The 72089-nt window shown below is 40.5% G+C and overlaps 1 protein-coding gene across 1 annotated transcript; it reads right to left on the bottom strand.

Moving 5' to 3' along the window:
• Nucleotides 1-43081: 43081 nt before the first annotated feature.
• Nucleotides 43082-45682, bottom strand: LOC147637957 (bidirectional sugar transporter SWEET16-like). Its single transcript, XM_086798972.1, has 6 exons — nucleotides 45593-45682; nucleotides 44561-44597; nucleotides 44205-44415; nucleotides 43942-44100; nucleotides 43505-43624; nucleotides 43082-43382 (listed from the first exon to the last, which is right to left on the bottom strand). Exons 1-6 carry the CDS (start codon nucleotides 45624-45626, stop codon nucleotides 43116-43118), a joined length of 828 nt encoding a protein of 275 aa, XP_086655098.1. The 5' UTR covers nucleotides 45627-45682; the 3' UTR covers nucleotides 43082-43115.
• Between the last annotated feature and the right edge of the window lie 26407 nt (nucleotides 45683-72089).

Here is a 72089-nt window from a genome sequence, read left to right as displayed (position 1 = left end):
TATGTAAAGGCATTCCCTCTTGTTCACGGTCACCCATGGTACCAAATTAGGGTTTTTGGTACTACCAATGTCGAAATTAAATGATCAAGGGCTTGCCACGTTTGTCTCGATGAGAGGAACACTTCTATCACCCTGGATCACCACTTCGAACACCCCTATACCTCTCTGTTTTGACATTTAGCTGAGAGTCAACTATGAGGGGTTGACCATCCAAACGGTCTTGGAATTGGGAACTTGTTGGCTCATTGGGAAGCTCTTTAGTAGTGTTCTTAAGCTATGTAGACACCTTCAATTTAGTCCACTCCATTTTTTACTTAATTAGGGTTTTAAGCCTGACAAAATTGTCCACTTTGTACCCTGAGATGGTGTCCGAATCAACCACTTGATGGCTAGTTAGGACCACCTTAATACACCCTTTAAAGACTTCCAAAGACCCTTGAGAGATCTTGAGCGAGTTGGGACTGAATTGCACTTCTTTACCCACTGCAGAGTGCAAAAAAATCACAAAAATTTCACCATAGTTTTGGCCCAAATCTCAATCAAAATGCAAACACAATTGCCCAATATCCACTCATGATATAATGCCACAAATGATCATCATCAAAATCATATTCTTGCTCATGTAACCCTTATGCTTTGACCACTAGCAAATATCCATGGCATACCCAATTAAGTGATCAATGGCTTCCATAGCCTCGGCATGTTTGCAATATAGTTGATTGTCTGTCAAAGTAGAACTTTATGCTTGCTGATCTCCTCGCCAAGCCTTCCCACCCTTGTACCTAGTCCGATTCTAGGCACAAGTTGGGGCCAATTCTTCACATCCAAGTACCTAATCCCCCTCCTTTCCGTTTACCAAAAGCACTCATGAGTGACAAAGAGAGTTCATGCCATGCTCCCCCCGGGCCTCTCCTCCAATGCCTGAGGTACCCTCATAAACATACTGGACACTATGACATGAAGTGGGATACAAGTGAATGTGGATGTAGCTACAAAAGGATAAGATAGGAGTACTTACAATGTTTTTAGCATGACTCATGCTATTTCATTTTATCATTACAAAGAGCATCTACTGATGCTTTCCCCATTCATCCAAAGTATCTCCATCACAATCAATCACCACAAAAACAACATCCACATAGCATCCAAAATCATGTGATTCACAAGCACAATTCATTGATCTGCAGCATCACTTAAACCCCTTTGCCTTTACTCCATGACCCTCATCAATGCACCAATCAATCAATCATATGGCAAGTAGACTCCAATTGTTTCAATGAACACCAAAGGAGTGGTGTTTGCTTAATGCTTAAGCAAATCAAGGGCTCATATGATGCATCCAAAAATCCTTTCAATGGTATATGTAATGGCTATGCAAAAGCTTCAAAGCCTTATGAACATTCCCATTTATTGCAATTAGCATGCAATAGGAAAACTAATGGCATTCCAAACATGTAAAATGCAGACATATGCTTGTTTAGCAATGGTATTCACATATATAAAATGTATCCCTTACTCCATCGTTTCTGCTTGATGTTAAAGCCTCGATGCTTGATATGACTTGGGACCTTGAAGGCTTGAAGGAAATTATTGTAATCCTCTAATTTGTAGCTTCAATAACTCTTCACTTCACATCAGCTCCCCATGGCCATGCACAAAAAACGTGGAGAAGCATTTCTTGTGGCTATGTTGAAGCATTTCTTGCTTAAGCCAAGCTTAAGTAAGCTTTGCTTGCTCCATGGCTAGATTCTCACCAAAAACACTCTGAATAACTGGCTGTAGACATCGTAGAAACACGGCATTGACATCCACAAAAACGCGCTAAAAATTATATCTTCTTTGCCTCCTTATTGCCAAGGTTAATTCCAAACTTAAGGCGAAGCTTAAGGGCTCCACGATTGTAGAAAACAGTGCAAACAGTTGCATACACCCTTAAAATCATGCGCTAGAGGGCTGTGAGCTTCCATTGGAGAAATTCCCAAAAAAATGCCTAATCAAGATGTCATTTGAGAGATCAAGAATTGCTCATCCAAATCCCTAAGTTAATGCTGCTCATCAATGGCAAAAGGAAGAAGCCCTATTTTCTCTCAGAATCAAGCATGTGGAGAAAGAAGAAAATCATAAACATTTTTTATTAACAAAACTTACTCAAGATTAGCATAATGTTTCCCCAAATTTGGTCCCTTCTTTCAAATTTTGGAGCAACCGCTCAGAATTTGGTCCTCAGCCAAACCATGACCCCAAAATTCTACTCAATTCAAAAATCAAGAGAATTTCCATCATTCAACACCCCCCATGCCCCATTTCTTGATCAAGAAATCAATCAAAATCAAGAAAATTCCTAAGAAACTCCAACAAAATCATGAAAATGCAGAATTTTTTATTTTTTTTAGAAATCTTGGATCATGCAAGGCTCTGATACCACTGTAATGATGAGGAAAAGAAAGAGAGAAAGATTGCACTCATAATGGAGTACCACATGCACTCAAGAGGGAGTACCACATGCACTCAAGGAGTGCCACCATAGCCATAGAAGCATGAAGATCTAACAAGTATGATTTCATTGGTAAAAGTATGTAATTCCCCTGATTACAATATTCACTTATATACTTGCCCACCTTTCCACACTCATTAATGTTGGGTCTCCATACTTGCCCAGCCATATCTATGCCCATGGGCTCTCTTTGAGTCTAATTCGAAGCCCCCTTCATTACACGGAGAATGGCCCTAGGGCCAATATTCTATGGAAAAGTTTGATATATTTTGCATGTATATATAGAGAGAATGGCAAAAAGGCCATTTTACCATGCACAATGTGATTTGGGAGTACCCTAAGGGCCATTATTTCAAGAACACTACGCTTACAAGAAAGGCCCTAGAGGGCCATTCTTACATAGACAATCTTGATGTATTTTTCATTCATGTGTAGATATTGTCCCTAGGAAGTTATCACAAGGAAGTGGAGAATAGCCCTAAGACATCCTTGCAAGCTCAATGTGCTTTGGAATGGCCCTAAGTCCATTCCACCATGCATAATGTGATTTGATAATAGAATGGTACAAGGGCCATTTTAAAGCACATCATGGATGGTAGATTGACCTTAGGACCATTCTCTGAAGCACACCAAGGATGGTGTGCTTTAGAATGGCCATAGGGCCACGCTTTCAAGCACATTCTAATTACAAGAATGGCCCATTCTTCCATAGTCAATCTTGATGTATTTTGCATTCATGTGTAAAGATAATGGCCAAAAGGCCATTCTACCATGCATAATGTGATTTCTGAGAATGGCACTAGGTGTAAGATTCCTCCCCAGCCCTTAAGATGTCCAGTCTCTTCCCCTGTAATCAATCCCCTTTTCAAAATAATAAAAGATCTTGTTTCTACCTATTTTGGCCTAGAGAAAGAAAATATTATAGAGAGAGATAATTCAATTTTTAGATATCTTTGGATGGAAAAATATCCCTTCTTTTAAAATAAATTCCCCTGAAAGATAAGTATAATGTGCACAAAAGAACTTAGCCTAAGGGTCCAAATTTTTTAAAAATTTTGGATTAAGGTTCTTATGGACCAATAAGATTAATCCAAATTTAGGGAGGAGATAAATTGAAGAATAAAAGAAAACCCCCCCAAATATGAGTAAATGCTCACATAAGATGAAGAGTGGACTAAGGACCAAAGAAAACAATTTAAAAACTGAATTTTGATACCTCAGAGTGGGGATCTCCCCTCATGAAGTAGGCACCTTTTTCCTCATCATTACCCCAAATTTTAAACTAATAAAATGAGATATTTCATCTCTCCTCTCTCTTATTTCAAAACTAGATTAAAAAAGTAAGTTGAACCGACCCAAAAATGGTAAAAAATTGACCAAAAATTGACCAAACTGATCTGGAAAATTCTAGAATCAGTTTGCTTGGTTAGAGGCTCACTTTTTCCTATAAATAGAAGCCTCCCCCTTTGTAAAACCTTAATGGTGTTTATGCACTGTTACTCTACTTCTCGTGTCTTGAGCCATCTTCATTGAATTTCTTAATAATTCAATTATTTCTGGCCTAATCCTCTTCAAAGTGATTTGGTGGCCACTCTTGCTTCAAACAAGAGTAGAACCCTCAATCCCTCAAGCCAAAGGAGAGCTTACAAGCTTCATGTAAGCTAATTTTCTTACTTATTTACAAATTTTAAATCTATGATTTTCTTGATTTTTATGTTTTGCAGTTAATTGAATTAAATTCAAATGCTATGCCTTGATGAAAAGGCCACCCCCTTCTCTTCTTTACATTCCAGCCTTTCTTAATCCTAGAAAGATTAACTAAGGGAATAATTAAACTCTTCTTATAGTTTACTCTCTTGAATTTAGAAAATTGTGTAGATTAGATTTCTATAAATCTAATTTGGATTAATTTAAGTCAAATAAAGAATGATAAAAATGAGAATTGGTCAGCCATACAAGAAGGTTATGGCAAAATTTTCTAGAATTTTGTGGAAAAGAAAGTTTGTTTTTATGTTATTCCAAAAGAGTAATTCCCACCATTTTTGCATCCAAAAGAAATATTCTAATTTATTAAAATTGATTTTTATGCATAGAAAAATACATAAAGGATTTTTATTTAAAAGTGTTATTCCTCTTAAATTGATTTTATGCATAAATGGATGCATAAAAGGATTTTCTTTTATATAAAAGTGTTATTCCCATTGAAGTTGATTTTTATGCATAGATGCATAAAGAATTTTATATCAAAATTAGAATTCTCTTAAATTCTATGTTTAAACTCTATGAGTAATTGTTGATAAATGAATAATTAAATACTCTAAGAGAGAAGTTTCTATCATTTTATATTCACACGGTATGTAAAAAGAAAATTCAAGAAATCTATCGAGATTGAATTGTTAAGATAAATGATTAATTTATTCCTCATAGGAATTCATAGTAGCGAATTTAGAAATCAATTAAGTGTATATTGAAAGAAAGAAATTTGGTAAAATAGTAACTGAATTATCAAACCTTTTCGAGAAAGATAGTTCAGGAAAAATCTTTCGCCAGTGTCGAGGAAAGAAGGTGTGACGAGTTTAGAAAAGTACACTCAAAACTCCCTCCAAATCTGAAACTAAGTTTGAGACCCTTCGAATTGATCTCTGGATCAAGGTTATAGAATTTGAGGAATTCTGGTATGAAATTCAAAATTCCAATCAAGAAGCTTTGGGGATATTGATTCAAGAAATACTCATTGTATTTAAAAGAAAATCAAACTGAAAACTTGCATAGAAACCCTGTTTTCTTAAAGGACTGTCTTACGCTGCCAGAATGTTGGAGGGAGCATTTGGTATATATTTTTCTAAGGGAAGTTTGGTTGCAATAGCTGGCGGGGAGTGTTCAAAGGATGGCTCACACGGCAAAGCCTGTGGTTGAAAAATGGTGTGCTTCCGGTAGTACAATGGATGAGGGCCGACGAAGCGGTCCCTGATTGAAGTGCCAGGACACCTAAGGAGGCTCCTGGAGGGTTTTGACCAAGTAATGCATGGGCTCGTGGTGCCTAGGACACCCATGCGTATGTCGTGGTGGAGGAAGATATGTAGTATGATGGACGAAATGATTATTGTAATCTGTTTTACTGGATCTCGTTTTGCTGACGAGTGGGTCTACGGAGAGTCCAGATGATACTGCTTTTTGAGAAACAAGGGACTGGATGGAAATTTTGAGTTATGATATCTGTAACTAATAATTGTTTGTTAATGGATTATTTTATATGTTAAAGTTTTAAAGAGGAGTGTGTGTGTATCTGTATTCGAAAGCAAAAGTTAAGGAAAGCATTCAATTATGGGTGGGTGAGTAATTGTCTGGTTCTACCGATTCCAGTGGTTGGTGGGTTGTGGCTAACCCATGGGTAGGCTGGGATCAGTGGAGTTTTAATAATTAAATTGAAATAATAGGAATACGCTTAGAATTAGAGTAGTTAAATAAAACGCTGAAGAATTTCTCAAATGAGTAGATCAACAGCTGTGCTTCATTTCGGTTAGGAAAAAAGCGTTGATTTCCTCAGATGATTAGATCAACGGTTGTGCCTGATTTTGGTTAAGAAAAAGCATTGATTTCTTCAAATTAAGTCAGTGATAGTTTTCCTTCTATCTGGTTTAATCAGGTGAAGGATAGTTTTATCTCTTGAGCCCGTTAGTAAATTCGTTAAGGAAATCAAAAAGGTAGAATCGTCCCCATTTTTTGGGCAAGGAAAATTTTCTCAATTTTGGTTTTGGAATGACCACCAGATTACTCTCGTGTCTGGACATTTGAGGGCGAGGCCTCGAGTGGGAAACCCTGCCCTGTGCAAGAGGAAGCTACTTCCGTTTTGCGAGCAACTGGGAATGCAGTGCGCTCAGGGGGTAGAGGGGTCTCACAGCTGGTATCAGAGCACTGTTGTAAACTTATGAAGCAGCAGTAGAAATTGCCTAAAATTTTAAAGTAAATCTGGGAAATAATGTTTTCACTTGTTAAGATTATGTTTGAAATGAACTTCATAAATTTAAAACTCATAAATTGAACTGGATTTTTAGATGGATACCCCAAATCTCTCTACCATTCCTGGACTCTCCTAGAGTCAGGATATGATCGCCTTTGCCTTTGAAAATCTCATCAACTCCGCTACAACCCGAGTAAGCAGAGTGAGACTCGCTCGTCAATTTGAGGATCTATACTTTCCTGATCCAATAGAGCAACATGAGCATATGTGGTTCTCTGGAGGGCGAAGTATTCGCGTCAATACCAATCAACGATAGAGACTCAGGAAGAATATCTTTCTAGCCATGATCTTCATTGTTGAGATATCGAGCTCTAGTTAGGCGGTGGACACTGATGACCCGCCTGGGGGATAGGCCCCGCACTTACACCACTGGCATGGTTGGTGAGATCTTGGGTGATATGCGGCCAGTGGGATGACAGGCTGTGTGACAGCCACTCTAGAGACTGGCATAGTTATAGCGCCAGCTCATTTAGTCGGGTTCACACTATAGAGAACCCGTGTATGTATTTGGTTGAGTACCTTTCATATTGTGTGTACTCTTATTCTTGTATATGGTGTGTTGAGTGTTGAGTAGAGAAGAAGAAGATTTTCAGCCTCTCACCTTGTGTGTTCTCTATTAGGGTTTTGTGAGTGTGTGTGTGTGCTTGCAAGAGTTCAAGCTCTCTTCCCCCCTGCATCTTTTCATGGTATCAGAGCCTGGTTCGTGCTAAGGGCTGAGCTGCAAGCAAGAGAACCACAGGAAGCGGTACGAGGGTAAGAGCTTCAACTACTCTTCCCTATTGTGTTGGTGACTACACCCTTGTCGGGAGCTCTACTGGAGGCACCGGCAAACGATATCCGATTCAGGAGCTTTCTTCGCGGGAGTGAAGCTATAGGGCAACTATATAGTCCTACGGACTACAATTTCCAGGCCGAAAACGCGTTTCGGGCGCGTCTGGACCTCCGTTTTTCAGAAAGCAGGCGATTTCGAGCATTGCGGGTAAGTCATCGATTCTCTGCAGAACTCTGTTTTAAGAACTGCAGGAAGACAGATTGACTGTGCAGACACTGTGGGTGCTGCAAAGAGGTCTACAGTTGCCATTGGGTGTATGTATGCACACTGAAGTCACTGGTTGTGACATTTGAGAGTACTGCAGTACCGCTGTGCAGAAAATACTGCAGGTTGTGCAGAAAAAAACCAGAGTGCAGGTTCTGGTGAAATTGTGTGTTTGGCAAGATGTCTAATGATGGCATAACACAGATTGTGGCTGAGAAGCTGGATAAGAATAACTTCCATGCTTGGAGGTTCAGGTTGACAAATTTCCTGATGGGAAAAGGCTATTGGGACTACATAGAAGGTGAGCATGAAGAGGCACCGGAGATACCGGATATAAATCCGACTGCTGCAGATGTGAAAGAGTTTAAAGACTGGAACCAAGGAGCCAGGAAGGTTATGTATTGGCTTTCCATTAGTATACAGGACACCATGATTGGGCACATTCAGGATGCCAAGTCCCCCAAGGAGGCGTGGGACACCTTGGTAAAGCTTTATGAAACAAACACCAAGGCACGTAAGATACAGTTGAAGAATGAACTTCACACTATGGAGAAAAAGAGCATGTCTGTGAATGACTATGCGCTGAAGATAAAGGGTATTGTGGAATCCCTTGCATCTATTGGTGTGTCAGTAGATGATGATGACAAGGTGGAAGTCTGTCTACGTGGTCTCGGGCCACAATACAAGGCGTTCAAGACGTCTATTCAGACGCGGGAAAACATTCCCAACTTTACAGATTTGGTGTCTATGCTGATTATCGAAGAGAAGAACTTGGGTGAAGACCAACAGTCTTCACAAAGTAAAAACAGTTCAGAGCAACAGGCTTTCTACACGAGTTCAGGAAGAGGATGAGGTAGAGGAGGCCGTGGACGCGGTCAAGGAGGTGGCCGAACAGGTAATCAGAATTATGGCCAGCAGCAGCAGCAGCAGCAGCAGCAACAACAGTCCCAGAATCAACAACAACAACAACAACAACACGTAGGTGGAAGAGGCAGATTCAGAGGCAGGGGGAGTCAAAGAGGCCGTGGAAATTGGAAAAGGCAATATAATGATGCACGTGAATGCTATTATTGTGGTAAGCCTGGACATGTGCAGTCAGAATGTTATAAGAAGCAGGCTGACATGCAAAATGGGAAATTGCAGCAAAACAACTATGCATCCTCAAGCAGAAATAATGAGGATAATGAAAGATTGTTTGTTATGCAGCATGTCGTGAATGCCATGTCTGAAAATGTTGATGCAGCACAAAAGGATAATGTATGGTATGTGGATTCAGGCGCTTCGAACCACATGACGAGTCATGGGGAGTGGTTCAAGGAGATGAAAAACCCGGAAAGACCAGGTTTTGTGGAAACAGGGGATGACACTGCTCATCCAATTGCCCACGTTGGAGATGTGCCATTGTCTATGCAGGATGGCAAATTGAAGTACCTTGCAGATGTACTTCATGTACCGAACATAACAAAGAATCTGGTTTCAGTTGGCCAGATGATTGAGCAGGGTTTGCAGGTTCGGTTTAACCCTGATGGGTGTTATGTTGAAGATTTCAAAGACAAGTGCAGGTTGGTTGCAAAAGGCAACAGAGTGGGCAGAATGTTTACGTTGAATGTAGACATGCCTGAAATGAGTGCTGCGATGTTTGCAAATGGTTCAGGAGTTGTTGCAGACACAGACATATGGCATAAAAGAATTGGACATGTAAATGTGCAGAGATTGAAGTCTATGCAGACAAAAGGAATTGTGACAGGGCTGCCAAAATTTAAAGTGGAAGGTATGCAGAAAATATGTGAAGCATGCCAATTTGGGAAGCAAACAAAGCATGTGTTTCCACGTAACAGATATGTGAGCAGAAATGCACTAGATGTTGTGCATTCAGATGTATGGGGTCCTACGAAGACCGTATCTATGGGAGGCTGCAGGTACTATGTCACTTTTATTGATGACCACACAAGGAAAGTGTGGGTATATTTCATGAAGGAGAAGAGTGAGGTGTTCACTCACTTTCAGAATTTCAGAGTTTTGGTTGAAAAGCAAACAGGGAAATATGTAAAGTGCCTAAGGTCAGATGGAGGGGGAGAATACTTCTCCAATGAGTTCTCTGAATTTTTGAAGAAGAATGGTATTCGGAGACAATTCACATGCAGATATACTCCGCAGCAAAATGGAGTTGCTGAGCGGAAAAATAGGCACATTGCTGAGATTGCACGAGCATTGATGGAAGAGAAGAATATGCCGCATTGCTATTGGGCTGAGGCTGTTTCTACAGCAGTATACATCATGAACAGGACTCCAACTGCAGCCATACATGATGTAACTCCAGAGGAGAGGTTTACTGGTAGAAAACCAGATTTATCTCATCTGAAAGTCTTTGGATGCATTGCATATGTGCATGTGCCAGATGAGCTGAGAACTAAGCTGGATCCGAAAGCTGAAAAATGTGTGTTTATTGGATATTCCCTTGAGCAAAAGGGATACAGGTGTTATAACCCTGCTACACGTGAGTTGAGGGTAAGCAGGGATGTTGTATTTGATGAGATGAGTAGCTGGTATGCTGCTGAAAAAGAAGCTGTTGGGGCTGATTTGAGTGGAAGTGTGGTTACACAGAATGCAGGTCAGCAATCACAGTCTTTGAGTGGACCAGGAGAGTCCTCATCTAGTGGGTCTGTTGATAGACCATGGAGTGGCAGGCTGCGTCATAATACCAGTCCTGCAAATGTGATTACTACATCACGTAAAGGAAAAGAGAAAGTGGTTGAGCCCCTTGGTATGCCTGACATTTCTGCAGGGCATTCTCATGTTGATGGAGAGTCTAGTGGCTCAGATATGAGCCTTGATGAGGAGCTTGGGATCCCAGCTATGAGAACACCTGGTGTAAAGAAGGCTATGGAAGCCATGAATGAGAAGCTGCGAAGATCTGGGAGAGTGAGAAATCCTGTGCAGAGATTTACCTATGATGGTTATGTGGCACATCACTATGCATATATGGCAAAGGTTGTGCAGGTTGTTGAGCCCACATGCATTGATGAGGCTATTGGAAATGTGTGTTGGGAGAAAGCTATGGATGAGGAGATGGATGCACTATATGGAAATGAAACTTGGGATTTAGTGCAATTGCCAGAAGGCAAGAAAGCCATTGGATGCAAGTGGGTGTACAAAGTTAAACATAACAGTGATGGAAGCATAAACAGGTACAAGGCTAGATTGGTAGCCAAAGGATATGCGCAGACATATGGGATTGATTATGAGGAAACTTTCAGCCCAGTTGCCAAGATGGCAATGGTGAGAGTTGTGATAGCAGTGGCTGCATCAAAGAAATGGTCTTTACATCAGATGGATGTAAAGAATGCATTCTTGCATGGGGATTTGCAAGAAGAGGTGTATATGTTGCAGCCACCTGGTTATGAGGATGTGGGTCACCCCGAGCATGTTTGCAGGTTGAAGAAAGCCTTGTATGGCTTAAAGCAAGCACCAAGAGCATGGTCTGACAAGATTTCTGACTATCTTGTCACTATTGGCTTTCATGTAGCCAATGCAGATTTCTCATTGTATGTGAGACATGGTGATAGAGGGGTTGTGCTTGTTGTCATCTATGTAGATGACTTGATCATTACGGGGGACCATGATGCAGAGATCTTTGATGTAAAGATCTTGCTTAGACAGAAGTTTGAGATGAAGGATTTGGGGGAGCTCAGATATTTCTTGGGCATTGAGGTGATTAGGTCACCACATGGCATTGGATTACTGCAGAGACAGTATGGCTTGGACATGTTGTCCAAGTATGGTATGACAGGCTGTAAGCCTATTTCTGTGCCATTGGATCAAAATGGCAAGTTGAGTGCAGATTCAGGAGAGATCTTGGAGGATCCTACTATGTACAAGAGCATAGTAGGAAGTTTGATCTACATGACGATCACCAGACCAGATTTGAGCTATGCTGTTGGGTTGGTGAGTCAGTTTATGCAGGTTCCACGGAAACCGCATTTGGATGCTGTGAGACGCATACTGAGGTATGTGAAGTCTACTTTACATTGTGGACTATTCTATGAGACTGGGACAGAGATATGTGTACATGGGTACACAGATGCTGATTGGGCTGGTAGTATCTCAGACAGAAGATCTACCAGTGGATTCATGTTTTCTTTGGGGAGTGCTGCTGTGACTTGGAGCAGCAAGAAGCAGCCTACGGTTGCTCTATCGAGTACGGAGGCCGAGTACAGAGGAGCTTCTATGGCAGCATGTGAGGTAGCTTGGTTGAGAAAGCTACTTGCAGATTTGGGTCTATCAGTGGATAGACAAGTTGTCATTTTCTGTGACAACATTAGTAGTATACAGTTGGCCAGGAACCCAGTCTTTCATGCTCGTACGAAGCACATAGAGGTCCACTACCACTTCGTCAGAGAGAAGGTCTTGGCAGGAGACCTTGACCTTGCTTATGTCAGCACAGAGGATCAGGTAGCTGACATCTTCACCAAAGCATTGGGTACAGAGAAGCTCCGCAGATTCAGGGCTTCCCTTGGTGTACATGAGATGGAGTTGAGCTCGAGGGGGAGTGTTGAGATATCGAGCTCTAGTTAGGCGGTGGACACTGATGACCCGCCTGGGGGATAGGCCCCGCACTTACACCACTGGCATGGTTGGTGAGATCTTGGGTGATATGCGGCCAGTGGGATGACAGGCTGTGTGACAGCCACTCTAGAGACTGGCATAGTTATAGCGCCAGCTCATTTAGTCGGGTTCACACTATAGAGAACCCGTGTATGTATTTGGTTGAGTACCTTTCATATTGTGTGTACTCTTATTCTTGTATATGGTGTGTTGAGTGTTGAGTAGAGAAGAAGAAGATTTTCAGCCTCTCACCTTGTGTGTTCTCTATTAGGGTTTTGTGAGTGTGTGTGTGTGCTTGCAAGAGCTCAAGCTCTCTTCCCCCCTGCATCTTTTCATTCATAAGGCTAGGAGTTATTCATTATTATGAAAAACTCTATAGTCATTCACCCCAGAATTTTAAAAATTCTTACCGTATTTTTAGACTTCTTAGCCACTTTATTCCTAGGAGTAGAATTACAGCACCATTATTAGTGATGAATCGTGTATATCATAGCATGTCTCCATCGCAGTATCGCCTTTTTATGCATATGCGATTGAGGTGCTGACTTTTGGAGCCGAGACGCTCTTTGTATATTATATCAAAAACTTTTGGTAATAAATGATTTTTTGCAAAAGATTCCAAATTGTTATCAGAGTGAATCTTGTTTTCAAGAATTATGATGGAATATTTATTTGTTTAAGAAATAAATCTCAAAAACTAAATAGTGACAAAGTTAAGTTGACAAAAATATTATTTTGTTAGAATCATGAGGCGCGCGGCCCATGCTGGGCAGCCGGATCCTCTTATCGATGATGAAGAGTTAGATCCGGACGTTCATAAAGCCCTGCACCGATCCCAACCTGGTCCCTTCAAGGGTGAAGGGAAACAGCTAGGAGAAGTAGTGGAAAAATGGATCGAGGAAATGGAAGAGTCTTTTGATGTAACTGGCTATAACGAGAGGAGCAAGATGGCTCTCGCTAGATTGAAAATTGTGGAAACAGCCAGGGTCACATGGATGAACCATTGTGAGACAAATCGTCTCGACCAAAATACCCAGACTTGGTCAGATCTTAAAGCTTACCTCAGAAGAATTTTTGTCCTCCTCCGGGCTTCCTGGAAACCAAAATGAATGAGTTTTTGGAAGAACTGAAGTAGGATAGCCGGACGATTGAAGAATACCATCACGCATTTGCCCTTATCCTCAAATGTTCTCCACTTTTGGATGAAGAGCAGCTGATGGCCAAATTCATTCAAGGGATGAACGAGCCATTGGACACATTAGTGAAAAATGCCAAACTAGTCTCAATGGCAGAAGCTATCAGAATGGCAGAGGACTTTGCCAAAGCATTTGTTGTTAAGGTCCCGTGCCGAAGCCTGCACTCTCAAACTTTAAAAGGTTCCAAACCCCGGGAAGTGCTTTAAACTTTCCAACCTCAAAGAGGCAGCAAGGCCTTAATCAGAATCAAGATGCTCGAAGATTCAAAAGTGAAGGAAGACCCTTTCCTCAGAACACTTTCTAAAGGGAATCCTTGATGGTGGTGCTGGCGTGAGCGTTGTGACTAAAAACTGTTGGGAATCTATGGGAAGACCTCACCTCGAAGTCACAAACATAGTGGTTAAGATGGCAAACGGAACTATTGCTAAACCTATTGGAATGTTAAGGGACCTTAAGATCAAGGTTCTAGGGTACAAGGTAAGACATACCTTCATTGTAATGGATTTCTCCAAGCATCCTATGTCATATCAAATGATCTTAGGACGTCCTTTCATGAGGGAAGCACAAATGGTGCATGATTGGTCAAAAAACCATGCCTACCTACAATTCCAGGACTCTGTCATTCGAGTTGATCTTGAGAATGGTCGGGCACATCCTTTAGGAAGCAAGGTTATCATTGATAATCGATCGGATACCACTATTCACTCCGCCCCATTAAGGTTGCTATACATGCAAAAAGGAGACTGATGATGGGAAAGATTCTCCTTATATGGATGTCCTACCGGGTATGACTGACTCAGATAACGTGGATTGGGTACACCTAGCGGCAACCATAGACACATGGGGAAATAGAGGCACAAGTTGGGTAACACCTGAGGGGAAAGATATGCCACCGTTAGTGCCAATAAACATGATAGGTGTTATGCACTTGACTCCTGATGGTGGCAAGAAAGTGGCAAACTCAACTGACAGTAGTGAAGACTCTGACCAATGTAACTCTGAGTATGAATCTCAAGAACAAACTGACTCTGAGCCTGATGGGGGGGATGAATCAAACATTCACCCAAATGTGGAAGCAAGGTGCTCAAGGCCTAGGACAGTGACCTCCTACAGTTCATCCGAGAGTGAGGGGGACACAAGTGAAGATTGACCAAGTGAGTTCGAATCTGATAGAAACAAAATCAAAAACTTGGTAAGAAAACGAGACATAAGCGCCAACGCTATCGAGCTAATGTGCGAACCACAATAAACAAGGAGAGATCCACTGTGCAGAATGGCTTAGTTATGTAGGAGCTATTGACGCTCATCGAAAGTTAGCGGATAATTGGGGACAATACCTCCAAAGTGTCATGTGGTGTATTCCGCAACCTCATGACGTCGCCCAATTAGAGATCGAAGAGAAGCCGAAACTAAGTCGTACTGCAAGAAGGCGGTAAAACCAAGAGTTAGATCAGCAACAAAAGGAGGCGAAATTGAAAGAAAAAAGCCTGGCACAACAAGAACCAGTAGACTTATGCCCCGCACCCGAGCATTTCAAATCATTCACCACAGGGGAACGTAAAGTGGTGTACACAAAAGCCCAATGAACGCCTACCAATGGGAGTAGCGGTGTCTACGATGGCCCTGCGGCGGTAGTTAAGGAGATAGACTTAGCAGATTTGGGTGAGGAGTCTAAACCACTTTTTATTGCTCAAGACCTCACCCAGTCAGAGAAAGCTGCACTTAAGAAGCTTCTTAAAGAATTCAAGGACATATTTTCTTGGACATATCATGATATGAAGGGTGTTCCACCCTCGATGGTGCAACACACGATTTCAATGATTAGCACTGCTAAACTAGTCCAGCAACGTCCCTACCCAATGAATCCTAAGTACGCAAAGATTGTATAGGAGGAAAATGAAAAGCTTGTAAAATGTGGATTCATATACCTTATTGAGCACTCAAAATGGGTTTCTCTGATAGTCATCGTACCAAAGAAGAATGGGAAACTCAGAGTGTGGGTTGATCTCAAAAAGGTTAATGCAGCCACCAGAAGGGTTCATTACCCCTTGCCATATTCTGAACATGTGCTTGAAAGAGTGGCAGGCAAGGAGACATATAGCTTTTTAGATGGGTACTCCGGTTACAATCAGATCACAATTGCAGTCGAGGACATAGCATTTATCACGGAGTTTGGAGTGTTTGTCTTTCGCATCATGGCTTTTGGCTTGACCAATGCACCTGCAACATTCCAACGATTGATAAACACGGCCTTTAAGGAATATCTAAGGGACTTCTATGAAGCTTTCTTAGATGATCTTTGTGTTCATTCCTCTTGGGACGAGCACTTGTTGATGTGTTTACGAAAAATATTTGAAAGGTGTAGATTATATCGCATCTCATTGAATCCTTTCAAATGCCAATTCTAGGTTAAACACGGAGTTATCTTAGGGCATATAGTGTCCAAAAATGGGATTTCCATTGACGAGAGTAAAATCAAGGTCATTTTGGAATTACCCCCACCCACCAACTATAAGAGAGTCCAACGCTTTATGGGCCATGTTGGTTATTATCAAAGATTTATTCTATTCTTCGCCGAGATAGCTCGACCATTGTATAAGCTTCTCATCGAGTTTATTTGGACCGAAGAATGTGACCGTGCCTATGAGCTATTAAAGAAGGCCTTGGCGAGTGCTCCAATCTTGAGAATGCCTAACTGGGATTTACTCTTCCATGTGCATATTGATGCATCAAACTTTGCTATTGGGTGTGTGTTAACTCAACCCGGAGAACACAAATTAGACTACCCCATTAGCTTTGCCAGTCGCCAGTTGAACGATGCTGAGATGAACTACACCAGTACGGAGCGAGAAGGGTTGGCAATGATATATGCAGTAAGGAAATTTCGTTATTACCTCCTTGCCACCAAGTTTGTTTTCTATGTGGATCATCAAGCATTGTTGTATCTGGTAAACAAACCATGCTCCACAGGAAGAATCACACGATGACTATTGATTCTTCTTGAGTTTGATTTCACTGTTGTTGTGAGACCTGGCAAAAAACATGTTATGGCTGATCATTTGTCTCGAATATCTAATGGTGAGGCAGGCTACGGGAGTTGATGATGACTTACCTGACACCTCCCTGTTCATGGTGGAGACAATGCGTGAATGGAGTGAGAAGATTGTTAACTTTTTGGTTAATGGCTATCCACCCAAGGAGCTTCGTAAAGATCTAGCTCGAAAGTTGATCAAAGAATGCAAACCCTATCTGATAGCCGGGACTCTTTATAAAAGAGGAAAGGATGATGTTCTCAGGCATTGTGCCTGAGAGGATGAATATCTATATATTTTGCAAGAGGCACATATGGGCGTAGCCGGTGGTCACTTCTCAGGAGACTTAACTGTGCGAAAGATCTTACAATCAGGGTATTGGTGGCCCACTATGTTCCAAGATGCATCACTTTTTGTAAAGGGTTGCGATGAATGCCAACGATACAAGAAACCCCAACGGAAAGATCAGATGCCCCTACATCCGATCTAAGTAAACCAACCATTTGAAAAGTGGGGTTTAGACTTTGTAGGTCCAATTAGCCCAGCGGCCCGAAACACACAATCTCGCTATATTATTGTGGCCACGGACTATATGACCAAATGGGCTGAAGCGAAGGCGACACGTAAGGCAGATGCAAGGACAACAGCCAAGTTCCTCTTTGAAAATATAATCACACGCTTTGGTTGTCCTTTTGAAGTTGTGAGCGACAATGGTACGCATTTTATAAATGAAGTGATTAAGGAGCTCACAACAAATTTCATGATATCTCATCATAAATCTACTCCTTACTATCCGCAAGCAAATGGCCAAGCCGAGAGTACCAACAAGACCTTAATCTCTGTTTTGACAAAGACAGTTGAAGCTCATCGCACGGATTGGGATCTAAAGCTTACAACAGCTTTATGGGCCTATCGTACTGCGTACAAAGTGGCTATTAATTGCACGCCGTTTAAAATGGTATATGGCCAAGAAGTGGTCATGCCGTGGAAATTTATCATTCCTAGTCTTCGTGTTGCTACTCAAGAGGGTTGGGATGGTAATCCCTTAATAGAGCGTCTATATATCCTGGAGCGGCTAAACGAAGAAAGACAATTGGCTGTGTACAATGCCCTTGTGGAGAAAGATAGAAGGAAAAAATGGTTTGATTGCCACCTGAAGGACAAGGACATCAAGGTTGGGATAAAGTCCTGATGTATGGAGTGTGTAACGAAAAGAAGAAGCTCAAATATGCTGGTAAGGGACCGTATAGAGAATGTGAAATTACCCTGCAAGGTACCATCCGAGTGGAGACTCTCGACGAAGTTGAAAACATTGGATTTCTTAATGGGAGTAAATTCAAAAGATACTATGACCCCCTGAGCCAAGAGGAGTTACATGCAATCCATCAAAAGAAGGCAGCTAAAGAACAAGCTGAGCTTAAGAAGATACAAGCGAGAGTTGAAGCCAAAGAACGTCAACAGCATGCTAGGCGCCAACAAGAGGCCAACTTGGGAATTACGCAAGCATTTTTTGAGGAGGCAGACGAGGATTCACTGGAATCTGACCCGCCTCTAAGATACCCAATTGAGTTACAGAGTCCTTACGGGGAGGTGCTGTATAATGCATTATTGAATACAGGAGCTCAACACAATTTGCTATCATATGGCATGTGGTGTCAGCTTGGAAAACCACCTTTATCTAAGAGTGCTATCCAAGTTAAAGGAATCAACAAGAAGAAAACCCCTGTCTCAAGAATTTTACACACTCCGGTTGCCTATAACAAGGGGACCGTAATTCAAAGCTTTTTGGTTATGCCTGTGGGTACCATGGAAGGGACTGTAAACTTAGGGCGCAAATGGATGATGGCCACCAAGTGCAATATCGATTGGGCAACCAGACGAGTCACAACGCAAGAACCAACACTAGGTCTGACTGCTCAAAATCCCGCACCTAAGTCATCCACTCAAATGCTAGATAATGAAAAATCACAAAGTCCAGAGGCAAAACCATCTTTGATTGTTTGCCACCCCTCTAACGCTTCAACGCCAAGAGTGGAAACATGCAGGGTGGTCTCTAAAGCTCCGCTTACTATGCCAAAGAGTACATACAAATGGGTCCCAAAAGCTTTGTTCACAGCTACTTCCCCTGCTCAATCTCGTTCAGACACAAAGCCTTGGAGGAAAGCAGCTACCCACTCGAAAAAGGGCAATGTAACATCACGATGGATCCCTAAAAAATTATTAGTATCCCAAGGGTATAACAAAGGGAATGGCCACATTTGGGTCCCTAAAAGCATGAACTGAATCCCTCTACATCACCTGTAAAAACTTGCAAACCAAATGTTGCCACCCCAACGACAATTCAAGATTGTGGTAAAGGAAAGGTAACAGAGTGCTCCGCACCACTTCTTCCAGAGCTAGTTTGGATTCCCAAACAATATCGATCAATACCACCTAGCTCAGGAAGGGGGGAGCCACATGAAGCTTCTAGCTCCTCATGCCAGGCACACGACGCTGATATAGAAGTTTCTACATGCTCTACACCTACTCTTGTCAACACCCAATAAAAGACCGATGAGTTTACGTCTCCCCTTGTAATAGTATCGTCGGAAACCATTTCCTTCATTCGTCAATGGGAGCGTACACTAACATCTCTGCAATTGGATGTGGCCACAAGGGTCATAAAAAGCTATCTGCCCCACATCACAACCTATGACCCGCTGGACAAATTGGTTCCAAGAGGCTGCAACATCAATGCAAAAAAAATGATCTACCCAAGGAAAGGGGGAGCATGTACTCACGCTTGACATTCTAATGCTTCCTCCCTAACCTTCTCCCCTGACCATGTAATTGCCAAATTCAAGGGGATGTATATATATAGCTTCATACATAAAAAAGAAAAGAAAAGAAAAACAAAAAATAGTAAAAAGAGCAAGAGCACAAAAAGAGGAGAAATATCCGTATACAATCAGGAACTAGATATCTGTGTTTGCAGATATGGCAGATGCATGATCATCATACACTTCATCCACTCCCACCTTTGGTGAGAGGTATCATCTGTACCTTTTTCAGATATTTCACATGTGCTATCCTGTAATTGAAACTGAATGGGATCATATAGATGTACTAGCCAGAGAGGAAAATGTTGAGGAATTAGAATGGCTAATTCGCCTATTGTGACCATGACTGACCCCTACTCCGTAGAGGACATATCCGTGATAGCCCAATGCTTTCCTTTTCCACAAGATGACTATCCTCGCATGGTTACATTCTTGATGAGTTTATGTGGATGGAAAAATGAAAAAGAAATATCTGACAATGATGAATGGATGGATGAAACTCATGGCACTACTGAGGTTGACTTTATTTTTTTGCATGATGCAGATAGAGGCTTAGCCTTAGGGCTAGAGCCAAGACTCTACAACATCCTCTTACCGTATCCTCAGTAGTAATGTGGTGACTGGTAGGTAGGTTAGTGTTTTCAAGTTTTTTCTAGTTTGGATTCCTTAAACGAGTCGTTAATTTTTCACACTGATGTGCCTCTCGAGGTATAGTGCTTTATTAGTTGGTTGTACAGGTGGAAAAGTTTGAGGTGGGTTCGCTTTCAAGTCCTGAGATAGCCGCAACGCTCATACATAAATATCTCATCAAATTGCAGGCATTTTTCTCATCGAATCAAGGAGATCTGCAAAATACAGGTGTAATTCTTCCATACCCACTCTCTTTCATTTTTACTGTTCAATTAATTGCATGAACTATAATGCATGACCACATGGAAATTGTCAATGTACTACTTAGTTTTTGAAGTTGCTTGACATGCTAGTGTAAATCATTAATGAGCTTAACTTTATTGGATATATTCCTAGACAGCATGACATCTTTAGTTAACCTTGGAATACGATTGTCTTAGGTCTAGGGTCAAACCATCTTAATGTTTGACACCTGGCCATGTGTGTGTTGACCTCTAGGACATAGCTTTTACCCCTTTGTCGAAAGGATGCAAGACAAATTATAGTTCAGGAGCGAAGATCAAAAGAAATATTTTTTTTAAAAAAAAAGCCTACAATAAATGGCAATACAAGTCTATGATGTGCTTTAATGTTGGCCTATCGCCTTATTGATACTTGGTAGGTGAGGAGTATTCTACTCTAAACCGATGCCTTGGTTGGTAGGGGGTAGCCTTGCCTAAGGTGAACTAATAGATTCCTGGATAATGCCTTGTGTTAAACATGGTACCAGGATCGATGTAAGTTTTACCTTAGGAAGGTCGCCATTGTGTGTAAAAATTGTCATGTGCATAAAAAAATAAAGGCAAAAGGCTCTTGTAACTCTGATGTTTCTTGTGTCCCTAGGCTTGCGGTATTAACTTGTTCTTAGAGTAGACACAGTGTGGTCATCTGTTTATTTATTAAGCTTGGTTATTTTCCTTGACTTAGGCTAATTATAAACCTTGATTAACCTTTGACACCTTGCTAACTCTTGATTTACTTTCAATAATTTTAAACTCCTATTAATTTGCTATACTAGCTCATTCATGTGACCCCTTAAACTAAGTCTCATAGCAACATCCATTGTGGTCTAACATGCTTGAATTTATACACTTTATATCTTTTGAATTCTAGCATACTTTCACTCTACTTCCCTGTTTTGTAGATGGTATACCACAACCCCCCTATCGAGCTTACCATACCATAGCTTCCGAGGACGGAATCTACATCAGGAAAGGGGGGCATGTTAACCTATGACGGACATTGAGACGTACTATGTTTTACGTCATTAATTTAAATATTCTGAGTCATGGGCCAGGCTTGTCTCGCCACCATATGTTAAGGATAAAGGGATTGGGTGATTGCGTCGATGAGAAGCGCACCTTGAATATCAGCAGGGTAAGGGTTAGGATCGGCCGGCCATGTATGGACGCCCATGTGTGAATGGCCAAGTCACCTATAAGAGTCAAATGTAACCCTAAAACTCTCATTCTCATGTGTTGAATACAAGAGTGCTCTTGCCTTATCTCCTTGGTTTCCTGCTCCTGCGTGTGTGAGAGAGCGAGAGAGCGATCGAGCACTGTGTAGCGGCACGGCAGCGGCGAGGTGGTTGAGCAGCGAGCATGGCGGCTCCTCCTTCACTGCCTGCTGCGACGCGGGAATCCTTCATGGCGACGGTTTGAGCGGTGAGTGACACACCTTTGCATTCTGTTTGAGCTTGCTTTCCTGGTTGTATGCTTGCAACCATTCGTGGCTCGCATACGGTGTTCGGCAAGTCCCCAGCTATGACTCGTGCGGCAAAAGCACACAGTGGTGTGAGTGTTCTGGTTGCCAATGATGCCATAGATACACCGATGAAGGAATGATTGGAAATAAGGATTCAACCGGAGATTTTGAGGATTATGATCAGTGACACTATGGTATGATTAAATGATTATTTTAAAGATAGCTAAATCTGTGAAAAAGGCAATTTCATATTGGGTGTGTAAGTGGTGTGACTGGCGTTAAATTTGCATGAATATCTGGCTAGGGCTCCTGGGAACTCTTTTCCCTTGTACCTGGGACAAAACCTAACCAAATTCCTAATTGGATCCCATCACTACAGTGGTTGGTGGGCGGTTGGCTATCCCATGGTACTGGATGGGGTTAGGCACTGGACTGATGGATCCTTAAAATAGGACTCAATTCTATTATAGTACGATAGATAAAGTAAATCTCGGATAGTAATTGTTCTATGGACAAAGAATCAACGGCTGTGCCTCTCTCGATGGGAAAAAAAGCGTTGGTTTCTATGATCCAAGTGCAGGTTTCCTCCTTGATCTGACCAAGTGACTCACAGGTTTGGTCGGATCAGTTTGGTAAGTAATGACCCTGACTACGTTAGAGTACAAATATCCTGGAGGAATCGCCCATGCTTTCTGGACAAGGGAAGTTTTTCCGGGTTCGGTTTTTGAAGAACTAAGGGATTAGTCTCCTGTCTGGATATCCGTGGGCAAGGCCTCGAGTGAAGGATCTTACCCCATGCAAGAAGTGCTACTTCCGCTGCTAGCACCCCCCGAATCCGTTGCATGAAGGGGGCAGAGATGTTTCAAATGATGCCATAGGTACGTCCGAGGAAAGAATGATTGGGATTGGACTTGGAACTAGAATACTGAGGATTATGTTGGAAATACTATGGTTTTATTGCAATGCTGTTTTGGAGATAGTTGAGTCTAGGAAAAGGCAATTTCATATTGGGTACGTAATTGGTGTGTTTATTTAAGTTTTGCATGAGAGCCGGCTAGGGGGCCTGGGAACTCTTTTCCTTGGTACCCGGGACAAACATAACCATATTTTTATAATTAATCCTATCAATTCAGTGGTTGGGCGGTTGGCTAACCCATGGGATTCGATGGGGTTAGGTTGGATCGATGGATTCCTCGAATAAAATTCAATTCTGTTCAAGTTATGATAGTTGAAGTAAGTCACAGGATAATCCATGTTCCATGGAAAAGAATCAACGGTTGTGCCTCTTTTGATAAGGAAAAAAGCGTTGGTCTCTATGAACCAAGTGCAAGTTCCTCCTTTGATTCGACCATGTGACCTGCGGGTTCGGTTGGAATACAAAGGATAGTTAAGGCTCTTGACTACGTTGAAGATTTTCCTGGAGGAATCTCCTATGCTTTCTAGGCAAGGGAAGTTTTTTCTAGGTTTGGTTTTTGAAGAACCGAGGGATTAGTCTCTTGTCGGGACATTCGTGGGCGAGGCCCCGAGTGGGAAGCTCTGCCGTCCTGCGCGTGAGGTTGATACTTCTGCTGCCAACACTCCAGAGTTCGATGTGTACAGAGGGAAGGGATCTCATAGCTAGTATCAGAGCAAATTGGTTGAAGTTGATAAGCCAAGAAGTAAGAAATGTCAAAAATTTATGTATTACCAAATGAAAGACTATAATTGAGTGTTGAAACTCGTTCAAATTGATATTCAGAATGGAAATTCATAATTGGGAATTGGGTTTTTAGATGGAAGTACCACAATTGTGTGGAATCCTCGACTGGCTCGAGCCCTATAGATATGATGGCATTTGCCACCGTGACTACCCGTATGTACCGTGGGTATACTGCAGCTCTTCACTAACAATATATACGAGTGAATCTTAGACCTTGAAGTTATGAGAAAAATACTATCCTAGATGATGATTTTTCGAATGCTGGTTGATATGATTTTAGAATTCTAGTTGAAAATTTGATGAATTGATTTGGATTTTAATGGTGATTTTTTGAATTTTGGTTGAAAGTAGATGAGTTGAATAAGTCATAATGATGATGAATGGAGAGAAATTTCAGTGACCATAGACGATCAAGACTTTTAGCAGATCACTTTGACATTAGTGGACTATGTGCTGACTGATTGTTCATAGCTTGACCTTTGGCCCAGTGGACCCGATTGTGGAACGATGAATCAAGAACCTGTACAATTAAAATTTATGTGGGGAATGTTCATATGTTAACTGGAGATTACTAGTCTGATGGACTATTATTGTGTTAAGGATATGAATGGACTATTTTTTAATAATGAGTTCTATATGTTTCTTCTTATAGAAGGGATATTAATCACAGGATTGCGTGAGGGTTGACCAAACTTTAAGGAACCCCAGAATCAGTTGGATCTAAAGTTTAACTCCTTTTGGATTTGAATTATAAATAAAGTGATCTTTTCACTTGAGTGTCTTGGTTAAGTTGGAAAAAGAGACTTAACAAAGAATTTTCATATTGATAGGATCATGGATCGAGGTTGCGTGGTAGAAATGTTAGCCCCCAACTCGATGAGGAAGAGCTCGACCCAGATGTTTACAAAGCTCTTCATAGATCTCAGCCTGGACCTCAAAGGTGAAGGGGAGCACTTGGGAGAAACAGTAGGGAAGTGGATCGAAGCTATGGAGGAGTACTTCGATGTCACTGGTTACAATAAAAAAAGTAAGCTGGCTCTTTCCAGGCTGAAGATCATAGAAACAGCCAAAGTAGCGTGGGGGAACCACTATGAGATAAACCGCTTAGATCGGAACACCCAGACATGGGATGATCTCAAAGCATACCTCAGAAAGAGATTATGCCCTCCAGGCTTCTTGGAGACAAAGATGAACGAGTTCCTAGAGCTAACCCACGGAAGTCGAGCTATGGAGGAATATCACCAGGCAATCGCTCTCCTCCTCAAATACTTGCTACCGCTGGATAAAGAACAGCTGATGGCCAGGTTCATTTGGGGAATGAACAAAACTTTGGATACCTTAGTAAAAAATGCTAAGCCAGTTTCTATGACTGAAGCAATGTGGATGGAAAAGGATTTCGCCAAGGCCTTTGTTGTCAAGGTTTCGCCGAAGCTAACACCATCATCTTTCAAAAGCTTCCTAACCCCAGAAAGTAACTCCCACATTCCGCCTCCTAAGAGACAACAAGGTGATAGTCAAACCTAGGATACGGGAAGTTATAGAATGGAAGGAAGGCCTTTTCCTCGGAACACAATACCCTGGAACTCAACTTCAGAAGTTCCACCCTTGAACAAAGGAGTTAAATGCTTTAACTGCCAAGGATATGGTCATTGTAGTATGGATTGCCCAACTCCTTTTGGATCAAAGTTTTTCGAACAAGGAATTCAAGGACCAAGATTTGAGATTCCAGCTCCTTCCTTCCAGAGTAATTAGGGTCCCTCCCGTCAAAATAAGGGAAACCCCAGAGGTAGACTCCCTAATAACCAACCCTCAGCTTTGATGCAAAGTAATGCAAGACCTCAATCTTAGAATTGGGGAAGTCAAGGAGAGAAGTTTCCAAACCAGCCATCTACTTCCAAGGCAGTAACGCTGGAAGTAATAGAAGAAGAAAGAGATGTAAGAGATTATCCTCCAATGCGAGATGAGGACATCTCATTTTTTTTAAGTGGGGTAGGATGTAAGACTCCTCCCTCTAGCTTTTGATATGTAAAGGTGTAAGAACCTCCCCTTCCGTCTCTGTAATCATCCCCTATTTCGGAATACAAGAAAACATTATTTTTTTTTGTTTTTGGCCTAGAGAGAGAAAATATTCTAGAGAGAGATAATACAATTTTGAGATATAAAGTTATCCCTTTTATTTAAGATGAATTCTCTTAAAATAGAAGTTTAAAAAAAGTTTTGTAATGTGCATTAGAAATTAATTGAATTGTGCACTGACACTTTAACCTAAGGGTCAACATTTTCAAAAAATTATGGATTAAGGTCCAAAGAGTGTTCTAAAGGGTCAATAGGGTTAATCCAAGTGTTGGAATTAGAAAAATTCAAGAATAAAAGAAAATCCCCCAAAAGGAGTAAATTCTCACATAAGATGAAGAGTTGACTAGTACATGTACTTAATAGTAAAAAAAAATCAGGATTTATTAGTAAAAATTTGGAATTTCGACACCTCAAGAGCTCATGAAGGAGGCTTCTAGAATCTGCATGGTTACTCTAACTTTTTAATCAAAAAAATGAGATATTTCATCTCTCCTCTCACCTCTTTTAAACTAGATCAGAAAAGTGGGCCAAACTAGTCCAAAACTTGTCCAAATTGGATCAAACTGAAGCTGGATGCCTCTAGATTCTGGTTGGACTTGGTTGGTGGCCTCCCTCACCTATAAATAGACCCCCAATCCTTTGTATTTTCATCTTAGAGTAATTCTGTGCTAGTGTAATTTTCAATTTAGTGTATTTCTTTTATCCCTCTTCATTGTCCCTCCATTATGAAGCTTTAGAGCTTCACTAAACCTCTTCATCTCTTGAAGATTACCCTTTTCCCTTGGTGGCCAAGCTTCTTCTTTGAGGGCTACACAATTCTAGCAAGGTAAAGAATCAAGAAAACAAAGGGTAAGCCTAAACAATAAAGTTTATGCTCTCTTTTTATTGTTAATCTTCTTCCCAACCTCCCTCATGCTTGGGAAGCATTTTATTTTATGGTTTTTATCTTAAAACCATTTTTTCTTGATTTATGATGAATTAATTTTTATGTTTAAGCTTAGGTTTATGCATAAACTAATCTTTATATTAAAAGTGAAATTTTAACCATTTTCAATTCATAGAAAATGCGGGGAAGTCATGTCAAAATTTTATTATTAGAAAATGAAGGTTTATGCATAATAAAATTTATTCTAAAAGTGTAATATTAAGCATTCTCATTTCATAGAAAATGCAGGGAAACTATGGAAAAAGTTTATCATTAGAGAATGAAGGTTTATTCATAAATTACTTTTTATGCTCAAAGTGGAATTTTAAGCATTCTCATTTCATAGAAAATAAGGAAAAGTTATGGTAAAATCTTTATCATTAGAAAATAAAATTTATACATAAATAATTTTTATATTAAAAGTAGAATTTTGAGTATTATCATTTCATAGAAAATGTGGGAAAGCTATGGAAAAATTTATATCATTAGAGAATGAATCTATGCATAATTAATTTTAAGCTAAACATGGAGTTTTGATCATTATTCATTTACCAAAAAAATAAAGAAGGTTATGCAAAAATTTTCTAGATTAATTCAATTTATGAGAATTATGGAAATGATTATGAATATAATTCATTTAGAAAAAAATAAATTAGTTTGGGTGCATAAATATTTTATGCTAAAAGAGGGATTTCCATGATATTTTATTTTAAGAAAATAGAGAAAAGAAGGTGAAAATATTCATAGGGGTGCATAGAGAAAACATAGATAAGTTTTAAATCAGAAAGAGGAATTATGGGTAGAATTGATTTTGTAGATCCCATGAGGTCGTATGCATAAATCTTTTATTCAAAAAGAAGAATATTGAGAATGTTTTATTTTGGAAAATTTGAGAAAAGAATGTGAAAATACTCATAGGAATGCATCAAGAAAGCACGGATAAACTTTTAATCAGAAAGAGGAATCACGAACATAATTAACTTTTGGAATACGTCTAGCTTCTTGAAAACTAGAATCTTAAGTACATTCGAGAAAAGGGATTTCCTAGAATAAGACTAGAAACACGCTTACTTGGATGAATGTAAATACTTGACTGACTTATTCGTAGATTCCTTGGGAAAGGAATCTAGAATTCTTGAATGGAGCGAGGATCCAAAAGGGAACGAAAAAATAGACTTAAGTGAATTGAGTCGAGAAAAATTTGCCTTTAATTGAGCCAAGTAATGGTTGGGAGGACTTAGAAAGTTTTAAAAAGTAGAGTAACTGTACTTTTTACCTGGTTGATTGTGGAACAAAGATTTTGATAACTAGATCAAGGAAAGTTGATAATCAAACCTGATTCGCTCAAAGCGAAAAGAGACCATCTTGTTTGTAGATATTGGATTGATGGGTTGATATGGATTAAGGTGTGAAATGATGTGGAATGTAAGAATTAATGTGAGTGATGTGTGAAATAATGTGGAGTGATGTGTGGAAGGATGTGGAATGTGTGAATTGATATGGAATGTCTGAATTAATATGAGTGATGTGTGAAATGATGTGGAGTGATGTGTGGAAGGATGTGGAATGTGTGAACTGATGTGGAATGTGTGGATTGATGTGGATTGATGTGTGGTATGATGTGAAGTGATATGGATTGATGGGGGAATGATGTGGAGTATGTGGAGTGATGTGGAAATGATGTGAATGAATGTGGAAATGATGTGGGATGATGTGAATCAATGTGGGAATGACGTGGGATGATGTGAATTAATGTTGAATGATGTGAAAGGATATGAATTGATGTGGAATGATTTGATGTGAATTGATGTAGAAGAATGTGGAATGATGAGAAATGACGTGGAATGATGTGAAATGATGAGCAATGATGTGAAAGGATGTGGAATGATGTGAAAAGATGGGAATTTTATTTGAAAACTGTATTTTGTATGTGAATCGTGTTTTTTAAAGATTGTTTTACATCAAGAATGCTGGGGAAGCATTTTGACTATCTTGTGGAATGAGGTCCTAGTGGGGACCTAAGTGAAAATGTTGTAAAACAGCTGATGGATGGATAGTCAAAGAAGGACATCTTGCGTGGCAAGATCGGTCGAGGTCTTGACCAGCCTAAAATGGTGAGCTTCCGGTATGCTGGATGAGGTACCAAGGAAGTGGCCTATGAGTGAAGCGCTAGGTCAACTACGAAGGAACCTAGAGGGTGCTGACCATATGGTGCTCGGGCTCTGGGTCACCCAGGATACCCACGCGTGCATCGAGGAAGAAAATGAGTTGGAGTTATTTTCTGAACATGGGCATGGATCTAGTTGATTGGCCTTGCTGGTCTTCAAACGGATGAGTTCATGGCTCTTTTCCATGGATCTTGTTGTTGGTTGATCTAGTTGATCTTCAAAACGAAGAGTCCATATGTATTTTATGTGATTATACTCCTAGGTACTATGGGCTAGGAACTATTGAAAAGGCCCCTGAGTGAGTAGGTGGTGAGCGCTTTGGTTGCCAATGATGTTATAGGTACCTTGAAGAAGGAATGAATGGAATATGGATTTTATGAAAAAATCTTGATTATATTCCTAGGAACTATAGGCTAGGAACTATTGAAAAGGCCCTTGAGTGAGCAGGTGGTGAGCGTTCTGGTTGATTGCCAATGATCCCATAGGTACCCCAAGGAAAGAATGATTAGAAATTGGACTTGGAACTGGAATACTGAGGATTATGTTGGAAACATTGTGGTTTTATTGCAATGCTATTTTGGAGATAGTTGAGCCTACGAAAAGGCAATTTCATATTGGGTGCATAAGTGGTGTGTCTATTTAAGTTTTGCATGAGAGCCGGCTAGGGGGCTTGGGAACACCTTTCCCTTGTTCTCGGAGACAAAACATAACCAATTTTTTTTAATGGATCCTATTAATACAGTGGTTGGGCGGTTGGCTAACCCAGGCTGGATCAATGGATTCCTATAATAAAATTCAATTCTATTCAAGTTACGATAGTTGAAGTAAGTGTTATATGCACATTATGTGTGCATATACTAGGAGGCTAACCCACATTAGGCTTGTGAGCATGGGAGCATGGGAACAAGCTCTAGTGGAGTATAGGTTAGGACTAACATAAGGGTTAAGGTTATGGTTAGGCATCCAAGGGTCACACATGGGAAATGGAGAGTCAAGAGTCACTTGAGGGCCCTCCTATATAATAGGGGCATGGGGCAAAATCAAGGGAGGCCAAGGCTATGTTATCTTGAGGCTTAGGCTATGGTCTTTTGATGTTATCTTGAGGCTAAGTTATGTTATGTTCTCATGTAGAGGATCATAACTACTCACCTACCATTTCGCACTATAGCTACATGCTATTGGATTGGAGTTATACCTCTTGATTGTATGGGACATCAAGGTAAAGGTATGGTGTACTTCATTATATTTCATGTGTGCATCCCTTGGGCTCAGAGGTAGTCAGGTGGATGAGTTTATGCCTGATTTGTGCATGTTTATGCATAACAATTATCTAAAGATATCTTAGGGTTTAAACAATGGTATCAGAGCAATCTCTAGTTAATTGTTGTTATTTTTTCTTTCATATTATAATTTTTGGCATTTTTTGAAGTAAATTTTAATATTTACTAAATAAAAAATATTATTTTGTTGATTTGTGTTGATGATTTGCATGTGGATCATCGATATGGCAGTTGGAACGCGTGTTACTACTATTTAATGGACAAATCAACATTGCGGGGGAATTTCATGAGTTTAATGCTATTTTTTTCTATTTTTTGTGGTTTTTTAAAATAAGCATTAATGGAATTTTTTACAAAAATACCACATATTTTACTGTGGATATTTTTGGTAGAATGGATTCCCTAAATTTCTAGAAATTTTGGGATTTTTTTCCTATTTTTTAAAATTTTTTTAGAGCATTTTTATTGTTAAAAATGTATTTTTTATGCATTTTTGCGGGTTTTCTGTGGATATTCTATCCATTTTCTGCCAATTTTCTATTGAAAATGCAATAGGGTGTTGATGCGTGGAATGCTCTCCCATGTGCGTGGGATTCTCTTCGCCTCTCAATTCTGAATTTTCCTTCTATTTTCCTCCCGCCCGTGTGAATACCTCTTATATGGCATAATTTGCTGAAAACTTTAATCATAATTAGTATTTGATTATGATTAATTTTTTTTAATTACATGCTAATCCACCTGTCTGTTAAGAGAGAAGGAGTGGGTGGAGAAAGAGAGATGGAATGGAGAAGTTGGAGAGGAGAGAGGGGAGAGGGGAGAGGAGAGAGTATTCTCCCTCTCTCTCAGTTCTGCACGCACGTCGGGTTATTCGCATATTATTAATACAATTGTACCTCGTATTAGTAGTTATTTTTGTTTGGATTAATTCTAAACGATGATTTCATATTTTTTTTCCATTGTTTAGCCATTCTTTTTGGACATGTTCCTTAATTTTTTCAATGATGATGACTATAATCTGTGTTCAAAGTGTGTCTCACCTTTGACACTTGTACATGATAATTTATTTTGCACTTGTTTAAGTGTGGTCTATGCTTAATTTCTTAAGCCTAAGACTAATTCGATCATGGGTTAGTTAATCTGTTTGTTTGGTGGATTTTATTGGATGTTTTCCAAGTTTTATATGGACTCATCAGGTTTTGCCTAGATCACTTGTGTGTCTAGGGGTTTTTTATTGAGTGTTACACACATGTGTTTCACTTGCTTACTTTGTTCATATACTCCGGATTGATGAGTTGGCCACCAATTTTAATGCTTCTTTTGGCATGATTAATGTCCATCAGATGGTATGCATTGATTTTTATGATCAACTATGGTTTTCATGGATTCAAGAAGCTTCTATGCTTTTATCCATGGTTTTATAAGGATCTTTTGATCTTTTGGATAATTTCATGTGCATTAGGAACTCAATGGAGTCTTTTTGGGCCCTTTAATTTGCCATGAGGTTATGGAAACGTTTAACTTTTTGACAAATAGGAGCCCACCATGTAAGCAAAAACCATGGGTGATTAAGAGAGGTGTAAGAGTGGTCAAAGGGTGCACTTTTTTTTCCAAAAAAGGGGGGCAATTTTACAATTTTCGAACCTCCATAACTTCTACATACAAGCTCTGATTTGAGCGAAGATTGCAGATCCGTGATCTACGCATCAAGAGCTTTCCATAGATATGCTACATGATATGGTTTTATCCGCTAGATTTTAAATTCCATCTTCCCCCCAAAATTCAAATTCGAATAAAGTAGCCGTTTTGAAGCTTCAAATTAGAAAACGTTTCTTCTTAAGAGAAAAGGTTTGACTCCCTTAAACTGCCAAATAAAAGAGCCCAAGAAGACTCCATTGAGGTCCTAATGCTTTGAAGGTAGCATTTGCCTTCGTTTTTTGCACATAATTTTGGACTATTATGTTCCTTGTACTTTTGTACATATTCCGACTTAGATACCTAGTTGCTTATGTATCTAGGTGAGTTATTTTTCTACCCTAACTTTATTGTGTTTATTGGGTAGTTATCATTAGAAAGGCGGCAATAATTCAATTTCTTTTCTAATGGGTGTAAAAACCTCCTCTTCTGATCTTATAATTATTCCCCTCTCTGAAATAAAAGAAAGATCTCGTTTTCCCTTGTTTTAGCCTTAGAGAGAGAAAATGTTGAGGGAGGTAAATCAAAATTGAGATATTTTTTGATATAAAAATCCTCCTAGTGTCTAAAATGGTTTCCCTTGAAACAGATATTCAAAAAGAAATTTCCAATGTGCAATTGGAATAAATTGAAATCAGGTAAAAAGGACCTTAGCCTAAGGGTCCAAATTTTTTGAAATTTTTGAATTAAGGTTCCTATGGACTAATTAGATTAATTCGAATGCAAGGAGGAGATAAGTTGAAGAATAAAATGAAATCTTTCCAAAAATGAGTAAATACTCACATAAGATGAAGAGTTGACTAAGGACAAGGTTATTAGTTAAAAAAGAAGAGATAGTTAGAAGAAATGATGCATTTTTGACACCTCAGTGTGGGGGAATTCCCCTCATGAAGGAGGCACCTATTTCACATGTGTGGTTGAGTTTTAAACTCACAAATAATGAGATATTTTCATCTCTCCCTTCTCCTGCTTCAACTAGATCCAAAAAGTAAGCTAAACTGACCTAAAAATGGTCAAAAATTACCCAAACTAATCTAGAAAATTTTAGAATCAATTTGCTTGGTTAGAGGCTCACTTTTCCTATAAATGAAGCCTCCCCCTTTTTAAATGGTTAATAGTGTTTTATGCATTGTTACTCTACTTCTCCCTAGAGCCAAAAACGGTGAATTTATTGATAATTCATTAGTTTTTGACCATTTCCTCTTCAAAAGAATTGGTGGCCACTCTTGTTTGTTGCAAACAAGAGTAACCATCAAGCCAAAGAAAAGATCACAAAAATTCATGTAAGCTAGAAATCATACTTTTTCTTTATTCCATTTAATGGTTTTCTAATTTCTGTTTTCTTTAAAATGAAAAATGGTGCTATGCCTTGTTGGAAAGGCTTTCTCCCTCTCTTCATTCTTGAATTCAACCTTTCTTTATCCTAGATGTGTAATCAAATTGTTAGAATTAAACTTTTCATATTGTTTCTCTTTAAAAAGTGAAATTTGATTAGTTTAGAATGCTTTAAACCATTTGGGAAGAATGCTTGGGAAGCATTTTGACCATCTTGTGAATGAGGTCGTGAGTGAAGACCTAGCTGATAAAGTTGGTTAATAACACAAAAAATCTTGTGATCACATGTTATATTCACAAAGCTTTCACAAGGGCCCCAAAAAATTATGTTTGTCGGGCATAAAAAATCTTCTTAGGTGGCCAGTGACCTGCTATTATGTGAAGATGGTAACATGAGAAAATGTGAATAGCTTATTCCCATGTGTAGCCAAGCTTTTAAGGGGTTCCCAAATGGCAAGTGACCTGTTATTTTGTGAACGGTAACATGAGAACATGTGAATAACTTGTTCACATGTGTTATTATCACCAAAAATTTTGTGATCACGTGAATATTAAATCCATGCATGGTGTGCTTGGTATAGCGGCCCTAGGGCCAACATCTACAATCCATGGTGTGCTTTAGAATGGCCCTAGGGACATTCTCTCAACTCATATTGTGCATGTTAGAATGGCCTTTTGGCCATTCTCTTTATGCATGCATGCAATATATATCAAGGTTATCCCAAGATTTAATTTTCAAATTGCTAAAACTTTGTTGATGTAGGCCAATAAAATGTGCCAAATAATGCACAATGTCCCTATGGTAATTTTTGTAATCACAATGTGCTTGCAAACAAGAATGGACTTAGGGCCATTCTAAAGCACACATGATCCATGGTATTCTTGAGAGAATGTTCCTAGGGCTAATCTACCATCCATGGTGTGCTTTAGAATGGCCTTAGGACCATTCTCTCAAAGTGGTAGAATGGCCTTTTGCCATTCTCCCTACACATGCATGCAAAATACATCAAGATTGTCCATGGAAGAATCTTGGGACATTCTTATAATCATAATGTGCTTGAAAGAATGGCCCTATGGCCATTCTATAGCACACCAAATTCATAGTATCTAGAAGCCAAAATCATATCATGAATAACTGCACTATTCTAATCAAATTGGACACACAAGTCATAGTATATGATTTTGGCTAAGACAAAAATAAGGTTTCTCTTCATATCTAGAAGCTAAAAATACATTTGAAAGACTTTTTGTACAACCTTCTTTAGAGATGATAGAAATAGCACCTGAATCCTTTATTGGGTACTTTGCACCATTGCCCGCCCACACCACCATGTCCCATAGGCTTTAGGAAGGAATATAAATCTTTGCGATTGGTCTTGTGCCTAGAAACCCAGTGTCGCACATGATGATCCAAGAGTCACGATGGGATGTTGTGTCCTCGGGGGGTGCATTACTTAGAAGCCCTATGTATCACATGCGTTCAAGGGGTATTTAAAAAACACCTTACCTATAAAATTTCCATGAATAAAATAACCCCTTATTCTTTATGGGCTTACGGTTTTTTTTTCCAAAATCGATTTAAAAAACCCGTTTTGTAAATGTATTTTTGTAAATTTACGTTAAAATTTTAAATTAAAATATCCCTTCATTTGAACTCACGTGGTATACTTACATATTTTTAGGTGAACCCCCCAAGTGTTGTGTCATTGTGCACTTCTTCAATGGTAACAAATGACTCTATTTATTCCTTGGTCTTCAGAGCGCCATTCTTGGCATCTTCTTGCTTTATCTTACATTCTTTGGCTATCTTTTATTTTTATGGTTACATGAAACAAATTTAACCTTTTTCTTCTTATTTGAAGAGTTAGAGTCTCTACCCTTCTTCTTTGTGTTAGCGGAGAAAGCTTGGATGCCACCATTACAACTCTGCATCCTTATCTTTTTATCATGAAGTAATCAGTTGAACTCCTCAAATGTGAGAGGAGGAGGCATGACACCAACATTCAAAGATGTAATAAAACTATGATACATAGGCTGCAATACCCTTAAACAATGGTGAGTGAGATCGGGGGCATAGCACACTCATGCTGATTGCGTTTGATACCATGTAAAAGGATATAATGTGAAGTGTATTTTAGAGAATGCTAATAAGAAGTAGAATATTTCATAGGAAAATTTTTAACAAGCTCAAATTACATAATAAAAGAGAGAGAAGAATATTGTATTATTGAAGTGATACAATAAATGGTAGATCTCCACACCTATGTACTCCTACGAACAGAGCTTCGATGGCTGATGTAGGACTGCTAAGATGGAGGCTGTATACTAGTAGAAGCCAGGGTGTAAACTCATAGTGATGAATTGTGTAGACATGGGTTGGCCATGTATCTTTATAGGCTTATATACACAGGGAAACCATGACATGGCCACATAGGTCTATGGTGATACTCGATGTCACTATTCATCATGTAGTATCGGCACATAAAGATGTACTATAAAGATTGCATAGGGTTTGACTGTTGTAGTCAGTGCCACCATTCACGTTGTAGACTTGACACATAAAGACGTACTAGAGATTACATAAAGTTTTCCCACCTCTCATAGCCATTCAGGCTCATCTTGGGCCCTGTTCGGGCCTATAATGTCAGAATATGGTGTCTAAGAGTAAAGTCTACCACCTACTCCACGTGTGGACCATTATGAGATAATGGTCTAGTGTAGCATGTAGCCTATTTCGCAGCGTGCCAAATCTAATTCAACCTCTCTCACTACTACATATTAGCCATATACCGGGGCTTGTACCGGCGCTATTTAACGGTGTCTAAAAAAGCCTCGTCATCGGTATAAGCGCCGGTATAAGCGCCGGAACCGTAGCGTCGGTATAAGTGTTGGGTGTTAATACCGGCGCATATAACGGCATCTATACCGACGCTCACCGGGGGTAATACCGACGCTTAAACCGGCATCTATACCGTTATTTATACCGACGGTTAAACCGGCATCTATACCGGAATGTATACCGAGGGGTAAACCGGGGTCTATACCAACGTATATACCGACTGTGGAACCGGGGCATATACCGACGCTGTAGCAGAAATTTTTTTTTGGGCAGAATAGTGCTGCCTGGCTGTTGCCTAGCTGCCTGCAATGAGCAGGATCAACAACACCAAACAGACAGCACTATTCTGTCTACAATAGAGCACAAAAACAACCGTGCTCGTTTGCATATTTTCCTGATCGACAAACAAGAAATTAAATTAAACATTAATACTCAAGAATGTTTTGATCATATTTCATTAGTTTGAAGGTCATTTTACATCATGGTAATGCCTCCCAATTAACGGTCTCTCCTTCTTCTTCAAGCATCTCAAACAAGGCCACAAGGCCATGTTTGTGAGCGTACTTCTCCTCTCGCCTACTTGGTGGGCGATTCATGGCCAACTCCTGCACACACGATTAACAATTATAACTTTTAGAAATCAACATTTAGCCCGCATACATACATTTAAATAAATAAAATTGCGACAAACACTTACGAATTCATGGCGCATGGTTTCGTAACCACCACTCCCGAGATGAGAAGCCCCTACTGTTTGGAGTCTTGCCCTTGCCGCCTCTCTTTGTTGTTGAAACCTGTCTGGTGTCTCGGTGAGCTCCTGAGCAATGGCTGCCCACTCCCTGTCATCTAGCCAAACAGGTTTCTCCTTCCCCTCTCGGAATGCGTCCCTCGCCTCTGACCTACGATGCCCCATCAAAATGCGAGCTGTATACTGTATCCACTTATTAGAGACGACATTCATAGGGTCCCTGCTCCAGAACCCCAATAACTCTGAGCCATGGCTCTCTGCTCTGGAGTCATGGACGAAAGAAAACCATATAACTGCTGGGGACTCATGCCCTGCGGTGTAGGATTAAATGAAAAATCTGGACTGTAGTCGTAGGGCGGTGAGTCACCCATGGCCTGTTGGACAAAAAACCATATGACAAACTTGTACGGAATGAAAATTACACGGTAAACAATGAATGAAAGAACCATAAGATAAACATTAACAATGATAAACAACATTGGTAAAACTATATCAACTTGCTTCTACAATAGTGATTATGATGGTAAACATTAACAATGGTAAACAATGAATGGACCTTCAATGTCATAAAACCATTACAAATATGTCATAACTATTTGCATAATCATTAAGATACATCATTTTAAAAATCATTATCTATTCTATCATCCTCATTAAGATCAGTAGCCCCAAAGAGATCTATGTCTATGTACATTTCAGCATCCTCATCATTAAAAGTCCCTTGATGAAGGATGTCTTCATCATCTATGTCTTCTTCCTCAACTTGTTTTTCAGCTTCCTTGGTTTGCACCTCTTCATCTGGATCTTGCTCTAGTTGCTCCTCTTCATTTGCTTGCTCCTCTTCATTGTTGATATTGGCTTGCTCTTGCTGCTCTCCATTACCCTGTGCATCCACATCACCTTGTTGTAGCTCAAATTCTTCAAAAATTTGCTTACTGCGGGGGGCGACTTGAACCACAAACAGCCAGCGTGGATCTTTTGGATCCTCTTTAAAGACAACCTGCTCACAATGCTCTGGGCGCACAAAAGTATCTTGCTGATCGGTCCATACCTTTGTGGAGTCCACTTGGATGAGGCCACTCTTGTCTCTACGTACAGTTGCATGTGGCCCATTCATGATTACCTTGAACCACTTCACATCAAAGATAAACAACTCAAAACTTTTGAAGCCAACCTTTAATATATCTTGAATGGTTCCAAAGTAATCAAGCATTCCAGTAATTGTGTTATCATCACTTGCACTTGCACGACTTTCTTGAACAAACTGTGCTGTGACACCACAATCAAAGGTTGCTCTTCTTTGGTCTATTCGTTCTACTCGAAAATTACGTCCATGTGACCAAAACGCCCCATATTTGTGATACTACAAATAGCACAAAAAGTTTGTTGATGGAGAATCAAACACAGAGACATGTAGAGAAAAAAATGAGAGACATGTAGAACTTAAACACTTACATGCCAATCGCATCCTTTTGTAAGCTCCTCCTCCTCCTCTGTTATAGGTAAACCAGCACGTTTGGCTTCTAAAATTGTAGCTTCTAGCCATCTACCTGTGGGAAAGTCCGGAAGAGCTTGCATACCTTCTGGATATGGGAGATTTCTTGTAGTGCGATTCCTTCTGAAACTTAAACGATCTTGTACTCGCTGTCGCTTGAGAGCTTCATATGTCTCAATCCACTTCTCCATTACATGAGAGTTCAAGATGCAAAATTTGTTGATTTTTTCTCTCAAAGTGTTATCCATCTTTCTCTTAATGCCTTGGCCTTGAGGTTCCTCACCAATGACTCGCCTGTTGGACTCTTGAGACCATAGTCGAGGTATCTCTGGATCTGAGGAACTTAAATATTCAGTGATGTAAACAAGGGACTCTTGTATCAGCCACCCTTCTGACATACTACCCTCTGGGCGAGCCATTTGGCGAACAAATCCCTTTAATGTCTTCATAAACCTCTCCAAAAAGAACATCCATCTTGAATGGACTGTTCCAGCAACTGCAACCTCATCTACAACATGAACTAGCAGATGCATCTGGATTGTTAATAAACTTGTAGGGAAAAACTTCTCTACCATGCATCTGGATTGTTCATGCTCCTCGAAGAGAGCTTCTTGTTGCTCGATGAAGGCATCCAACATTTCTTCCATTGGACCTTCTTCCATTTCCTGACCTTCTTCCATTCCCTCGGGTGCTGTTAATTGAGCTCCATCTGTCACTCCCTCCTGCGATATCCTCATCCTTTGTTGGGGACGAGAATTCACAGGCGCAATGTTATCAAGATGCGGCTGCACACTTGCTTGGTTGTACGATTGAAACCGTAAATTTTGCAAGCGCTCCATTGGAAATATGCCAGCGTCATGAACATGCTCGTTGCAAATCCTTCGTTTTCGAAAGATTTGGTACTTACATCGCATGCATGGACACGCTATTCTCTCTTCCAGATTGAGAGGCTCCATCTAGCAGGATAACATGTATATGCAGCTCATTAGACACAAATCAGCTTATCTCCTCTCCATACAAAATTAAATAGAATTTGAACAAGGATGGAGAGAGAAGCTATCTCTATTCATAAATAGCTGTTTATAAAGGCCTTATGCAATAATCTAAATGCATATTATAAGTATAAGCTTGCATAATAAGGCTGCAAGACTTATGCATAAGCTCTATGCATAAGCCTTATGCATAAGTCTTATGCATAAGCCTTATGCATAAGTCTTATGCATAAGCTCTATGCATAAGCCATATTCATACGTCTTATGCACACGCTCTATGCATAAGTCTTATGCATAAGCCATATGCACATGCTCTATGCACAAGTCTTATGCATAAGCCATAAGCTCGGACCTAATCTCAAAAACCCTAGGACTGAATTACGGTTTTGTAAATTCCGCCAGAGTCTCCTTTGTAATTGGAACCAAATCTCAATTGAGAATGCAACTTCTTAAAACTTGTACGCAATACTCTTTGTATCCCACAATGTCATGAAAGATCATATGCATTTGCAATATCCACACAATATGACGGAAAAGGGGCCCCATTGCCCAAATGCATCCACAAAGTCGATGGTGAGGATTGTTGAGGACGCGCGTTGAAGCTTGCCGATCTCCCGGCCAAGCTCTTCTCACCCCTTCACCGAGTTTTCCTCCAAGGTGAAGGTTGAGGCCATTTCTTCACACCGGTGTACCTAATCCCCCTTCGTACCGCTTTACCAAGCAATCACGGCACAAAGAGTTCAAGCCATTCTCCCCTTGGCCTCTCCAACCAATGCCAAGGTACCCTCACACATTGCTAGATTCTATAGAAACTTGAAGTGATTGCAATGGTGAGTGTAGGTACAAAATGATGTGGATAATATCAAATGATAGAACAAGTTTGTTGGCTTACAAGTATTGAGCATGACTCATGCCCTTTTACAATTTAGTAGAAGACAACTTAGCATGGACTCATGGCTCAATCCATCATCCAAAAGCTCCAACACAAACCAACAATTCACAATGCCCTCACCATGGCATTTGCATAAGCATTTGTTAACCACAATCAAGGCATTTGCAATTGCATTTCAACAATCCCTTTCACATAAGCCTTATGCACATGCTCTATGCAATTACGCTCTATGCAATTACGCTCTATGCAATTACGCTCTATGCACACACTCTATGCATAAGCCTTATGCATAAGCTCTATGCATAAGCCATATGCATAAGCCATACGCATAAGTCTTATGCGTACGCTCTATGCATAAGCCATATGCATAAGTCATACGCATAAGTCTTATGCGTACACTCTATGCATAAGTCTTATGCATACCCTCTATGCAAGACTTATGCATAAGCTCTATGCATAAGCTCTATGCTATATGCCTTATGCACTATGCTAACCCTTAATCCCTTTCACATAAGCCTTATGCACACGCTCTATGCAATTACACTCTATGTAATTACGCTCTATGCATAAGCCTTATGCACACGCTCTATGCATAAGCCTTATGCATAAGCTCTATGCATAAGCCATATGCATAAGTCTACCTGCATACGCTCTATGCATAAGCCATATGCATAAGTCATATGCATAAGTCTTATGCATACGCTCTATGCAAGACATATGCATAAGCTCTATGCTATATGCCTTATGCACTATTATGCTAACCCTTAATCCCTTTCACATAAGCCTTATGCACACGCTCTATGCAATTACGCTCTATGCAATTACGCTCTATGCATAAGCCTTATGCACACGCTCTATGCATAAGCCTTATGCATAAGCCTTATGCATAAGCTCTATGCATAAGCCATATGCATAAGTCTTATGCGTACGCTCTATGCATAAGCCATATGCATAAACTCTATGCATAAGTCATATGCATAAGTCTTATGCATACGCTCTATGCATAAGTCTCTTGCATACGCTCTATGCAAGACTTATGCATAAGCTCTATGCATAAGCTCTATGCTATATGCCTTATGCACTATGCTAACCCTTAATCCCATCACCCAATGGTGTAATAAACATGATCTTGTTTTACGTACATGGATAATAGAGATTGCAAGCTTATTATAGGTTTTATGCATAGATATTAAATTAATCCTATGTGTAAGCTTACAAGAACCCAAAACTAACCCTAAACCATAAAACAGGGATGCAAAAATTCATAGAAAATAGCATAAACAAGAAAAATCGAAAGAGGATCTACCTCTTTTTTGCAAAGCTGAAGGAGAGGATTGGTGAAAGATTGGTGAGGTAAAAGAGCTGCAAAACAAAATATTAAACAAACTAATTAGTAAATTAAACACAAGAAAAAGAACTAATACAAAACCCTAAAATCTCTATGCATGCATTAGGAGATCTATGCATACATAGAGAGCTCTCAACATGCATAGAGAGCCAAAAAAACACAAAACCCTAAACGTCCTAATTCTTAAATTAAAAACTAAAAGCAATTGCAATAACATGTTAGGAGAAGGAGAAGAGGAGAAAAGAAGAAAGAAGGAGAAAAGAGGAGAGAGGAAAAAAGAGGAGAGAGAGAGAAAGAGAAGAGGGAGAGAAAGCACCTTCTTCGTTTCACTTGCGCTTCTTCTTTTGCGAAAAAACCAGAAAATAGGCTCTCGGCTGTGAAAAACTTACGAGCGCCGGTATATGCTACGGAATATGCGTCGGTATATACGTCGGTATATTCTACGAAATATGCGTCGGTATAGGTGTCGGAATAAGCGACGGTATGGGCGTCAATATAGGCGTCGGGACATGAAAATTTAAAAAAACCCCGCCATGCTTGTCTCCTCCAACATGACGACGGACATACCGACGTTCGACATTTGCGTCGGTATTTTAGCGTCGGTATGTCCTCAAGCTCTTGTAGTGTCTCCACACCATCCGACCTCCTAAGCCACCTTCCCATGGAAAATATTGGAAGGTCGCAGCGTGCCAAATCTAACTCAACCTCTCTCCAAACCATCCGACCTCCTAAGCCACCTTCCCGTGGTGAATATTGGGAGGTCGCACTTGAGCTTCTTAATCATGGCTACTTCTCATAATGGGGGCCACTTAAGCACGTTAGCTTGCAAACACTCTAGGATGCAAGCTCTTAGGTTGACATTGGGCGTTGTTTATTGAATTTCATTGTTAGATGTTTCCTTAAACTTTTATGAGATATATGGTTAGTAGTGTTTTGTGAGCCCCCTTAACCATCTCCCAAAACTAAGATACAATGTTGTGGTTACTCATCTTATGGATGGTGAGGTGTAATTTGTGATTGGAGGATAGTCTTCTCATCACATGTTTTGGAGTCAAAACACTTTCACTCTAGGATGCAAGCTCTTAGGTTGACATTGGGCGTTGTTTATTGAATTTCATTGTTAGATGTTTCCTTAAACTTTTATGAGATATATGGTTAGTAGTGTTTTGTGAGCCCCCTTAACCATCTCCAAAAACTAAGATACAATGTTGTGGTTACTCATCTTATGGATGGTGAGGTGTAATTTGTGATTGGAGGATAGTCTTCTCATCACATGTTTTGGAGTCAAAACACTTTCACTCAAGGATAAGGCTTTTGTGACATGAGGATGCCCAAGGTGAAGTAATCCTTCCATGTGTGAGCGAGATGATTTTAAATCTCTTATTAGTTTCTTCATAGAGTTATTGATGGTTTGTAAGACAACATTGTTATAGGCATTAGATTTTGTAGTTCAGCTATTTAAGGATATGCAGTACCTATAGCACATGATGTTCAATCAAGTCTAGTTTATAAGAGGAAATTTTAATGAGGATAAGCTACCCACATTTGTATGAATCAATGCATAAACTAGAATAACCAAGGTTTGGGAAAAAATAAGTTCGGTTTAATCGAGAGCCAATTGAAACTTTTAAAAATCCTTCCAAAAGAGATGGGAGAAGGAAGATAACCTCTTGAAAATCTATGATTAGTTGAAAGTATGAAAAAATTGCTTGTTGAAAAGTACAATTTCCTCTTCAACCTTGGTGAAAAGGATTGAGGTAATGTTATGCAAAAGTCGTTTCCCAAATTTTAAGCACCAACACATATTTGCATGTCACAACTTCATAACTTCATTTAGCACGTGAATGTATGTGATTGACAAGTTTGACTAAGAAGCAACAAAAGCATGTAGGAGCCATGTAGATATAGGAACAAGGTCTTTGCTATGGAATCTTTCTTTGGCATTAAAGTAATCCAAGGAGGGGGGGAAATACAAACAGTAAGGTTAGTGACCCACCATGGTCATTGAATGATGGATCATTGATGTGGAGAGGGGCGTGGGGGTCAATTATTATATGGTTATGGTGATCTCTTCTGAGGGAAGTGCGGGTGCTGCGTACCGCGGGGCAACGGGCAACTTGCTGTTACGGATGTCGGTTTCAATGTCTTCGAGGAAATCGCATTGCTTTGCCTTGATGGCAAGCTGCCTAAGATCCACTATTGCAGACATCTCATCGGCCACAGCCAGGCGGGCCTTGCACTTTTCGCCGTAGATCCTATAGAAGCAGTAGAGCACGAGCTGGATTGCAGAGAGAGACACACCAATGGCGTTCGGTATCTGCACTCACTCATGCATATACAATGATATAGTTAATATAAGAAAATAAATATCACTAACCCACAGTTAATTAACGTTCGCACCATAATCTCAAACTGAACGTATGCTTTTGCATTAATTACCGTGATGAACATATCCTTGAGAGACAGCGCGTAGGCCAGCCAGCATGCTCCGTTGAGAAATAAGCCAAGTGACAAGGTAAAGGGCATGTACTGCACGCTGCCACTCGTCACCACCTTATGCTGTATTGAACAATGGCAGTAGTGTGAGCACGAGACCAGACTAAACAGTCTCCCGATGGTGGGCTTGAAATCCATGAAGTAGTTAGGGTTTTGAAAGTTAATGACAATTAGCCCTAGCTTAGCTACGGCATTGAGCGCAGCGTCGACACAAAGGATTAACCAGCTAATTATAATGGACGTTAAATGATCGCCATAGCCACTTCTATGTGAGACATTGCTACAAGAGCAGTACTACGTCCACTGCATTAAGCAGTAGTTAGTGCATTGACTGTGATTAATAAGTAAGCTTTCTAGCTGCAAATTAGTTGGAAGCTTACGATGATGGTTAAGGGAGCTGCAGTAGAGAAGACTGAGGTAACAGTGCAGAGGATGCCAACGGTAATGAGGGGCTTCTCTCCATGCTTTACCAGTGTGGTGAAGACGATCGTAGCGACGTAGGAGATCACGATGATGAGGAGAATACACGAGGTCTTCCTCTGGTCAAAGCAAAAGTCAAGAATATAAGATCAGTCACTAAGCCAGTTGGGTTGAGATTTAATGTAGGACTTAGTGGATAATTGATGATTATTTTAGAACGCACCCTCTGGGCGGTGGTGGCGAACCAGAGGTAGATGGAGAGGTAGCAAGCTTGGAAGGCGCAGCTGGTAGCGCTGATGGTGACCACGAATATTCCCCCACGCTTCAAGATGCCGTAGTAGGTCCAGAAGAGGGCCGAGAGCAGGCTGAAGAGGTAAGGCTGTGCCGAGAAGGAGCCCGTGCTGCCCTTCTTCATGATCACCCAGAAGGTCGGCCTAGTCGGCAAAAAGGCACACAGCGCACTTTCCAATATTAAATATTATTCCACAGCTTCTCTTTATATATATGTATCATACGTATATATTTATATTTATATTTATAACACAAAAAATCTCATAACCATTTATTTCAGACACTTACATAGGCGACACCAGCCCCAGCATCGCTGTGATATTTCCTGGTCACAAAACAAAAACATAATCAAGTTTTCCCACACAAAAACATAAGATATTATAAGGAGTAGCATTGCGGTGATATCAATGATGCATATTCCCTCAATTATTATATGATAAAGGGATAATCAAGAACATAATCAAGTTTTCCCACACCAAAGCATTAAGATATTAAAAGGAGTAGCATAAAACATATTAAGATATTATAAGGAGTAGCATTGCCATGATATCAATGATGCATATTAACACATAGTCTATACTACCATCATGCCAACGCTGTATAGCTTTCTTATTATATTAAAAAAAATGGAGAACTCATCACAAAATTGTGTGGGCATATCATATATTATATAAGAACGAACAACATACGCATTACAAAATTCACATATTATTAAAATCTTTTTGTTTTTTAATTGGCTAATTCTATCAATGTAAAAAAATGCTTAGTCATGAGTGACAAGATCTAGATTCTAGTGTTCACTTGAAAGTAAATTAATTATGTGAAGCTTCAAGTTCTTAGAAAACAGTAATCACAAAAGTACTTCTGTGTATGTTTATTTTTCACGCTGTGAATAGCTGATCGTATGAAAAAGCTCATGTCGAAGTTAGCTAGGACAAGAATAGTTGTATGGTAAAATCATTTCAAGAGATTCCTTCCCAAGAGTCACTTTGATATAATGTAGCCATTGGTCTCTTCTGGGAGTGTTCATGCCATTAAGACAAGAACACTCCCAAAAAAAGAAAGAAGCGTGTATGTGACTATATTCTCAGAAAAGATTGAGTGTGCCTACAGGACTCTCCTGCCATGACAAGAATATCTAGTATTTTGGTTTTTCTTCCCTCCAAAAAGGTTTAACAGCCAAGCCTCGAAGGGCACTTCGTATTCCAAATTCCACTCAAAAGGGAAAGAAAGCATAGCCATGGAAGGCCACGATTCACAAAGCATTGAAAAGAGGGCAAAAAGGAAGGGGGGGGGGAGGGGAGGGGTGTAAAGGCATACCTACGATACCCAAGATGAAACTAAGTTGGACCATGGTGGCTGCGTGCAAGTCGGTGACTTGGCTAATTAATATGGCGGGCTGTGATGCTTCTTTCGTTGGGAGTGATTTGTAAGAATGTGGGAGGAGCTGGTTTTATAGGCGAGAATTATTGTGTGCTGCGGCTGCGAAAACATTTGAATAATGAAAAAAGCAACTGAGCTCAACCCAAGTGCCAGCCAGGGAAGCATTTTCAAAAGAGTCCCCCACTCGCTCTGTACCTTGTTGAATCCTGCGTTGCAACTCATCGTGGACTAGCGCATTTTCTTTATATAAGTAAGCTTGACAAAACCTTAGCTCTATAAGCATAGGGTAAATGTGAGGTAAACCAGGTAAGCTTAGTCGTGATATTACAAGGCTGAAGCCGAATGAAAGTCCGCAAATATGTATATTACGCATGCATGACGCACTCCAAGTGGCTGGACTCTTCACCACAAGCAGCAGGTGTCCGGTGTATGTATGCTCTTGTGGTGGTGGTGGTGGTGGCTGAGAGCTCAGGAGTACACAAATCCAAACTTTGAGGACTGATGTCGAAAATAATATGAGGCAGCTACAGGGGGGCCACCACCTTGGACATATCCCATGGATTAGAAAAGCTCAACTTTGGGATCTTTTGGGATCTCGTCTGGCTTGCACAATTGCAAGTAGCTTGCCTCAAGTGCCAACTTGCCCCAGCGTGTGTACTCGCAACCATCCCCATGTACACATCCCCTATCATATCATCATCATATATTACATCATGACCTCTAAGGCCCAGTTGAACACCCTAGCTTCTTGGAACGGCGCTCTCCGCAGTCCCACCCATTCCATAACTCGTCCTTGGAAAGTTTCATCCACCAACCCAAAAACCCCAAGGTTCTATCGTGTCTCCGCTCCATATTATTTTCTCACGTGTTTATGGATCCAAAGGACCTCTGGGCAATGGACTTTGGTAGGCTATTTAATAGCCACGAGGAGAAGTATGGACCAACGATTCTAGTATGAACATTGAGAGAACCGTCTAACTTATAAATAAAGATTGTTTTCTTTATAGCACTTTCCCTAATGAAGACCTTGGCAATGCCTACGATACAAGTGTGCTGTTCATCCATGATGCGCTTCCTTATAAAGTAAGGGTGGTTCATGTCCAATGCATCGAGAGTTTTTCTTTGTAAAAGATGCCACACAGATTATTAGTTGACTCATGAAGCTAATTTTTTTAAAGGTTAATGAGATATCTATATATGTACAATGAGAAGACATGTGGACCTAAGACCATATTAGGAACTTTGGAAAAATCCCAATTTCCATTTTGCAAGATCAAAAACCCCCTCATGTGACATGTCGTTGGAAAGCTCTTATAGAGTAGATTCTGGATCCAAATTCTCCGACAACTTTCGAGTTGCTATACTCAAGATACACCAAAAAGTATATTGAAATGAAAATTCCCAAAGTAATAGGATTTTCCCAAACTCCCTAATATGGTCCTTGGTGATGATGTGGCGATGTGTTTCTATACCATTGTACATAGATATGATATCTCATTGTATAGATATCTCTATGTATACAATAAGAAGTGTGTGGCGATGTGTTTCTACTCTATTGTCTTATGGTGCCACATGTTGCCATATGGGTGGAGTGGATTGGGTAAGATGTGAGTGGCAAGAATATAACCTTAATGGAATTCCTCATTTTAGACTATGTAAGGTATGGTGTAGTACTACAACAAATAGGGGAGTTTGGCCATGCTCCTATCTGCATTGAAATCAAAGGATCAAGAGAGTGCAAAAATCATGCTTTCGCGGTTATAAAAATATGGTTAGTAACGCGACTATGGGTTTGTGGTTGGGTCATATTCTAACCATGTTTATAACCGTGAAACAAAAAAAAAAGGATACATCGAGAATCTCTCCCATTTTTCTCCTTTAAAAAAATAAATAAATTTAACTACACATAATTAAGAGCACATTAAGAAGCTAAAGATTTCATAACATTCAAAAGCATAGAGGCTAAAGATCTCATTTAAAAGCATAGAAAGACATTACCTTTGATATCCAAAGTACACTAAACCATATCTCCTCATGGAAATAAGTGTGAGTGTCCAACTTGACGAAATGGCTAGGGTTGGCCTTGATTGTGATTCATGGTTGGATGAGAAAACACATTTTAAAAACGTCGATAAAAGCCACATTTTTGTCCGCATAAAAATTACAGAATCTAAAGAGTAAAAAATTATGTTCACGATTATAAACGTGGTTGGTAACATGGCTATGGGTTTCAGATTCGGCTACATTCAAACCATGTTTACAACTGCAAAACAAACAAAAAACACCAAATTTTTTTGATTATATTTAACTACACATTATTTAGAGCGCATTAAGAAGAATCTAAAGATCTCATAGCATTTAAGAGTATAGAAGACATTACACTTAATATCCAAAGTACACTAAACCATATCTCTTCATGGAAATAAGTATGACTGTCCAACTTGAGAAACTTATTAGGTCTGCCAAACCAACCGGCCTCTAGAAAAACCAAAGGGCTCAGAGAGCTTCTGAATCCTCCACCCAGCCACGCCACTAGAAAAACCAAAGGGCTCAGAGAGCTTCTGAATCCTCCACCCAGCCACGCCACTACACGACCCCTCAAGCTGGCCATACTTTGACTATTGCCTCTTAATTGTGTGTGAACACTTCCCTAGTGCGCACCAGCACATGTCCTCTAGCTTGGCCATGTTGGCTCCCATTGACCCCCCCCCCCCCCCCCCCCCCCCCCGGTGCCTTGTCCGGATGGTTGAGTTCTCTAGGCTCCTAGAACTACAGTTGTCATGACATTAACCTTCTTCTAGTCTATCCTTTCACTTGACTAAACAATCCTGTCGTACATATTGTTGAGTCCTTTTCTCTTGGAAATCCAAGGCTTTTTTTGGTTGGTGTGGTAAGGATGGGGGTTCGATAAGTTCTACTAAGATCTCTTGACTGATGAGATTATCGTCATCTCCCAATTTCTTTTTCAGTCTACTGACGTGAAAAACTAGATAAACTTTAGATCTTTCTCGTCAAGCTAACTTATAAGCAACAATACTTACTTTTTTAAGTATTGTGAATGGACCACAATACCTTGGAGATAACTTCGGACTTCTCCTCGTTTTCAAAGATTCGCAATGTTCAAACCTTAAAAAACACTTTGTCACCTTCTTCAAAGATGATTTGTCTATGATCTTTGTCTGCATAATGTTTAGCACGATCATGTGCTCTCTTAACATTATCTTTTACGATTTTCATCATCTCCTAAAGATCTTAAAGAAAATCTTTAACTTTTTGTATATTTTCTTTCTCGAGTCCAACGGCCACTAGGGCTCATGGTTGAAAACCATAAATCAACATAAATGAGCTAAATCTCGTTGTTGAATATTGGGCATTATTATAAGTGAATTCCAGTATGGGTAAATATTCTTTCCAATTGGTTTTTTTTTTAAACATATGCTCGTAGCATGTCTTCTAGGACTTGGTTGACTCTCTCGGTTTCACCATCACTTTGTGAATGATCAGCCAGCAGGTAACCCATATAGTCGATAGATATTCTCCATGAGTAGTCGTGCTAACTCAGGCATAGTCATTGTTGTTTTGTTGGAATAAACCGACACACTTTTGTCAACCTATCCACCACGACTACCCAAACTGAATCGTGGTCTTTGTTCGTTTTAGGTAATCCAACTATAAAGTCCATTAAGATACTCTTCCACTTGCCATTTGGGATCTTTAGTGGACTTAATAAACCACCTACTTTTAGGCGTTCAACTTTATTGACCTGACACTTTTGGAATTTTAAGACATACTCTGCCTTTGTACAGTAAGTAACCATTATCAATGGAAAATTCTTCCAACGATTTCGTTCAACACTTGTAAGTGACATGTCTCCTTGAGACATCCCTCGAGACTTATCACTAGATAAAGTGTGTGTCTCATTAACGGGGCTATCTTTATTTATAGTCAAGGGATCCCTCTTCTCTATGACACTCTACACATGGGCATAATGTGGATCATCAATGCACTTCCCCTTGAGTGATTCCAAAAAATCTCTCTTAATTTGAGTAAAACTAAACTCATTAACCATGGGCATGTGACTCAGCAAATCAGCTACCACATTGTAACGTCCTTTTCTAAATCTAAGTTAAAAGTTGAACTCCTGGAGCAACTCTGTCCCATCGAGCTTTGCGTCCTTTCAACTCTCTTTGACTAGATAGTCATTTGATGCTCTCATGATCAAAGACTATCTCAAATCTAGCACCATATAAATAATGCCTCCACTTCTTTAAGGCATGAATTATAGCATATAACTCCCTTTTATAAGCTGAATAATTTTGTTGAGCCTTGTGTAACTTTTTACTTTCAAATGCAATAGGTTTCCCCCCTTGTAAGAGGACTGCACCTATTGCATCGTTACTTGCATTCGTTTGCACACCACAAAGGGTTGATTCAGATCAACCACTTTTAGAATGGGAGATGTAGCTATAGCTACCTTAAGTTTTTCAAAACATTTGTAGCATTATATGGTAGTGATGTGTGTGAACACACTTAGGACCGTCGGGGCATTTTTTCTCTCACTACGAGGTTTTTTCCCCCGTGCATATGTACACCCTCTTATCTACTCATTTTGGGGTGTGTACTTATCTTTTGTATCTCGCACAAATTTTTTCATTATATTCTAGTGAGTTTGTGTACTCTCAAGCTTCTCTATCTTGTGTGTGTGCATTATTGAAACCCTAACCCTAATTCCAACAATTGGTATCAGAGCTAGCTTCCTTGACACTTGATCTAGTAGTCTGTCTCCCTCCTCACTATCCTATTTTTTTGTCTCCGATTGAGATACCCTCTTAGAAGAAGAAGAAGGTGTATACTGTAGTGTGATGTATACAAAGTAAACAACATTTTCGAGGTCTGTGGCGCGTTTTGGGCACTGCAAGGTTTCTGCAGATGTTTTAGAGAGGCGTCATTTTGGATTGGGTCTGCTCGATTTTGGGTGTTTGGGCTGTGTATAGCGGCAAAGATTTGGTGTGCAGCAACATCCACAGTGTCTTCAACAACATCGACCATCATACTTTTTCCAGTAACACTCTATTCTGTACTCTGTGTTATTTTTCATACACTTTGTAGGTGATTCAGTCAGTTGGCAGCCATCCAGGGTTGCATCTAGTGAATACTGAGTACTTGTAGTGTGTTGAAAGATTTTGTACATTTGGTAGAAAGTCATGTTGGCAGTAGTGATGTATTCAACATATTGTCTGCTCTCAGAGGACAAACTTGATGGGACTAACTACCCATTGTGGTCCTATATGATGAGGCATGCTAAAGGCCTTTGGAATGTGGGGACAGTGGTAGTGAAACTCATCCTATTTCACAACTACCAGTGCAACCAGGTGTTGCAGGTACATCTGAAGTAGAATCTGATATAGATGTGGCTCCTCCACATGCACCACCAGTAGCTCCCACTACTGCTCAACCGAGATGGGATGGAAGAGATGCATAGGCACATGCATTGCTTGCACTTTCTGTGAAGTGAAGCATTATTCCTCATATTCGGTCATGTAAGACTTCAAAATAGGTATGGGATGCACTTGCTACATTATACCAGGTGTGCAATGAAGCACATGTTGCATATCTGCACAAATAGTTAGAGTTTGAGGACATGAATGAGGGAGACTCAATGGATAGCTTCTTGACCAAGATCAAAGATTTTAAGGAGCAGCTTGCTAGTGTGGATGAGATATATCCTCATAGTACATTGGTGCCCACAGTTCTCACTGCATTGCCGGATTCTTATCAAAGTTTTGCCTCTTCCCTTAGACTCATGAGATGAAGGGAAATCCAAATGCCCTTACACTTGATGAGCTGGTTTCAATACTCTTGCAAGAAGAGCAATCTAGGCAAAACAGATCTAATATGCGAGTTGGTGACCAAGATTTTGTTGCCAATTAGAAAGGCAAAGTTAAGGCTTCTTTGCATGGTGTCTATAAGCCAAAATCAAAATCCTCAAGTAAGGATGTAGAGAGAGAAGGTGCTAAGCCTAAAAAGAAGAGTAAGTGTCACTATTGCAGCACGAAACCAAGGCACTACATACAAGAGTACAGAGAAGGAGAAAAAGAAAGAATCGAGCATGGCTGTGGGACTGATGCATCTGCACAAGTGCAGAGAAGAAGGAATCTGCAAGTTTTGCTCAAGATGATTGGGAATGGACTATACATTGCAGTTATGACCCTTCTGTTCATGTATGCATGTTAGTGGTAGAATCGGATGCTTGGTACTTTAACACTGGTGCTAATAAGCACATTACTTCACAAAAAGGTATGTTCTCATCTCTGGAATCTGTCTTTCCAAGTGCAGAAACCATCACATGTGCAAATGATTCCTCATATCCTGTCAAAGGAGTTGGTAGAGTTGTGCTCTCACTGCTGCAAATGGGAGCGCATTTACTCTTTCTAAAGTTTTATATGTGCCAAGCATTAAGAAGAACCTACTGTCAGTTTCAGCCTTAGCCTTGTCAGGCTTGACAGTGAAATTTATGGATGACAGATGTACAGTTCAAGATAGAAATGATGGTTATTCTATCATTTCCTCCACGTACCTTGTTTCATGGCCTATATAAGATGGATGTATTTGAGAAGTTGTAGCATGATGCTTGCTCAGTCTCTACGACTAGTGCTATGAGTGATGCAAAATTATGGCATGCACGATTTGGCCATTTGAACTATGGCAGTTTGTTACGCCTTCAAAGGCATGATATGGTGTCTGAGTTGCCAACTCTTGAGACCCTTACTAGACATGTATGTGAGGGGTGTATTCTTGGTAAAATGCATCAGGCATCATTTCCAAAGGATGGATCTATGAGAGCTGTTAAGAAATTACAGCTTATACATAGTGATGTATGTGGTCCTATGAGGACACCATCTATTGGGGGATCTCTCTACTTCGTCACTTTTATCAAGGATTACTCGAGATATAGCTAGGTGTATCCATTTAAGTACAAGTTAGAGGTTTTTATGTGCTTTAAACACTTCATATCCATGGCTAAAAATGCATGTGAATGTAAAGTTGGCACCCTTTGTTCAGATCGAGGGGGGGAGTATATGTCCAAGGAATTTCATGCATATATAGCTGAAAAAGGTATAAGGCATCAATGTACAGTGCCATACACACCTCAGAAAAATGGTGTGGCTAAGAGGAAGAATAGGTCTCTCATGGAGATGCCACGATGTATGGTGAAAGCCCAAGATTTACCTCATGGTTTTGGTTAGAGGCAACTATGTGCACAAACTATGTGTTGAACAAATGCCCTACCAAGGCCTTGAAGTCTAAAACTCCTTATGAAGCTTGGCATGGCAGGAAGCCTTCTGTGACTCATTTGCATGTTTTGGTTGTCTTTCTTATGCTCTTGTGCCTGAGCAACAACACAGTAAGCTTGATGATAAGGCAGTTAAATGCATATTTGTGGGATATAGTTCAAAAAGCAAGGGGGATATAGACTCTACCATCCGGCCTCAAAGCGGATTTTAGTAAGTAGAGATGTTGTTTTTGTCGAAAACTGAGTTCAGCCCATGCTTTCATGCAAAAAATAGCAGAATGTATGCTCACAGGACATGTTTGATTTGCTCCTACCTTTATTTAATGGAGGACAGTCATATGTAGAGCAATTGAATGCTCAACCAAGTGCTGAAATTCAGCCTTCTTCAAGTGCAAAATCAGCCTGAAAATCAGCCTTTTGATGAGGCAATTATTGAGGGTGTAGTGGATGAGGAGAGAAGAGCCATAGAAGAATCTAGGCATATGCCAAAATGGCTTATGCAGACATTGAGGGATAGCAAGTTAGCAGCTCCTTTACCTAGCAGAAATCATGCAGGTTCTCATCATGAAGACTATTCTCATGTGGATCCAATGCTCGAGCCCTTGCTTTTCGCCGCTCAATGATCTCTTCTCCTTCAATTCTCCATGTAGACCTTTGCTTGCTCCTCATGAATAAGGTGGATCACGGGATCCCGTTGCCTATAACACCATATTGAGGAATATGGGAATTTCCCATAAGTTTGGGACACGTGGTCAAAACTTTGGATTTGCCATAACTTGAACACCATTACTCCAAATTGTGCGCTTTAAAGCTTAATAGATCCATCTTTTCAAGCGCTTTCCAATGATAGGTCACATGATAGGGTTTTGAGAAACTTATAGACATGTTAATCGGGCCCACCTTTTTAGTATTACAAAAATGGGACTTGGGAGATTCCCAAACTCACGAATATGGTGTTCTATATTACTTGTTCTAGTCCTACGACTTCATGAACCCTTACTAAGAGGTAGCAAAAAGAGATTAAGCTTGAATTTAAAGATAATTAAGATTAAAGTAATACTAGAACAAGATTAACATATGCTTGGAATGAAGCCAGCTCCAAAAATAGTGAAGCTTGAAGAATGGGGGTGACTCAAAACATTAGACTATATATACTAAGCCAGTAAGCATTTCATTAGTTAGAATTAGATTATGGATAAAATCTAGAGAGTGGAACTTCTAGCTACCACTATCAAAGCTTGGAGTCTACCAAAATACAAGCTTGGATTCCAAAACATCCCCCATGACAAGTTAAAGTAAGCATTGCCCATTGTAGTAGGAGAGGGACGGTGTAGCCAATAACACTTCATTACATATCAACACAGTACATGCTCAATGTACATTCGAGTGGGCAGTTATACATTGTCAATCAAGATCCCTTGTGGCATTGAGGTGGATCTCAATTGACTAAGTATCTCAATTGAGATATCCAAGTGGCAGTGACATGTTTTAGTAGTGACATGGACCTTGATTGATATATGTGAGCCCTTTCGAGGTTGTTGGCATGGTAGTGGTTGAGATCTTCATCGAGATATTAGGCTATTTTTTGTTTCGTAGTTACATATATGGTTAGAAAAAGAACCAATCATGAATCCATAGCTACATTACCAACTACATTTAAAACTGTGAACCGTGATTTCTTTCCCTCTCTATATCCTTTGATTTCTACGTGGATAGAAACACGCCTTATACCAACATTAAAACATTTTTTACAAGGTATTTCTCTTATCGAACCATCAATCACAATCAAGACCAACCCCAACTAGTTCTGTCATGACAACAGTAGTTATGGGAGCCTAGAGAGCTCAACTGTACAAACAAGGCATGGGCAGGGTTCAATGGGAGCCAGCATGGCCAAGCTAGAGGACACGTGGTGGTGTGCACTAGGGAAGTGTTGACATACAATTAAGGGGAAGTTGGCTAAGTGTGGCCAGGTAGCCTAGAATAGCAAAAAAAGGTGTCCAAGGATAACTTGAGGGGTCGTGTAGTCGCGTGGCTGGGTGGAGGATTTAGGAGCTCTCAGCCCTTTTGTTTTTCTAGAGGTTGGCTGGTTTGACATACCTAATAATGGTATCAGAGTGTATTAGATCCTTTGACAACGCTATGGGCCACACCATCAAATAACGCAAGGTGGTTGCCAACCACCAGTTAGAGACCGGTGGCTCAACAGAATCATGAAGGCGCCAACAACACGATAACGGCCGGCGTGAGGAGATCACTTTCTCTCCCACTCCCTCGATTTTTTCGTGTGGAGCGAATACAAGTCACCCCACAGTTTTCGGCCACTGTTTCTGTAGCACCCCATAGACGGAGCAGCCAGCATTGTTTTTACAACCCACACAAACCCGAGTCAGTCATTTCAAGTTGTAGACGTACAGAGTTCCCTTGTCGTTGTTTCGCTCAGTCATCGTCGACGAGTTGCAGAGTTCCCTTCTCCATGTTTTGCTCAGCCCGTCGGCGAGTTACAGAGTTTGGGTTCAGAATTTTTTTTAAGAAAAAAGAAATCAAAATTCTTTAAAAGCCTTTTAAAGATTAAAACCTGTGCAAATTAGTGGATGTTCCTGTGATGGAGTTTTCAAGTGGTGTTTTGGGGTTCTTCTTATGAAGATTTGAAGGTTCTTTTCAACATCGACTTTCAAATTCTAGCATCTCACCAACAAATTTACGTCGAGCTAATACATGCAACTTTTTTCCAAGAGCTTGGACTTGAGGTACCAACCGTTTGTTCAACACGGGAATGACAATGGGCAGTCATCATGTTTTTATAAAAGTGACAAGATTTGCATCGATTGCGTCAAACTCCAGAGGAGATACACACGCTTAAAGTAAGCTTAACTTTAGGTTGTATAGCATAAAAGTGGTGGATGAGCTTGAAGTGCAAAACTCGGCCTACTATGTGGGTTGAATTTGAAAGTGCATTCATAAAAAAATTTCTTCCTGAGAATGAGATGGATCGTAATTGGGAAGCGTGGCACAATTTTGAGATGAATAATCTCACGTTGACTCATAACATCTCCAATTATAGTTTCTTCCTGTGCAGCGAATACAAGTCACCCCACGGTTGCTGGCCACTGTTTCTGTAGCACCCAATAGACAGAGCAACCAGCATCATTTTTACAACCCACACAAACCCGGGTCAACCGTTTCAAGTTGTGGTGGACGAGTTGCAGAGTTCCCTTGTCGTTGTTTCGCTCAGTCATCTCGTCGACGAGTTGCAGAGCTCCCTTGTCACTATTTCGCTCAGCCCATTGACGAGTTACAGAGTTTGGGTTCAGAATTTTTTTTTTTTAAGAAATCAAATTTCTTTAAAATCCTTTCAAAGATAAAAACTTGTGCAAATTAGCAGGTGGTGGATCTTTCAATGGAGTTTTGGGGTTCTTCTTATGAAGATTTGAAGGTTCTTTTCAACATCAACTTTCAAATTCTAGCATCGCACCAACAAACTTACTTCGAGTTGTAGAGTTCCCTTGTCGTTGTTTCACTCAGTCGTCGGTTCTCGACGAGTTGCAGAGTTACCTTGTCACTGTTTTTCTCAGCCCATCGATGAGTTGCAGAGTTTGGGTTCATAATTTTATTTAAAAAAGAAATCAATTTTCATGAAAATCCTTTCAAAGATTAGAACTTGTACAAATTAGCGGATGTTCCTATGCTGGATCTTTCAAGTGGAGTTTTGGGATTCTTCTTATGAAGATTTGAAGGTTTTTTTCAACATCAACTTTCAAATTCTAGCATCGCACCAAAAACTTTACTTCAAGCTAATACATGCAATTTTTTTCCAAGAGCTTGGACTTGAGGCCCCAGTTGTTTGTTTGACATAGGAACGACAGTGGACAATCGTGATGTCACGATGATAGATGAGGACCTTCTTGATGATCATTTGGTCCCAATACTAAATGGTTTAAGGCTCTCGAGTCCCGTGATTAGGACATTGAGGCCAAGTATGATAAGATACTTCTCTATGCCCAGGAGTTAAAGAATAATATGCAAGCTTCTACCACCATAAGTGCTTCAGTAGGAGGGATGCTAGTAGCTCCCACCCAAGGTGGAAACATGAATGTCGGTACATCTCACCCTAGAAATGTGGTTGCTATTCTAAAAGACCTAAAACCTCTGACCTTTAGCGAGAAGGAGAAGGAACGCAATAAGGATGCGGCCAAAACTTTTTTACAAAAGTGGCAGGATTTGCATCGATTGCATGCCAAACTCCAGAGGAGATACACGTGCTTGAAGCGAGCTTAACTCTAGGTTGTAAAGTATACAAGTGGTGGATGAGCTTGGAGTCCAAAACTTGGCCTACTACATGGGCTGAATTTGAAAGTGCATTCATGAAAGAATTTCTTCCTGAGAATGAGATGGATCGTAATTGGGAAACATGGAACAATTGTAAGATGAGGAATCTCACGCGGTTGACTCAGAACATCTCCAATTATAGAGAAATCATTCTTAAGCTGAAAGGAATGGACGATTTTCAAAAGATTCGTAGATTTATTCATGGACTAGACTCAGACTATAAGAATCAAGTTTAGTACAATGATCTGAAAACTTTAGAAGAAGCAATTGAGTTTACCCAGATTTTACCGTTGGAAAGAAAAATGTGCACAGACTGCACAAAGGACACCTAATGTGTCCGAGGGTTGCAAGCATCAAGGTCAAAATCAGAGAAAGAGATTTTTTATCGAAGTCGATCATTTTGACACAGATGGTAGGTTATTGTGTAGAGGGGATTCTATGGAAGAGGCTTGTAACCTTTTCCGTTCAGCATCATAAAAATCCATTAAATTTGGATCCTCATCCTTGCAGTATGGTATTGTCAACTTTTTGTCGTTAACCACCATGATGACTTTATCGCTAGCAAAGCACAGTGGTGCTTGGGCAGTAATAGTCCATTTATGCCCCAAGATCAAATCTTCTTCCAATACATACTCAACCACAAAAAACTTGCAAGTAAGGGGGTTAGTTTCAATATACATTGTATGTTCAAAGTACCCCAAACATGGCATGTTCAAGTCTTGTGTAAAGGGAATTCTTTCAGGATGAGACATGAGTGTTGGTTGACCCAACAAATTCCATAACTTGAGGGTCATGAGATTGTGTTCTCGTGTTGGATAAAGCTATGCTTAAGCTGTGGTGATTTTATTTGAAATTTCCAATCCAACCAGAATCCTAGAGATCTTTTCAATTAGATATGTTCAAAGTTCTAGCTTCTCCAAGGTCTCTTCCTCCGGCAATTGTACATTGCCTTCAGGAGTGTTCAAGGTGACTGTTTGCATGGATTCATCTATCGATTACAACAAGTCACGTATCCAAGTCCCACCAAGCATGACATCATACTCAAGGGAATCTAGGGTAACATAGAATGTAAATTCCACATCTCCACCACCGATTGTTTGAGTAGCATAGCTAAAGTAACCTGAACTCCAATGCTTTGTTCATTGGCTCCTCTTGCAACACCATTGTCTATAGGGATAAGTTTACGTTATCCCAATGGCACCCAAGTGTCTATTGTCATGATGTTTTGACTAGAGTAAGTGCTAATCAACGCGCATTTGTGCTTAACATCATTGCTTGTAGGGAAATCTAACCATACCATGATAGAATCTTCTAGAGGAACTATGGATGTTTCAGTTTTTGTTTCAGCTTTAGATCCCATTTCAGTTTCATATTCCCATTCACTTTCATCCTCTTTTTGGCTGTCAACTTTTTTAAGAGTACGCAATGCATATACTGGCACACTTGGCCCTCTGACAATTCCAAATGAGGTTTGTTTGGAAATCTAACCATACCATGATAGAATCTTCTAGAGGAACTATGGATGTTTCAGTTTTTGTTTTAGTTTCATATCCCATTTCAGTTTCATATTCCCATTCACTTTCATCCTCTTTTTGGCTGTCAACTTTTTCAAGAGTACGCAATGCGTATACTGGCACACTTGGCCCTCTAACAATTCTAAATGAGGTTTTTCAAGAGTACACAATGCGTATACTGGCACACTTGGCCCTCTGACAATTCTAAATGAGGTTTGTTTGGAAACTTGCGAATCCTCACAATCTTCTTCTATGGAGTTCTTTATGTCTTGGTATAACTCATGTTGAGCCCTTAAGGGTGCAAGTGCTGATGTTATGCTAGCTTCACCACCATGAGAGAAGAGCATTCCTCCAAATGAGGTTTTGAGAGACTTCTTTAATTTGGTAAGGGAATTATCAAATTCCTCACATGCTTTCTGAATTTCATAATTCGTGCAATCTATCTCTAATGACTCTTCTATAGAGAGTATGTCTTCCTCTTGAAAGGGGAAGACATACACCTCTAGGTTTTGTATTTTGGTTGTTTTTTAAGGTTTGAAATTATTAGGCTCAATCACAACTGGTGATCCTGTAAGACACTCAACCAAGCTAAGCATGCTCTCCTGAGATTGCTTTTTGCATTCTGCATATGTCATGTGCCCATGATTATCAATTTGGGGTAGTTGGGTGGGTTTTAGTTTCTTGATTGGTTTATAAGGTGCACTGAGTGAAGAGTAGGAACTTGTTTCATCCTCACTTAGTGATGTACTAGAACTTATTTCATCTTCTGACTTTCTTTGGATCATCAGGTTTTCTTTATGTTTGCCCATGCGATGAGATTGAATTTTCTTTTGGGCTTTTGTATTCTATGTCGCACCTATGGGTTTTGTGGTTTGTGTGGTGGATGTTGAAGTGGATACTTCTACACCATGTGTAGCTTTTGGCTCTTTTGGGTTTATGTCCTCCCACAGACTCCTTTTCCCTATCCTTTAATTCAACCTTGGTTTCAATAGTTTGTTGTCTCTTGTTTTTCTTAGGTTTAGAAGGTTTTGTTTTCTCTTTTGGGTTTTGCTTTAAAACATGTTCTACCCATATTCAAGTATTGTCTTTTACATTCATTTTGACCATTTCTCGTGTCTTAGCTTGTAAGCATTTAAGCACATTCAAGGGTACCATTGACAATTACCCATTTTATACACTCAAGATATTAAGGGTTTTATTTTGTGAGACCAGTTGCATTGAAGCAACTCGTCTTGGGCAATCATGGAACATGTGATCAATGCCACATCGTTCACACATGGAGTGCAAAGTGTCAGTGACTATAGGCATGGAAGTATTCCAAATTGTGCAGTCTGCCACTTTGTGAGGTCCACGACAATAGAAACACTGAAGTGTTTGATTAACTACTTCCTAAGCAGTTTCTACCCTTTGGACTTTTTGTGTTTGGTGCACGAGAGATGGAGGTTTTGAGTCAATTGTTGATGAATTGGGACACTTTTTAGTATCATGATTAAAGAATTTACAATATATGCAGTACATAAAAATAAGTGCCTTGTATGCACAATGGGGATTGGTATGATCATAGTGATTGCACTTAACACAAGGCATTTTTTTGTTCACTTGTAGAGGCATTAAGGATGGCTGATTTTGAAAAGGATCTCAGCCTCTCTTAGAGATGTTGATTGAGAGCTTTTAAGCAAGGCTGCATAGGATTCGAGAAATGACAATTTCGAGGTCAATCTTTCTTTTGTCATTGCTTCACTTGGTTTAGATGAGGAACAACTTGTAGCATGATCATCTTCCAGCATGTTGTCATCTAAACGTATTGTTTCTTTACAACATTGATCGAATGTTTTTGGGTTAGATACAATGATCAAGTTACGTATGTTGTTTTTCTTTAAGTCCATCATATAATATCTCTTCAATTGAAAATCGTTTAATTTTTCCCATGAGTCACATCGTGAGTCTAAGAGTTTTATCCGAAGGATAAAATCTCTAATGGTTCATTTGGTTTACGCTCAATTGAATAGAGTTCTTTTTCTGCACTCCACCGATCACCTTGTCTTAAAAAATCATGGATAAAGGCTATTTTCATGGTTCTTAAGTTGGTCTTGATCACCGGCATCAATGTCATGAACCATCAACTAGCCTTGCCCCCTCTAAGCATTAGTTCAATGCATGTACCTTGGTGGGGCAGTTTGGATTTCCAAAGGCTTCACATCTCTGTTCAAACATTTGAATGAATTGAACAGGATATGTTGTTTCGTCGTATTTGTCCATAATTTTGAAAATTTGTATGGTCGTATGTTTTTATGAGTCACTGAGGGCGTAAGTGAGTGCTCTTTGGTAAGGACTCACTCAGTCCTTGGGCTACCCCCCTTCCTAGACTAGTCAGTATGTCCAAGCTGTGGGCATCCAGGAAAGGTTTGGTACCTATAGGATTTGTGGAGATGTTAGGTAAAGGACCAAAGCTCGGTGGGATTGAAGTGACATAGGGTATAAAACCCGATAACACGCTTGTTATAGGCATGGCCAATGGTATTGGGAGGTGCATTTGGGGCATAGATCTCAATGGCTCGAAGATGCCAGCCATTGGGTTCAGTCCTCGTGTGATCCCTAGCAATCCCTCTATCGTTGTTATATTGGATCGCCTATTTGCTCCTTAATGAGCAAGCACACGTTTTTTTTTTCTTTTTATATTTTCTCATAGCTCGTTACAGCCTCAAGAGGCCTGGCGTACTCTTCGTTGGGTCAAACAAGTGTCTGTTTGCCCTAACTACCTTAGGCGCTATACGCATGTAAATGACCTTGAGATATTTTTCCGAAAAAAGTGCATGCTAGTAACTTCCCAGATAGAAGAGGAGCTCCTAAAACCTATTTTCTGTCACTGTCTCAAGACGAAAAAAACTGAAAAAGTTTTTTCCTGTTTCGCCGCACATTTTTGAGGCTGTTCCAAAAGGAATTTTGAAAAACTCTGTATGAGAGAGTTGTAGTATTTTTGGAGTACTACAACTTTGTCTCCCTGAGTCGTTCATGATTTTGTCGTTTAGACTCTCAAGAAGTAGCCCGAGTATGGTTCGACATCATTCTCACGCTGTTTTCTACGTTTTTTCGTGCTTTGTGGGTTTTTTTTTGCCTTGATTTTTGGGTTGAATTTTGAGGCTGATGGTCGGAGGCCAAAACGATCGATTTTGACTTTGGATGGCCAAGACCAAAGTTGAAGAGCTCGATGTCAGCTTTTCGATGAGCCCTGAAGAGTCTTCATCGAATTCACGGTTTAGCCTCCAAACAGGGGTTTTTTATTCTTAATAGCGTGAGGTCTTAAGGCATGACCCTTAATCCGTGAAAGGCTTGGCCGTGAAACTCTTGGCCGTGAAAGGCTTGGCCATGAAAGGCTTGGCTGTGAAACACTTGGCCATGAAAGGCTTGCCCGTGAAACTCTTGGCCATGAAAGGCTTGGCCGTGAAACTCTTGGCCGTGAAAGACTTGGCTGTGAAACGCTTGGCCATGAAACGCTTGGCCGTGAAAGGCTTGGCTGTGAAATGCTTGGCTATGAGACTCTTGGCCTCGTGAAAGGCTTGGCCATGAAATGCTTGGCCGTAAAAGGCTTGTATCATGTTCTTTTTTTTCGAAAAGAAAAATTCGAAATTTTTTTTGGGAGTCGTGGGAAATATGAATTTCCTTATTTGGGGGAGGGGATATTTTTTTAATTTAAATTTAGGGAAATATTGGCATTTTTCCAAAAAGGTGAATGGGAATTAAAAAAGTCAACCTTTTTATGACACCCCTTGCACCCTTCATAAATGACTTCCAAAATGGACAATTTGACAACTCATGAGCATCTACTCATTGAATGCTCATTAGCCTTAATGAATTATGTAAAAATGTAATTAACAACTAATCAAGGATTAATTCTTTCACTAATTAAAGATTAATCCTTTCACTAATCTTTCCCTCTTTTACACTAATCAAGGCCTCTAATTAACCACTAATCCCTAGAGCAAGGGAATGCTAAGCTAGGTGCATTAACAAATGTGTAAATTAATCTAAAATAGGAGATTAATTAGACTCTTAATTTTGGTCTCTTCTTTTAAGGCAAAATTAAGCAAAGAGAGTCGAATTCCTCCAATTTGATGAAGAAATGGATGTAATTAGGTGTTTTGATGCAACTAGATGCTCTCAAAACACTCAAAAACACTAATCTCGACTACACATGATCAATTTAGACTCCAAAAAATACATTTTCTAAATTTTTGGTGAATTAATTACTCTTAATGGCAAAAACCAATCCATTAAGAGAAATTAGTTGAATTCAAGGATTTTTTTATAGTTTTGAGAATTGTTTTGAAAGATTAAGCTACTCCTAATGCTTATTAACACTCTAATACAAACGATTCAAATACAAAACACACAACTAAGCTAAAATTAATGATTTTAGTTCTATGTTTAACACTAAAGAGACCTAACATTCACTAAAAATTACATTGTTTGATGCAATGGATGAAAACTAAGCGAAATACAAACTATGTGCAAGCCCTAAGAACATAAAAAACCATAATAATAATAAATTAAGGAAAAAACATTCTTTACAAAAACAAAAAAGAAAGCTATTCTACACCAAATCACACACAAATCACCATCAAATCCACATCTTTTTCATGGGAAACCATTAATCAAGATAATGGGCAATGGGTAATACATATATTAGAGGAAAAAGCCAAGGGATGGCTCCCCGACAGTGGTGCCAAAAATGTTATGGTTCACTCTAACCCCCCTTGAAACACATCCAACAAGAGATTACCTGGTGAACCGCAACTGTCATGAGGATCTTTCCAATGGCCGAGCTCATAACTCTTGAGGTCTCCATGAATGGGTTAACAGCAGTTGTTGAGGCTACCCCCCACCATTCTTGATACTCGCACTACCTGATGGGGCAGATCATGCTTATTTGACAGATATTTTGACAGTGGATGATGTTTTTGTTGTCATTGTCGAGAGGAGGGCTTGCCAAGGAGGGTAATCAGGAGGTGAGACTACTACATTATACAATGCACTAGGCCCAAGTGCACCCTTGAGGGCAATGTGACTAATGATTATGGATTCTCATTTGATACGCATAACATGATAGTTTCAAGTCACTATTATGCGCATGGGTCAGATGCACAAAAGGGAAGCATCGAGTTTGTGACGTATGATTGGAGCAAGAAGGCAATTATATACTATCATCTAGTTCTTTCTGTGAAACTCATGCTTTTGCTAGTTACCAGCAAAAAGGGAGGACCCCCATGGTGGACCCTAGCCCAACTCGAGCATGTGAGTATCTTGGACACCCTTATAGCTAAAGAGACTCTGGATTGATATTGTACCCTTCTCCCTCTCTTTCATTGTATCTAGGGCCCCTTATTTTGTATCTTTCTCTTAGTTTATATCTTTTTCCCATATATATTATGAGTTTGCTTTTCATTTATCCCCATACATTTTATATCTTTCTCTTTTTAACGTAAGTAGGGTGAAACTTTGTGAGTGTGGGGAGAGCAACTTCATGGAACCACTCCCAAAGTTTTACCCCCATCGGATATGCTGAATGGGTGTGATGTTCTATCCAAACCTATTCTTTTTTACATAGGGGACCCCTTGGGTACTATGCAAAATAGAGCAAGTGGTGACAGCACACCGATGGGATTGAAACTTTGCGATTGGCAGAGGAGCAGCCCCATGCACACACTTGCAACATTTTACCCGGATGGGTGTGATTTCTTACCCAAACCCACTCTTTTTTGCAAAGGGGACTGGCCTTTAGGCACTACGTCAAAAAGAGTAGGTGGCAACACACCACCATAACACCCATCTGATGTCGGGGGTGAAACTTTGTGCGTGGAGGGAGAGTAGCCTATGTATCCACTTGCAAAGTTTCACCCCTATCAACAAATGTTGGATGGGTGTGATGTCCTATCGAAACCCTCTCGTTTTTACATAGGGGACCCCTTGGGGGGCATTATGCAAAGAAGAGCTGGTGGCAACACATCGTCACACCCATCTAGGGTCCAATGGGCATGAAATTTTACATGTGGGGAAGGAGGAGCTCCCTGGACCCGCTTGTAGAGTTTCATCCCCATCACAAACCAAGTGGGGAAGGAGGAGCTCCATGGACCCGCTTGTAGAGTTTCATCCCCCAAGTGGGTGTGATGCCCTTCCCAAGCTTACTCTTTTTTTCATAGGGGACCTCTTGGGCACTATGCCAAAAAGAGCAGGTGGCTATCGGCGGATGCCAAATGGGTGTGAAAGTGTGTGCTCACCCGCTCTTTTTTGCATAGTTCCCAAGCAAACCCTATGCAAAAAAGAACATGTTTGGGTAGGACATCACACCCATCCATTGTTTGCTTCGGGGATGAAACTTAGTGAGTGGGTGCATAGAGCTGCTCCCCCCCACTCGTCAAAGTTTCAACCCCATCGGATTCCGGATGGGCATGACGGTGTGTTTCCACCCACACTTTTTTGCATAGGGGACCCCTTCGGGATAATCTTCCCCTCCCTCACAAAGGTTCATCCCCATCAAACTTCGGATGTGTGTGACAGTGTGTATTCGTGCGCTCTTTTTTGCATAGTGCCCAAGGGGTCTCCTATGCAAAAGAGCATTTTTGGGTAGAACCTCACACCCATCTGACATCTACCAAGATGACTTTGAAACTTTGCGCGAGAGGAGCCCCATGTATCCATATGTAAATTTCCAGCCCCCATCAGATGTCGGATGTGTGTGATGTATTACCCACAATTGCTCTTTTTTGCATAGGGGACTCCTTGGGCACTATGTAGATAAGAGCGGGTGGCAACACACGGTCACGTCTATCCAATGTGTGTGATGGGGATGAAACTTTATTAGTGGGGGGAAAACACTCCATAGACCCACTTGCAAAATTTCACCCCCATCAGCAGATGCCCAATGGGTGTGATGTCCCACCCAAATCCATTCTTTTTTACAACACATCGTCACACCCATCTTGCATAGGGGACCCCTTGGGCACTATGCCAAAAAATGTTAGTGGACAACACACTGTCACACCCACCACCATCAAGCATCCGATGGGGGTGAAACTTTATGAGTGGAAGAGAGCAACCACATTGACCTACTTACGAAATCTCATCCCCATCGTATGCCAAATGGGTGTAATGTCCTACCCAAACCCACTCTTTTTTGCATAGGGGACCCCTTGGGCACTATGCAAAGAAGAGCGGATGGAAACACACCGTCGTGCCTATCTGGTGTGGGTGAAACTTTGTGATTAGGGGGGTTCCCCATGGAACCACTTACAACGCTTCACCCCATCAGATGCCAGGTGAGTGTGATGTCCTATTATCCAAGCTCTGCATAGAGGACCCCTTGGGCACTATGCTAAATAGAGCGAGTGGTGGTAACACACCATCACATACAATGGGCTAAAAAGTTTTGGGTGAGGAGAGAGTAGCCCCATGGACCTGATTACAAAGTTTCACCCTGATCAGATGCCTAATGGGTGTGTGGTAATAAGGGACCCATTGGACACTACAAAAAAGAGAATATTTGGGTACTAAGACATCACACCCATCTTTTTTGTAAAGAGGACCCCTTGGGCACTATGGCAAAAAGAGCGAGTGGGAGCACACCGTGACACCCATCGGGCATCCAATGGGGGTAAAACTTTGCAAGTCAGGGAAGAGAAGCCCATTAATGGACTTATGTTAAGATATCAAGCTCAACTAGTGCTACCGGCGGACATTGATGACCTGCCTGGGTGATAGCATCTACATCTACACCACTGGCATGGTTGGTGAGATTATGGGTGATATGCGGCCAATGGGATTGCAGGCTATGTGACAGCCATTTTGGATTACTAGAGACTGGCATAATTATAGCACCAGCTCATTTAGTCAGGTTCACATTATGGACTGACCCTTGTATGTTGTAGTAGTTGAGTACTAACCGATTAGTGTGCACTCTTATCTTAATGTTATGTTGGTGGAGTAGAAAAGAAGAAGATAGAATATAATTTAGCTATCCATCTCTCTCTTGTGTCTTGCTGTGTAGAAAAGAAGAAGATAGAAGATAATTCAGCTATCCATCTCTCTCTTGTGTGTGTGTGTTTGCTTGCTAGGGTTTGAAGCTCTCCCTCTCCCCCACATTCTCTTTATGGTATCAGAGCCTGGTTCGTGTGAGAGATAAGGAGGCAAGCAAGAGACAAGAAAAAGCAAGGAAGGAAGCGGTACTACACGGGTAAGAGCACCATCATCTCCCCTTCTTGGTTTAGGTACAACACCCCCTAAGTAGCTCTAGGAGCTACACATATCCGATTGAGGAGCTGTGTTCGTGGGAGCAGAGCTACAGGGTAGGTATACTATCTTATTGGACAAATTTATGTTTTGGGCACGTTACCAGCCCCATTTCGACACTGCAACATATTTTTAGGAGTTTTCTGGAAGTTCTAGTAGAGAACTGTTTCTGCTCGAAATCTGGTTATTGTAGTGCAGCACTGCATTTTGGAAGTGCAGACAGGGTTTGCACATGTATTGTTGATACTAGGTGTATAAACATGTACTCTGGTCACATTTGGTCACACACACGCTATGCTGAAGTACCAATGCTATAGTAGTTACAGGAGATACTGTTGTATTACAGGTTGCATACAGAAGTTGTCTGTTTGTAGGTTATTTGACTACTGCAGGAAAAGATGTGTGACGGAATTAATCAGATTGTTAGTGAGAAGCTGGATAAGAATAACTTCCATGCGTGGAAGTTCAGAATGACCAATTTCCTAATGGGTAAAAGATTTTGGGACTATGTAGAAAGAGACAATGAGGAGCCTCCAGAGTTATCTGAGGAGAATGCCACTGCTACAAATATAAAGGCATTCAAGGATTGGAATCAGGGTGCAAGAAAAATCATGTAACTGGATTTTAATTAGTGTCACAGACACTATGATAGGACACATACAGGATGCAAACACTCTAGCAGTTGCATGGCAGAATCTGGTTCAGATGTTCTAGACTAACACAAAGGCAAGGAAGTTGTAGTTAAAGCAATAGTTGCATACTGTGGAAAAGAAAAGCATGTCCATCAATGAATATGCCTTAAAGATCAAGGGCACTGTTGAATCCCTTGGGTCTATCAATGTATCAATGGAGGATGATGATTTGGTGAGTGTTTGTCTAAATGGGCTTGGAAAAGAGTACAAGCCATTCAAGACCTCCATTGCAGTTAGGGAGAATATTCCCAACTTTTGGGACATGATATCTATGCTGATCATAGAAGAAACGGCTTTAGGTGAGGATTATTCTTCACAAAGCAAAAACACATCGATATGTGGATGGTGACTCTAGTGGCTCTGAGTAAAGACTTGATGAGGAGCTTAGCATTGTGTCTGTGGTGGTTACTCCTGCTGTAAGGAGAATGAGGGCTGTTTTGAGGATACCTGGCAGAGTGATCCAGGTGTACGTAGGTATACAAGGTTTAGATACCATGTTGACAGGTTAAGATATGATGGATATACAACTCATCATTATCCATAATGGTAAAAGCAATACAAGAGGTTGATCCCACTTGCTTTGAGAAGGCAATTGGAAATAAGAAATGGGAAGATGCCATGGATGAGGAGATGGCAGCATTGGATGCAAATGCAACATGGGAGTTAGTTCCATTGCTTAAGGAAAAGAAGGCAATTGGATGTAACTGGGTGTACAAAGTCAGGCACAATGCTGATGGTTCAGTGAGTAGGTACAAGGCAAGATTGGTTGCCAAGGACTATGCGCAGACTTATGCATAGACTATGAGGAAACATTCCACCTGGTTGCAAGAATGGCAACCGTGAGAGTTGTTATTGCTATAGCTGCAGAGCAAAGGGTTGGTCTTTACATCAAATGGATGTAAAGAATGCTTTCTTGCATGGTGATTTGCAAGAAGAAGTGTACATGATGCAGCCACCAGGTTATGAGAGTGATACACAACTAGATTTTGTGTGCAGGTTACACAAAGCCTTATATGGCTTGAAGTAGGCACCCAGAGCATGGTCAAACAAGATAGGGGAGTATCTTGTTACCATTGGATTTCAAATATCCAATGCACAGTTTTCAAAACATGTGAAAAAGACAGATAGAGGGATCATGCTATTAGTCATCTATGTGGATGACTTGATTATCACTGGTGATAGTGAAGCAGACATACATGATGTCAGGATGCTTTTGAAGCAGAAGTTTGAGATGAAGGATTTGGGTGAGCTGCGGTATTTCATGGGCATAGAGGTGGTGAGATCACCTCATGATGGCATTTTTCTATTGGAGAGGAAGTATGGCTTGGACATGTTGCCCAAGTATGGTATGACAGGCGCTGTAAGCCTATTTCAGTGTCATTGGAGCAGAACACAAAGCTTTCCACAGATACAGGTGAGCTTTTGGATGACCTCACTACATACAGGCGTAAAGTGGGTAGTTTGATGTACATGACCATTTCAAGGCCAGACTTGAGCTATGCTGTTGGACTTGTGAGTCAGTTTATGTAGGCCCCTAGGAAGCCACACTTAGATGCTGCTAGATGGATCCTCACGTATAGAAATTCCACAGTTTATTATGGACTTTTCTATAAGTGTCATTCGAGCAAAACACAAAGCTTTCCACAGATACAGGTGAGCTTTTGGATGACCTCACTACATACAGGCGTATAGTGGGTAGTTTGATATACATGACCATTTCAAGGCCTGACTTGAGCTATGCTGTTGGACTTGTGAGTCAGTTTATGCAGGCCCCTAGGAAGCCACACTTAGATGCTGCTAGATGGATCCTCAGGTATATAAATTCCACAGTTTATTATGGACTTTTCTATAAGGCTGGTACAGAGATACAGCTGCATGGGTACACAGATGGTGATTGAGCTAGTAGCATTGTAGTAGATAGGAGATCTACCAGTGGTTTTATGTTCTCATTTGGGAGTGCTCCTCTGAGTTGTAGTAAGAAGCTTGCCTTGCCGAGTATAGAGACAAAGTACAGGGGTGCTGCTATGGCAGCTTGTGAAATAGCTTAGTTTTAGAAGCTACTTAGTAACATGGGAGAGCCTATGGATAGGGAAGCTATCATATATTGTGACAACATGAGCAGCATACAGCTGCCCAGTAACCCAGTATATCATGCTAGAACAAAGCACATTGAGGTGCATTATCACTTTGTGAGGGAGAAGGTTCTAGCAGGAGATGTAGATCTGGTATATGTCAGCACACTTTGTGGTTTGAAGGGGAGGACCACCGTAGACATACTCACAAATTTTCACCCCCCTGAGACACCAGATGGGTGTGATGTCCTACCCAAACCTGCTCTTGTTTGCATAGGGGATCCCTTGGGCACTATGCCAAAAAATGTTGGTGGGCAACACACTGTCACACCCACCATCAAGCATCCAATGGGGGTGAAACTTTATGAGTTGAGGAGAGCAGCCACATGGACCTACTTACATAGTATCATCCCCATTGTATGCCAAATGGGTGTGATGTCCTACCCAAACCCACTCTTTTTTGCATAGGGGACCCCTTGGGCACTATGCAAAGAAGAGCGGATGGAAACACACTGTCGTGCCCATCTGGTGTGGGTGAAACTTTGTGATTGGGGGGATGCCCCATGGAACCACTTACAAAGTTTCCCCCCATCAAATGCCAGGTGAGTGTGATGTCCTATCCAAACCCTGCATAGAGGACCCCTTGGACACTATGCCAAATAGAGCGAGTGGTGGTAACACACCATCACACTTATCTGGCATACAATGGGATAAAAGGTTCTGGGTGAGGACAGAGTAGCCCCATGGACCCAATTACAAAGTTTCACCCCGATCAGATGCCTAATGGGTGTGTGATCCTACGCTCTTTTTTGCATAAGGGACCCCTTGGACACTACAAAAAAGAGAAGATTTGGGTACTAGGAACTCACACCCATCTGGAATTAAATAGTACCCCCTTGGGCACTATGCAAAAAAGAGCAGGTGGTAACAAATTGTCACACACATTCAACATCTCTGATGGGGATGGAGCTTTGTGAGTATAGGGAGGGAGGAGCAAAAATGAGCATGTTTGGGTCGAACATCACACCCATCTAGCGTTCGATGAAAGGTTAAACTTTTTAAGTGGGGGGAGGAAATTCCAATGGACCCCATTTGTAATGTATAAGCCCTATTAGACACCAGATGTCATAACTAAGCCCACTTTTTCTTGCATAATAGGAGACCACTTGGGAACCATGCAAAAACGTGTGGGTGACAACACATCATCATACCCATTAGCCTCTGATGGGGATGAAACTTAGCAAGTGATGAAGAGGGAGCAACCCCAAAGATATCCTCGCAGAAATTCACCCCCATTAGATGCCAGATGGGTGTGATGTCCTATCCAAACCCGATCTTTTTTGTATAGAGGACCCCTTGGGCATTATGCCAAAAAGAGAGAGTGGCATCACACCATGACACCCGCATCCAATGGGAATAAAACTTTGCAAGTCAAGGAAGAGAGGCCCCATTAATGGACTTATGTTGAGATATCGAGCTCAACTAGTCTTACGATGGACATTGATGACCCGCCTAGGTGATAGCTTTCGCATCTACACCACTGGCATGGTTGGTGAGATTATGGGTTATATGCGGCCAGTGGGATGAGAGGCTGTGTGACAGTCATTTTGGATTACTAGAGACTGGCATAGTTATAGCGCCAGCTCATTTATTCATGTGCACATTATGGAGTGACCCTTGTATGTTGTAGTAGTTGAGTACTAACCCAGTAGTGTGTACTCTTATCTTTATGTTATGTTGGTGGGGTAGAGAAGAAGAAGATAGAAGATAATTCAACTATCCATCTCTCTCTTGTGTCTTGCTCTCTCTTGTGTGTGTGTGTTTGCTTGCTAGGGTTTGAAGCTCTCCCTCTCCCCCACATTCTCTTTATGGTATGAAATCCTGGTCCATGTGAGAGCTAAGGAGGCAAGCAAGAGGCAAGAACAAGCAAGGAAGGAAGCGGCACTGTCGGGGTAGTTCCGCCTCTGGCTCACAGCACCTATAATAAGATTCCAAAAACCTTTTCCCTTCAGAAAGCTACACACATTGTGCTGAAGTACCGCTGCTGCAGCAATTACATGAGATATTATTGTTTTATAGGTTGCATATAGAAGTTGTCTGTTTGCAGGTTATTTGACTACTCTACAAAAAAATGTGTCTGATGAATTTATCATATTGTTAGTGAGAAGCTGGATAAGAATAACTTCCATGCTTGGAAGTTAAGAATGACCAATTTCCTAATGGGTAAAGGATTTTGGGATTATGTAGAAG

The sequence above is a fragment of the Cibotium barometz genome, chromosome 6 (genome assembly GCF_041138505.1).
Source record: "Cibotium barometz isolate CiBa-2024 chromosome 6, ASM4113850v1, whole genome shotgun sequence".
Lineage (NCBI taxonomy): Eukaryota > Viridiplantae > Streptophyta > Polypodiopsida > Cyatheales > Cibotiaceae > Cibotium > Cibotium barometz.
Note: the sequence above shows the minus strand (reverse complement) of the source record. Positions and strands in the feature narration are given on the sequence as shown.

Bases quoted from the DNA above. Each gene is read 5' to 3' on its own strand.
- LOC147637957 (XM_086798972.1), bottom strand. From the start codon at position 45,626: ATGGTCCAACTTAGTTTCATCTTGGGTATCGTAG. The intron at 44,598-45,592 runs GTATGCCTTTAC...TTTTGTGACCAG, and splicing joins TTTCATCTTGGGTATCGTAG to GAAATATCACAGCGATGCTG. The intron at 44,101-44,204 runs GTGCGTTCTAAA...TGCTTTGACCAG, and splicing joins TCGCCACCACCGCCCAGAGG to AGGAAGACCTCGTGTATTCT.